The sequence below is a fragment of the Oryza sativa genome, chromosome 3 (genome assembly GCF_034140825.1).
Source record: "Oryza sativa Japonica Group chromosome 3, ASM3414082v1".
NCBI classification, from domain to species: domain Eukaryota; kingdom Viridiplantae; phylum Streptophyta; class Magnoliopsida; order Poales; family Poaceae; genus Oryza; species Oryza sativa.
The window spans coordinates 7,022,595-7,082,603 of NC_089037.1; the positions used below are offsets into that span (position 1 = coordinate 7,022,595).

General features: G+C 44.2%; 6 protein-coding genes across 14 annotated transcripts; 2 read left to right on the forward strand and 4 right to left on the reverse strand.

Annotated features, from left to right (window-relative positions):
• Positions 1-614: 614 nt before the first annotated feature.
• LOC4332154 (protein SHORT HYPOCOTYL IN WHITE LIGHT 1) lies at positions 615-3,954 on the reverse strand. Its single transcript, XM_015775851.3, has 3 exons — positions 3,537-3,954; positions 3,352-3,417; positions 615-1,216 (listed from the first exon to the last, which is right to left on the reverse strand). Exons 1-3 carry the CDS (start codon positions 3,924-3,926, stop codon positions 1,061-1,063), a joined length of 612 nt encoding a protein of 203 aa, XP_015631337.1. The 5' UTR covers positions 3,927-3,954; the 3' UTR covers positions 615-1,060.
• Positions 3,955-6,484: 2,530 nt separating this feature from the next.
• Positions 6,485-15,485, reverse strand: LOC9267087 (transcription factor bHLH74). Of its 7 annotated transcripts, XM_066309049.1 has the most exons (13): positions 14,240-15,485; positions 12,423-12,540; positions 11,937-12,030; positions 10,543-10,674; positions 8,201-8,372; positions 7,964-8,058; positions 7,736-7,882; positions 7,588-7,653; positions 7,434-7,502; positions 7,265-7,327; positions 6,986-7,174; positions 6,812-6,905; positions 6,485-6,725 (listed from the first exon to the last, which is right to left on the reverse strand). In XM_066309049.1, the coding sequence occupies exons 1-13, from the start codon at positions 15,411-15,413 to the stop codon at positions 6,706-6,708; spliced, it is 2,433 nt and encodes an 810-aa protein (XP_066165146.1). In that variant the 5' UTR covers positions 15,414-15,485; the 3' UTR covers positions 6,485-6,705. The 7 variants fall into 7 exon arrangements, with proteins under 7 accessions (XP_066165146.1, XP_015631334.1, XP_066165144.1 ...); XM_015775848.3 differs by lacking the exons at positions 10,543-10,674; positions 11,937-12,030; positions 12,423-12,540; positions 14,240-15,485 and adding an exon at positions 11,186-11,554; XM_066309047.1 differs by lacking the exons at positions 10,543-10,674; positions 11,937-12,030; positions 12,423-12,540; positions 14,240-15,485 and adding an exon at positions 10,728-10,841.
• A 3,252-nt stretch (positions 15,486-18,737) lies between these two features.
• LOC4332156 (AP2-like ethylene-responsive transcription factor CRL5) lies at positions 18,738-23,031 on the reverse strand. Of its 2 annotated transcripts, none has more exons than XM_015773924.3 (9): positions 22,500-23,031; positions 21,878-22,418; positions 21,136-21,218; positions 20,993-21,001; positions 20,819-20,907; positions 20,650-20,723; positions 20,478-20,528; positions 20,291-20,367; positions 18,738-19,782 (listed from the first exon to the last, which is right to left on the reverse strand). In XM_015773924.3, exons 1-9 carry the CDS (start codon positions 22,846-22,848, stop codon positions 19,127-19,129), a joined length of 1,929 nt encoding a protein of 642 aa, XP_015629410.1. In that variant the 5' UTR covers positions 22,849-23,031; the 3' UTR covers positions 18,738-19,126. The 2 variants fall into 2 exon arrangements, with proteins under 2 accessions (XP_015629410.1, XP_015629409.1); XM_015773923.3 differs by having other exon boundaries at positions 21,136-21,221.
• A 21,131-nt stretch (positions 23,032-44,162) lies between these two features.
• LOC4332157 (phytosulfokines 4-like) lies at positions 44,163-45,149 on the forward strand. The gene is made up of 2 exons (XM_015773848.2): positions 44,163-44,377; positions 44,501-45,149. Exons 1-2 carry the CDS (start codon positions 44,261-44,263, stop codon positions 44,687-44,689), a joined length of 306 nt encoding a protein of 101 aa, XP_015629334.1. The 5' UTR covers positions 44,163-44,260; the 3' UTR covers positions 44,690-45,149.
• A 3,498-nt stretch (positions 45,150-48,647) lies between these two features.
• On the forward strand, positions 48,648-52,141 carry LOC4332158 (GTP-binding protein At2g22870). 2 transcript variants are annotated; one of them, XR_001544711.3, is made up of 5 exons: positions 48,648-49,246; positions 50,048-50,117; positions 50,991-51,153; positions 51,266-51,700; positions 51,788-52,141. XR_001544711.3 is itself a non-coding variant. In XM_015776592.3 (4 exons), exons 1-4 carry the CDS (start codon positions 48,751-48,753, stop codon positions 51,491-51,493), a joined length of 957 nt encoding a protein of 318 aa, XP_015632078.1. In that variant the 5' UTR covers positions 48,648-48,750; the 3' UTR covers positions 51,494-51,748. The 2 variants fall into 2 exon arrangements, 1 of the variants encoding a protein (XP_015632078.1); XM_015776592.3 differs by lacking the exon at positions 51,788-52,141 and having other exon boundaries at positions 51,266-51,748.
• Positions 52,142-54,997: 2,856 nt separating this feature from the next.
• On the reverse strand, positions 54,998-57,495 carry LOC4332159 (U-box domain-containing protein 75-like). The gene has a single exon (NM_001417439.1). The coding sequence runs from the start codon at positions 56,966-56,968 to the stop codon at positions 55,589-55,591; it is 1,380 nt and encodes a 459-aa protein (NP_001404368.1). The 5' UTR covers positions 56,969-57,495; the 3' UTR covers positions 54,998-55,588.
• Between the last annotated feature and the right edge of the window lie 2,514 nt (positions 57,496-60,009).

Here is a 60,009-nt window from a genome sequence, read left to right on the forward strand (position 1 = left end):
GTCGCCGGGCCAGGTTCAAAAGGCAAAAGGACATGAGACAAATGAACTGCATTTTCCCTTTTCTTTTCTATTTTTTTGGTCTGCGTGGAGTGATCCTTGTCTAACTCCAACCTGGAGCCCTGGACTTTTGCACGAGTGCATGCCACGCAGATCTGATGTGACATATCTGCAATTCGGCAAGCACTACGGCGATTACAAATTAAGGGGGAGGACGTTGAAACTTTTTGTTGGAAGAGAAGGCCCATAAATTATATACTACTGTACCATTTCCCCCACTAAGCATTTGAGACGTCATTGTTATCAAGTAATGCTGAACAAACCGTTGCAATTGCAGCCATAAAAATGAAGCACGAAAATCAAACGGGCACGCCGACGAAGAAAAATGCCCGAATGAGCAACGAAAAGCCAGGACGAAACCGAAGATCCGACAACCTGTTGCCGATCAAAAGACAGTTGTCCGGCCCCATCGCCCCGGCATGATCTGAAGCTAATCCGGATGTGGGGCTTCTATTTCAGGTTCGTTGCACATTTGCATCCCAGAACAATCACTTCAGAATTCAGGTATCAAACCAAAAGACGTACTACTTGATTCATATTTCTCTGAGAGATTCAAATGAAATCGAAATGATATTCACTTTTTAACCAAAAAGGTATCGTGCACCACCTTTCAATACAACAAACATGAGTTTTTCTACACCGGCTAGTTGTAACAGCATGGAACAATACATACACTAATAAGGACCGATACATCTCTTCAAGAAAAGAGTAGCAGAAAATGCATCACAGCAGCAGCTCTCATTCATCAGTGTGCTGGATTGTTTTACACGCGTATTAATCTTGTTCAGCTCAACCATCCCTCCTGCATTTGTGCAGAGGAAGAAAATTCCACTTATTCGACGAATACATGGGATTCCTTTTGTTCTTGTTCAACTCTGCTGTATAGCAACAGCTGTTGGCAGTTGGTGCTGAACTGGTAGCATGCTGTCTTAACAGTGAGGAAAGGTTTACTGATGATCCCTTTGGTGCAAAGTGTATGTATGTAGTCAAGGAAATCAAATGATTAGCCAGCAGTCTGTACTCTGCTCCATCGGTTGTCATCATTATCAATCTGGCGAATATAGCTATATCGGTTTTCTCTTATGTAAGTCACTCCAGACCATATTCCACGAACAAGAAGGATGGTCACGAACACCATACTTCCAAATGTGCACACCACCTGAGCACAAACAATATAAACAGTTACTGAAGGAAAGGCATGGCACTAGAAGACAGTGTGTAGGGGTGTCAGTTGAAGAGAGTAACAGTCAGTACTCAGTAGCCCTGCTTGAGAACCAGGGTGTAGTTTAAGCTTGTATGCAATTATAAGGGTTAGGACCGTACGATTTACACCCCACACCCACCCGCCCTGCGCGAACTACACTACAATACCGGACATTTGACACCTCCAAGCTATTGAATCTGGACAAATTACCCCCCTGGCAAAAAACGGAGTGGTTTTGATACTACATGGTGTTAATTTGGTCACATGGCAATCCACTCAGCAAGATTATGAAATAATTTTACAAAATCCGACTGTCCCCATTTGCCAGCATATATTCCTTCTTACCCCTTCTCTCTCTCTTGGATCCAGGCGACATCGCCATCTACTCCTTGCAGCCACCACCTTGGCCTCTCTGCTCACTGCCTTCAGATCGACGGAAGGAAGGGGAAGGCAAGCGACAGGAGTGGAGGGAGGGGAAGCGACGGAGGACAATGGCACGACCTTGTGGAGGATAGCGGTGGACCGAGCTCATCCAGAAGGGGAAGCCCGCCAGACGCTGGGGGTTGGGGTGGGTATGGGATCAAACTTGACAGCAGTAGCAGTAGGCTCTTTCTCTACTAAACAGAATTCATAATTTCACTAAAGAGAATCATCTTAATAAGACGAACCATTTCCATCTATTATCAATAGGAAATGTTACAACGAATAAAAAACTCGTATTCCAAAAGCACCAGAGGTAAATCACATGACCAAACTACCAGAATGCTAAGAAATGAAATTTGCTGAAAGTGTCAGTGCAAAAGAATACAAGATTCATTCTCATTTGGTCTGAATTCATCCATCGAAAACGCCATTATAAGCATTAAGTAATCTCATGATTCTAAACTACTTGTATGTCTCCCAGAAACAAACTTGTACTTGTAATGCATGTGGAGTATTTGTTATTTCATCACAATTTTTTTTTATAATTTTCTGAATTGAAAGCATAACTGTTTATTGATCATAAGCATGACTCCAATCAAAGAGTAGACAATCAATAAGGAATGATTGAACCATGTGCTGATGTGCACCATTCCCTACTCTGAGTATATATGCACATTATTATATACTCTGTACTAGAACATGTTTTTGTTTTATGCTCAAAACTGGGAGCAAGCATCTAGTACAAGGGAAAAGAGGGCATCACTTCAACAAAGTGAGGATTCTCATCTACACGTGACAGTTAGAGAAAAGGACAATCTTTTTTGTGGTATCATATACACTTGTCTGGTTCTCATCCATGTTCATCAAACTTGGTTGACCAAAATTTGAAAACCAAATTTACGAGACATCAGAATGAAGGGAAAAAACTCAAATCAAACATTTAAAAGTGTCATATCAGCATGTAATCAGACACTGATTGTCTTCTTCACTCTCTAAGCGAATGACAACGAAGGTAGAACACCCATTTGTTCTCTGGACATACATGAAATTCAGAAGCATGCACAATGTTTGTTCTCTGGACATATAATGTTATTCCATTATATGTCACTGTTAGTATCAGCGGAGGAGCCAAGCCCCAGCAACTGTGGCTGGTCTCCAGGCTCTGCGATCAGCACATGAGCAAGACAGCACTCCATCAATTACTACTTGATCTGCTGGTTCGAATGGGAGCCAAACCAACCAAGCAAACTACTTGATATGCCGGTTTGAATGTTTGCTGCACGAGGGTCAAACCGACACAACTCTAAGCTAGCACTCATCACCACATTTGTCAGGATGATAATAGCCCCATAGTCTAGCCCATTGGCAATAGACAGCCATCATCTCAACGATATAATCTCTCGTACGTACTGGTTTTGCTCTTCCTAAATCACAACTTGGCAGCTGTCGGTTTTGCTTGCGTTCATAGTATATGGTCTATGGAAGTATGGAGCTATACTGATTTTTTATGTACTTGTTATACATCACTAGGTTTGACCAGGCTCAAGAAAATTCCTGAATCCTCCACTGGATAGTATCACAGTGTAACACTTAGTAGTTCATATCAAGGGCATGATCACAATCAGCTCACAATTTTGAAACAAGCCTCAGACAAATGAATTGCTCACCTCAAGTAGCCCCTTTAGGACCCATAGAAACGTGAGAACAAGCACGCCGTTGACCGAGAACTTCACCTGCACAAGCATAAACTAAACATATCAAGGCCAGATCACACAATACAGAGAAGGATCCGCTCAATTTGAACAAGAAGAAGATTGAAACCAAAGGGGAGAAACGGAAGGGTTGAACGGACCAGCTCAGCGGGGACGGAAGGCGGCAGCACGGACCTGGCGGCGCGGCGCGCGCGGCGGGAGACCTTCCTGAACACCGAGTGCAGGAAGCGGACCAGGAGGTCCAGGCTGCGGTCCTCGTCGTCGTCGTCGTTTTCGTCATCCTCCTCCCCCGCGTCGTCGTCGTCCTCTTCCCTGCCGTCCCGGTAGGACGCGGCGGCGCCCGAGAGGTCGCCGACCCAGGGGCGGGCGTCCGGGACGACGACGACGGCGTCGGGGTGGCGGCGGCGGGCGGCGCGGAGGAGGCGGATCGGTGGCAAGGGGCGGAGGTGGCGAGGGGAGGGGTGGAGGTGGCGGGGGGAGGAGGAAGGGGCCGGGAGGAGAGGAGGGAGGAGGGAGGCGGTGGTCGCCATGGGAGGCAGCTGCGATTGGAAAGCAGGTGTGTTTTTTTCTTCCTTTTTTTTATCTCTATACTTTTTTCAGGTTCTTTACAGTTACTCTCGGTCACAGTCTCAGAGAGTAAGCGTGGTGAAACGGCTGATTATTCGTAGGCAAAAACGAGAGAGATAATTAGGCTACGATTAATTAAGTATCAAAATTTTAAAACTTAAGAATTATATTTATTTTTTATTTTAAAGTATTTGCTATAATAAAGTTTCCGTATGAAACACATCGATTAAAAGTTTAAAATATGTGCTAACGAAAAAGATAAGAAAGCAGCTAAATCGAAAAGCAGTTTAAAACGGACACCACCATTATTTGTTTTTACTAGCCAAGAGCCTGTGTGTTGCAACGAAAAACAAATTGAGCTTGTAGTTTATCAAGTCAGTTATGCACGTATTTAGTACAAGCAGTACCTTTATGATTTTTCTTATTGAATAAGTATGTGATTTCAAAATTTAGGGAGAGCTAGCAGTGAAACAGGATGACTCATTGGAGGATAGTATATCTCTCCTATTATAAAAGTTAAAAATATTTTTGCCGGTATTTTGATACGTCATTCGTATTTGAGTCGGTTTTCAAGTTCTTTCATTTTTGGAAATATATATATCTATGTTTGAGTTGGATTTTAAGCTTGATTCCTTTAATTGAAAATGTTTTATGGTATTTTGGTACGTTATCCGTATTTGAGTCGGTTTTAATTTTCTTTCGTTTTTCGAAATACATATTTGTATTTGAGTTGGATTTTAAGCTTGTTTCCTTTTAGAAGTATAAAATGAGTCATATAAGAAATTTTTTGAAAAAAAAAACTCACATGCTAACTTGAGAAGAAATACAGACTTCTAATTGCAGCTCATGATTTTCTGAAAAAATATCCAAGTGAATTCCCACAATAAATTTTATCCTAGTTATAACAATAATAGAATTAAAATAGCATTTACCCGTTGCAACGCACGGGCATTTTTTCTAGTAATAATATAAATTGTGGGATCCAAATATTAGTGGTAGGGGTGAATGATAGAATGGACACCACCATTACTAGTAGTATAGATAACAACTTTCCAGTATCCTTATCTAAGTTGAAGCCAGATTAAAGGCTCCTTTGATTTGATTTATAGGGGAACATAGAAAAATTAAAGAATTTCAATCTTAAAAAGAAAATCCTAAGAAAACCTTTGAAACAAAATATTATCATTTTCTTTAAAATTTCTATAGAATGGGTAATTCTATGAAGATTGTGGAAGAAGTTAGCAAAAATTTCCAACTCTTGAAGAATTTTCTTTAAGACTTATCTCTCTAATTCTATTCCTATGTTTTTTCTATGGTCTATTCAAACGATCATTTCTATATGTTTATATGTTTTGCACATATATTTCTATCCAAATTCTATGTTTTCTTATTTCCCTTTTTTTTTCAATCCCAAACTTTTATACTTGAGGCTTGAAAACAAACATTTTTTTCCTCCTAAATCCTAAAAAACCTGTACATACAATAATAACTATATGTCAAATAATCAATTCATTAGCAAATGGTACCTACTTGTTTTAATCACGTCCTATTTCAATTTTTGAAACCTAATTTTAGAATTAAATCATTTTCCTCGCTTTCGATTCTTACCATAAGATTTGGACCACTGAAAGTGAAACTACAAACGTCTTACCCTATATTTTATCTTACTCCGGCCATGTTTTTCGGCTTATAGGTATTATTAGATGAATGGGTGAATCTGATCGAGTTTATGACCATTATTCGGTGGCACAAATAAAAAAATTAAATATTAGAAAAGTTGATGATTTGATTTAAAAGAAGTTTACCAATAAATGTTGATAAAAATGTCTTTTTTCAGAAAATGTATTGTTTAGGAGCTTGGAGAACATGTATGCAATAATCCATAATTCGTAAGCAATCAAGATCTATCCTAAGCCCCCATTTGAATCACTCGCTGTTTTATATTACTTTGTTTTTTAGGAGTTTTGTCTTTAAGTGTATCTTTGATGGTATAGTTTAACATCATAACATTTACCTTTTTAGATTCACTATAAAAATACTTTCATAATATACATTTTGTATGTTGTTAAAATATACATATTTCTATAAGTAGAGATCAAAGATAGAAACATTTGACTCAAGACAAACCAGAATGACAAATAATTTGAAATTGAGCAAACAGATGAAATGTAAATAAACATCGATGGACAATCTACTTATTTATTTTTAATGATAAATTGAATATTATATATTATAACCTACCCCGCCTGTCTTAAAAATAGCAACCTACGATCAGATTAAACACAATCTAGGTCCAAATTCGTGATCTTAGGAGTAATGTTTAATCCAGTTGTAGTTCCTATATTTTGAAATAAAGGGAATAATAAATAGGTTAGCACAAGTAGTCTAAACAAATTCGTTGTAAAAAGTTTTTTTTTTTAAGAAATCGTAGCAAAAATTTTATGGCAATAATCCAAGTAGACCCATTTGCCACCAAACCCAGTTACACAACCAATCCAAGCAGAAACAGTACAACACACCAAATCTCAAACTTTCATCTTTTCGATTAGTCAAACTGTACAATGATTAGGCTACAGAGTTTTCCTCGAGAACTTCGACGACCACCAAATTCGCTCACCCCAATGGAAACCTGTGTGCAGCCTTTGCAAACCTGAAAGAGTGCATCCCTCCATTAGCAGTCCAACGCGCGATCATTTCAGGACTTTCAGGCGTGTCAATTGTTCATCACCAGCTGCTGACTAGCTACTCCACTTTCATCGAATCTGCAGCATCACGATCGCCAGAATTTCAGCTGCAGAAGAAATGTATTTAAAAAAAGCAAGTAGGGCAGTGGAGCTCTGAAAAATACCAGAGTTCTCTAAGCTACTGGTGCCAGCGGCGTCTGAAGCGAAACCGGCCGGAGCAATGTTGCGAAGTTCCTCGTTCCAGATGAGGCCTCTCTGCTGCAGCAAAGAAAACATGAATAACTCTCGGCTGTTCTGAAGGATTTGAACTACTGTATTCACTGGAGTTAGATGTAGACCTGAGGAAACGAAGCCAAGTGACCGGCCCTTGCCAAATGAACATCTGCGGGATTTGGGACACACACACTCCCGTACAAGCCAGGAGGTGAGAGGCATTGCTGAGCCGCCCTGTAAAGGTTAGGATGGGCATTGCTCAATTGCGGGCTGCATCCCAGAAATGCGGAGCGAGCATCTTGTGAACAAAGGATCTGTATGGCAGTGAAAAAGAAAGGATCAAGGTGTAGCAATGGTGATAGATGAGTTATTTGTTCTTCAGAGTTGGAGTTTTTTCATCTTACATCTTGCAGGTCGAGGTCAGAGTTCAACTCAGGACTGATTGTCGAGAGCTTCATCGAGAGGAACTGCAAAACCCGGCACGGATAAGCACTTCATGGATAGTTCAGTCAGTGATTGGCATTGAGAAGTGTAAATTCTTGTTGACAAGATGTGTAATTTCGGGACACTTACCTCCACCTGTCGCTGCAGAGACTGGACGTAGTTTATGATCTCGTCGAGCATCATGGCCTTCCCTGTAATCTGCTTTGTCAAGAGCAACATGTTCACACAGGTTAGAGCACACCACACCATCACAGACTCAAAGAGTTATTGATTTCGTTGCTACCTTGTTGCATCCTGGGACGAGGTCCTGCAGAAGCTTCATCCTTTCGTTTATCTTCTCCCTTCGAAACTGCATTCAGATGGTGAAGCTGTGTGAGCAAGAAAATCTATACACAGAAAGATCTTCCATTAATGTTGGAGAGATCAATTACTCTTTCTGCAAGGCTGTGGCTGTTGGTCGCCTGGCCGCGTTTTGCCCGGACATGCACGTACTCCTCCCTGCTAGCGTCAGCATCACCCGCCTTCTCTCCGGCATGCTCCATGCTGAGTTCTCTCTGAGGCATTTCACCGGTTTCCTCCTGCAGTAGTACGATTTTCACGATGAAACGTGCTCCCACCCGATGAAGCTAAGCAAAGAGAGCTTCTAATTAACTTGTTACTTGGGAATGTAGCGATGAACTGCCCTCGCCTGAGCCCTTCCTTTTACTGCCCTTCAAACACTTGTCAATGCTCATGTTTCTACTTAGCTGAGTATCTGGGGAGTTGGAACACGGAAACTGTAATAGTTAGGAACTTCACAAATTAAGAAACTGTGGTTATCTAATTGAAAAAAAAAAAGAGAGGAGGATACTGTGGTTATCCTTGAAAATAGAACATAGGTAACGAGAGAGACATACCGCCGGTAGGATTGTAAAACTGAATCCCCTCTTGCAAACTTGCATTATGCACAGGAAAAAGGATAGGCTCGTCGAAGTCCATGGCAAGGTCAAGCGAAGCAAGCTGGTTAGCTCCGACCGCGAAACAATGCCCTTGGCTGCTTGCAGCAGCACTGCAGGGAGGGGAATACATCTGCAGAAGAAACGATGATCAATCACATGATGACCATTATATCACAACTCTCTGAGATAAGTCATCTAGTGTGTACTAGATTAGATAGATGCTAGTTCCCAACTCCCAAGAACATACATATGAAGAAATTAAACAAGCCACCAACCTTGTGCCTGATACTTGATCTCAGGGTGATATTGCAATCATTTTAAGAAATGCGTGATGGCCTTCTAAATTGTCAGCTTTGACAAGTGAATGGGCTTTACTTAAAGGGTAGGGTAGATCGGGAGCTGTGGCAGTCAATTTCTTGCAAGGCTCAACAAGGAACAACTAACCCTTGCAGCCTTACATAAAGATTGTCCAAAGTGAAAAGTTAAGTAAGCCTAATGCAATAGACAAACGCAAGGGCAAAGGTGGAAACCACAGTCCTGGAATAGAATTGTCGGTACTGCTAACAACCATGCACCAGCTGGATCACATCCATGAATCAGAATAAAATTCTCTGAATTAAGATAAATTGCAGGTGGTACTGTAAAATGAAGACCAAACCAAAGAACAGATGCTATTGTCATCCACTGTATGGGCCAGCCCAGAATAAGGTTAATGATTAATTAATGAACCAGATCCATCTTTGCTTAAAGCCTTAAACCCTCTTAAATTTTGTACTACTGGATTAATACCCTTCTTCACCATTTTTTTCTGATAAACCCAACTTACAAGTTTTTAGTTTCAAAGTCTTATTCTTAACATGTTCAACAATTCTTGCATAAGAGGAGAAAAGGGAACCCACCTTTCAGTGGCAGTGCCTAGATGTAAGGCGTCGTTTCAAGTGTGGTAATTAATGTTACAGACTAAACCTTAGTCCTCTCTTTTTAATTTGTAATTAAACGAAATCTCCAACACAAAGACTCAGATTGCGTATTCACTGGGGTGGATGTGAGGCTAGAGGTAACAAGGACAGAAGGTTAGTTGTTACACAGTTCAAACTGTCGCTCTGAAATCTGAATGGAAATGTCAGAAGTTCGTTCTGTAGAATCAGATCCACAGAACAACAAAGACAGCAACAGCTAAGAATGTGCAAAGCTTCGATGAAATCATCAGAGAAACCAGGGAAGTGATTAGGTTCTATGATCGATAAAAGTTAAAAAGAGAGCTGATTGTTATCAGTAGCAAAGCAGAGGGATTCTTCGGCTCTCAACAGTGAGTATCGTACATACCATCATCCGAATTTGGTGCTGGCACTGTAAATGATCTGTCAAGCACGACAATGACTGCCCGATTTTACACAGGCTGTCGACACTTCGTACTACTCACCAATTCAGAGCTTCTACCATGACAGTTTAAGGGCTATCTCGAAATTCAGAAGGGAGAAATTGATTGATCCCAGATGCAAGGACAAGGGTTAGTACAACGTTGAAACTTCTCCCCTTTCTTTAATGTGTAGATTGAGGAGAGGCAAAAGGACTTGGATGGAGCACAGAAACCGTTCAGTAAAAAGGCTGTTGGCACTTAATGAGCAAACAGCTAATAATGTTCTTGTGCTGTAGTTTCATCAAGGGAAAAAACAATGCACTGTCTACAAAGAAACTATTCTGCCAAAATGCATAAAATTGATGTAGAAAATATTGAACAAGATATATATTTAGGATGGAAGGGGAGAGTTCTTATTACCAGTCGGGGGTGAGGGCTGCTGCCACTTTCTCTGCTCCACCTCTCTTGATCAGAGGTGTTAGTTACTCACCAGCCTATGGTAGAACGAATAGTGTTCACCATGTAGTGGCTGCATGCAGAGACATGTGGCTAGGACAGGAGGGGTGAAATAAAAGATACTAGAAGGCCACCACTGCTGCTTCCACCAGCTTCCCAGTGTCTTTATTTGATTACACCTCGGTGTAAGCATAGCAGAAGTACAACTTCCCTTCATGAAGAAGACTAGTTGCACATTTGCAGATTTCAATTGCCACAAGATTATCCTATCCACCTTGGCTTAAAAATCGGTCCTGGTTAGGCCTTCTCCAACAAGCAATACCTGTTAGTATATTACTTGTGTTGCATAAGGATAAGGTCCAGCATGCTACTAGTAGCAGATGAGAGAGCAAAAGGCAAAGCTCAAAGCAGGGTGCCCAAGTGTCAATCATAGAAGTTCATCACTGTGCTGTTTCACTTCAAGAGGCTTTGGAATCTGGAGTACATTGCCACCATCTTTTGCTGATGCTGAAGCTTGAGTTGTTGAGCAGCAGGCACCAGCAGATGGGGGAAGCTGGTAAGGATTGATTGGCAGTGGAATAATACAGTCAAAGTGAATGCCTGCTGCAGGAGCATCCTGCCAGCGGCAGGCAGACGTGTGTTGGCAGCGAATTGGATTCTTGTACTTACTCCGCTGAGGCTGCCTGTAGCTTGTGCAGTATCAGCCAGCTATCTGTAGGAGTACTATTGTTCCGAGGCTAACAGAACTGGATGCGTGAATTGAGCTGGGTCGCTGGGATGCAGTATCGCTTCAGGTCCTCCACTGCAATGCAATAGCCTTTCAATAATAGCACAGGCTGAGAACGTAAAACATACTGTATGCAGGACAAAGTTGAATGTGAAACAGAAGAATTCGGGTTTACAGGACTATTGGTAAAAGGAACAATGAGGAAAATATATAAGGCTGCGTATGAACGGTAGTTGCCACATAACTGAAACTCAAATGCTGTATTTGGCACGGAACTGAAACTAAATACTTTTCATAGAGCAGCCAAAGTTCATGGAACCACAGAGTAACGTTTAACCATAATTTAGATCACCAATCATAGCATTGAGATATCCTGGCAGTAAAACACTCAAATTCTTACCCATTTGGATTTATAAACTCTTTCTTCCCATACTCCTTCCCCCACAATCTTTTCAGTGCACCAAGCCACAAGCAAAGAGTACTCCCCTTACTGAAAGTTGTAGCTTTTCTTGGACTCCGTGACACTCCGTACAGCTCCCATTTGAGTATCGTAACGGTGGTTCAGTCTCAGTCCAAAGAGAAGTGATCAAAAAGTTAAATCTCATGAAAGATATTTCATGGTTTAATTATGCAACATAAAGACAGATGAGTCCAATAGTCAATAGAACATGTGTAGGCAAAGTAGATAGATGCACGCCTACACCAAAAAAGTGATATTTCTCCCTGCGGTCAATATAAAGCCCACTTTAAGAAAATGGAGCAATCTTTGGCCCCCCAGGTCTAAGACTCCAATGGACTATGGAGAGAGAAGAGCTATATGGTTCACTCAACCATCATAGCCTCAAGAAAAATATGGTATGGGAACATCAATGTCGAGTTGCTTCAGAAGTCCATGAAAAACCATTATTGATTGTTATATATCGTTTTACAAAGAAACTATCCATTTTTGCCTCTAGTCATAACTCAAATATCTCAAAAGGTTCAGGCGTTCAGCTGATTATATATGTATAGTGAGAAATGTTGATAATTCAAGTAGTGACTGCAGTGTAAATGTGAAGCTTCTGTATAAAATCAAGAACTTTATTGTCATATAGATCCTGCAACCCATATTCACTTAGGACAAAAGACTAAAATCTCTTAAAAAATTATACCTGAACCAAATCAACCAAATGATACCACAGCAAACTCAACCCAATAGTGATGTACTGGCAAAGTAGGGAATGGTAGACTAATATAATAAGCCACCTATTGCGAAGGAAAAATAAAAGTAAAAGCAAATACTACAGTCAGATTCATAAAGTGGTGCATCGACAACCAAGAAAATAAACCATATTCGTAAGTCGAAGTGAAAAAAAAAAGGATGACTCCTTTATTCTCCTTTATCATAAAACAAGTACGCGCAACCAAAAATGGATATGTTAGGAGGAAGCATCAGTTGGAGAAATCCAATTGAGATGCAAGCCACGAGAATATTGACGATCTGCGAAACATTGTACAAAATAAAGTAACAGACAAACACAAAAAGGACACAAAGGGAATAAGAAATTAACTTAGGCATGCAGGTAACATAACAACTATTCAGAATATTTCTAGAAAGAAATAAATAGTTCCCCAGAGTGCTTATATATATTACTCACCTACCAGGTTGTGTGACGGGCTTCTGCATATAATTACCACAGGTATACTTATCAGCTAGTACGATATCCTTCCTTTGGTCAGAGTAAATGCATTTACACATCATACAACCGCATGTATCTGATCATCAAGACACAAGTTTCAGAATCATGTTCCTGCTAAATACAATTACAATAATAAGGAAATGACAATCAGTCATATTGTTTTAAACTGATAATGTTTCAGTCATGTTCCTGCTAAAAGTATCCCCAGGGAACAGATTGCTCCAGCCCCAAGTACTGATAATGTATTTGATTTTAAAAAATCCACTAAATGTCACATACGTGTGCACAACCAAAAGTCCTTGCACTGAAAGCTTGATCAAAACAAAAGCAAACAGTGGTCATAGTTTCATAGAAGCTTTTTATCAAACACAGATAACGTATAACATTAACTAATGCATTTAAACAGGGCAGCTCGGTTTCAGCAATATATAGAAGGAAACAATTGATTCGTGTAATCACAAAATAATATATACAATGAAAATCAGGTAGAAACTTACAAACCATAGGTAAAACCTGGTGTAAGAGAAACCTGCCACAGGATTTGCTCGATAGTATGTCTTAACAACATATCATCCTCGCCTTGGATGCTATTTCTTATCTATACATGTTTGTAGTGCAGCTCAACAAATTCTTACTAGATTTTATTGCCAAATACAAAAATTCTAAGGTATTATCTGTTTGCTAATTCGTTTGGCACCAGTGGTTATAGTCTCGTGATAAGTCTATTGATCTGTTCCTGATATATGTTCACCTTTTCCTTCTTTGTTTTCGGACCATATGCTGCCCAAGTTAATCGCACTAGCTTAGACATTGATTAATGAGTACAGCCTATCCAGTTTGTTTGTCCTTCTTTGTAGGATAGCAGTTTTGCACGATTCAGTATGGAGGCTACAACCTGTGAGGCTACAACCCCCCACGAACATAAAAATAACAAAATAATATGCATAAGTTGCCATAGCACAAAAGGCAAGCAAGTATTCCAAATTATCGGAATATGGGATGAATATATCTTTTCATAGCATATAAAACGAAAAGAACAAAGAGATGATAAGGACAATACTTTTCTTTTACCAAAGAAAGACACCACCTGCTTCCAGTTATTTCACGCAAACTTTAGAAACAAGTGACAGTTTCAATCTCATCAGCAGATCATGATGGTATATAACATGACCAGTATCTTGTTTCTCCGTTGATGGATGAAATAATCAGATTGACTAAAGGCATCCAACAAATGAGACTTACAAGTTACAAGTGTTTGAAATGCATATTGTAGCACAGAGAATTAAACAGACGATACTTTACCATGATTAAGGCATGCATAACACTGGTACTACAAGAAAATATAGGATATATCAACAAAGAAAGAAAAGATTACGAGTACAGTAATACAGTTAACAACTGAACATGCATAAAGTGCCAACTATAAAATATGTACAATATGTTATATGTAGCTTTTCAGATGAAATATTCTTAACATACTAGCAAAACCCACGAAATGACTTAACCAAGAAAGTTGCGATGGTGTCCACCAAAACTGCAGCTGGGTGAGATGTTCCTGCGCTGATTTCCAAAGCTGCGCCCAAGGAGATTGGGATGCCCGATAAACGGGAGCATGTCTGAATCCCCACCAATCACCGGAAAGCCATGTGGACTATAAGGATTACCCCAGCCATAGTTAAAAAAAGGACTGGGCCTCTTCTGGCCCTTATTGTTAGAAACCTTCCAGGCTGCTCCAAACCTTTCCTTCCAGTTCCTGCCCACCTGAGAACTCTCACCTTGAGTATTGAACTCCATCTCACACTTCTTCTTCCAAAGATTATCATCTGCAGCAAGATCCCTCAATTCCTTGCACGTGCATTGAACCCTTGCAAGATCCACCCCAGGAACAAACTCCAGGACCTTTGCCTTGACATCACCTGGCAGCGCCATCAAGCACGGTGGCAAGCTCAAATTGTTCAGTTGACACAACGATATCATCAGAGGCAAGCACATCTCATCCTTCAGGACCCTCCACAGCTCATGAATTTCCCTCTCCTCTGCTGTGCTCACCTCATCACTATCCAAGTACAACAAAGGCGCAAGCTCCGGCAGCTCCAAGCACAACCTTCGCACCCCCGATGTTGCCCCAGGCACATGCCCATACACCATCATAAAATTCCCCATCAAGGAGTAGTTCAGCACTGCCACCATCCCCTCCTCAACCACAGGTAACGCTTCTACAAGCTCTGGCAGGGTGTACTTCATCGATACGGGGACAAAAGAACCTGACGCCCAATTCTGTGGCAGCTGAAGGCAAGACCCCACCGGGTTTGCATAGAGGAAGCCGGCATCGAGCAAGGCCGCATGCAGCGCCACGACAAGGCGACAGATGACGGTTCCATCCGCACCACCGACATTCTCCATCTCTCTCTTCGTATCCCCGACGACGAGACTCGACTTGCTCTTGATCACGGCGAAGGCCTCCGCCATCACCACATCCGGTGGAGGATGATGCGGATCGGATGCGACAGGTAAGCCAGGATTCGTGCACAAAGCTTGCGGCATCGACGAGGAGCTACCAGACTCCACAGGAGATTTGGTCGGGTCAGCAGCTCCCGCGATCGAGGGGACATCAGGGTTAGGGTTACGGGGCAGGGGTTGGGCCTGTGGCTGCGGCTGCGGCGGAGGCGAGGGCGACGGGAGGGGGGAGAGCGTGAAGTAGAGGAGATCACCGGACGCGAGCCCGAGGGCCGGGAGGGTAGCGGAGGGGTCGGGGGTGAGGAGCTCCTCGGAGCGGTTGAGGGTGAGGCGCACCGACTCGGCGGGCACGGGCTGCGCCGCGGACAGCTTGGTGGCGAGGAAGGCCTTGACGTCGGAGAGCGTGGCCGTGTCCGGCAGCTGCACGCGGTGGGTCTCGGCGGCGCCGCCGGCGCCGCCGCGCTGGTCCATGGATCGCAACCGAAGCTTCATGGTTCCTACTTTCGTGGAATCGTGGGGAATTTTTGCGAGTTGGATGGGCAGAGGCTGAAGCGGTGTCTACCCGACATATGCCATCAGTATCTCAATGACATATAGGACTCCATAAGTCGTGGGTTAAGATGGCATATTATGGAATGGTTACAATTTTCCCAATAATGGTTCTGAAGAGGAGGCAACCGTAGCTTTGGGCCGTAGGGTTACGTACGGGCTAGCTGATCTGATGGGCCGAATGGCCCATTTATGAAGCTAATGACTTCGGCTATAGGAATAAGTTCACTTTAGGTCTTAGTCTATGTCTGAAATTCGTTCCTTAACAACAAAACTTGATAACGCACCCTCCAATTTACAACACCAGCCAAACGAGGTCGCTCGGCACTACTTTTTTGTCCCCAAATTTGATTGACATGTGGCACTTACGTTGCTTTTTTTACTAGGGGCTGGTTTGGTTTAAGGTCTAAATTAGGCTTATCAATATTTGACAATTTCAATAGTGTTTATTGTCTATTTGGTTTGAAGTCAAATTTTAGCATGACTAAGAAAATAGGCCATTTGAATAGTGAATTTAGGTTATTTTGACTTCAATCCAAACACAACTTTGCCTTACCAAAATTAGTCATGCCAAAACTTGCTAAAATTTAGCACTAACAAAATTTGGTAAGGTCTATTTAGGCCACAAACCAAACCAACCCTAGGTCTTCATCCAACATGATATGTTTTGTATATTTTTTATATTCAATTTTGCTATTTTTTTTCGGATCAAACTACCACGTAAGCGTCACGTAAATGCCAAGTGCGATGAAGACATAGTCAAAGAACCTACGTAGGCACCACGTCAACTAAAATCGAAGACAGTATTATCGAGGGATCTCGTTTGCATTACTTTTGTGAGTTAGAGGACGGGTTGTATATTTTTATATGGTTTTGGTTAAGGACGAAAATCAGACTGTACGCTAAATTGAGGGAACTAAAGGGAACTTGTTCCTCGGCTATACCAGCCAAACAGTGATGGGCTTTCAAGCCGGGTTCTTCTGTTTTCGGTCATGACAAACGGGGGCCCCTCTCGAAACAGAAAAAAAGAAAAAAGTTTTACTGGAAAAAAAAGGAAGAGATGAAACTTTGTGTCAAGTCACTGAATCTGTCCAGCGCGAGAAGGACATTGATAGACGTGTGGTGCGACGTGAAGCAGAAGGATAAACCTTCGTTTCTCACGAGCAACGCCAAAGGCAGAGGTAATCAAAGTGGTTGACCGTCTGGTCGCTGGCGGACCCAGACGCCATCTCGCCCGCGAGCAAACGCTTTTACGCATGGCGACACGGTTGGCGTACACGTACGGCTGGCGTGCATCATGCATCACAGGCTGTGTTTATGTTTCCTCAGCCTCGATAGGACGAGCCAGGTAAATAAGCAAATCTAAGCTCGATTAACCGGGCACCCCCGAGTTTTTGGTACGGTGTCAAAGTTTTCAGATCGTACTACTACTACTATAGTGCGGGCATAGAGATGCCAACTATTGATGACCGAACTGGTGACACGTGATTGTCTCAGTTTTTGGGGCAGATTTCAATTGCCACGGAACGAGCAGGAACTGTGAAGACAGACGAGGCACTCTTGAATCAATCACCGAACAAACAAAACGCTGTTCCCCCCTGTGAAAATCACAACTCCCGTTGCAACCCTCACACAACCGTGTTGTTGCAACTTGCAAAAATCCTGCCGCGACAAAACAGGCGGGGGGCGCAGCAAGACGACACCGCGCTCTGTCTGCTGACGGCGAGCACGCTGCCCTGCCATGCTGCTACCACCCCTCGCGCGGCAAACAAAAAACGCGCGTTCGAACCAAACCAACCCGCCTCGCTTCGCTTGTCACCTCGCGAGCGGCTACAAACGCCAACGACGAAACGGAACACCGCGACCGTGTGCCCGCGCCCGCCCATCACATGACATGCGTGCAACCACACGCCCGCGCGATCGAGACGATGACCCCCCCGACCCCGCCACCACCGCACCCACGCGCCTGCTCGAGCGAGCGGCGCGGGGCCCGTCGCCCCGCCGCCCGCCTGACGCCGGGGCCGAGCAAGCACATGGTTCGCTAGGAGGACGCACGGTACGGGTGACTGTGCGCCGCTGCGAGCCTGCGACTGCGACTCTGCGAGCGAGCAACATGGTTCGCTAGGGAGGAAGCTGTACATCTGCTTTTGGCTAAATTCGACTTGGCGCTTGCTGGATCTCGGGCGGCTGTCGCCTGTCGGCACAGGCTGTCGCGTAAGGAGAGGCAAAGGCAATTGCAAGCAAGCGCCAAAGGCAAAGGGGGGGAGATAGTGCGCGTCACTGTTGCGGGGTATCGCCCGCTCTCGGTTTGCAGCCAATGTACAAGGGTCAAACGCCTCCCTGTGCCGCCACGACACTGACATGGTAAAAGAGACCGCCAAGATTCCGGTACATGCCATCATTGACATCATTGCGGCACAACGTGCTGCAACTCCGACTCCCCTAAGCCCCTTATCCTCATGCAACGACGTACGTACAGCGCGAAAAAAAAATATACGAAGAGAGTGTAAACGATGGGGAACCCCTCAGCTTATAAGCAAATCGCAAAATTTAAATTTTAAAACTCTAAATTTTAAAGTAATTTTACAATCTTTTTCAGCATTTTACTTTTAAATTGCTATAAACATACATAAGTATCGTTTATTATTTACTTTTCAAGTTATTGATAATCTGTTATGGTTTATAATAAACCTAATCAAAACGATAACTATGTCAGTCTCATCTTCAACAATAAGTTGTTGCGGTTTATATTACCTGTGTCCCAGAATATAGCAACCAAAATAGGATGAAAATGTATCTAGACATGAGACGGGCCCTAGATTGTTACATTCTGGGAGGGTGGAAGTAATTAACATAAGCAAAACGAGGACTATGTCAGCCTAGTCTCACCTTCACAGGCCATGCCATCATGAAGCTGTAGGCTGGGACATGGAAACATTGCCGTGGGAATCTGCAGGAGAAACCCTTTGGAATGATTGGGGCTGGAATGTAGGAAGCCTTGTGGCAACGTTCCCCAACCAAAAAGAAGGGAATGTTTATGATTCTCGTCACCATCATGAAGAGATGCCGTGCCATGCAGAGAAAGCAAAAGAATGCAACACGAGAGAGAGAGACAGAGAGCTGGGACGACGACTCCGGTCAAAAGATCATACCTGCAGTGAATTCCCCACGACCCCACTGATTACAAAACCAACTTAACTGATGAATGAATGAATGAACGAACGAAACGAACCAGCAGAGAGACACCATGTCAGCTCTCACTGAACCTTTTCCTTTTAATGCCACAGCCAGATTTCGTGTTAAAAGCCATACATTCCTGATTTCGTGTTAAAAAGCCATACATTCCAACCAAATTTCCCCCAAAAAAAGAGGCTCAAAAGAAGCAAAGAACACTACCGGTCTAACACTAAAGGTCTACTACTACTACTACCAGTGGATGCTCTAGAGATTTGGATTTTGCTTGAATGTCCTACCTATGGGTTTACTGGTTAAACACTTACACCACCAGCCTAGTGCTTACCATCATAACCAAGTATGCTACTCCAGGCTTCCAGCTAATTTAAGTACCATAAGCACCTGATTGCTGCTGATCTTGCTTTAGTTTACAAAAAGAGCCGATCAAAAGCAAGATCGAGCAAGCAGCAACATGGCTCTAATTAAGCATCTGTCCAGGCTGCAAAAACAGGGAGATGAGCAATGGCACTCGGCGGCCTCATCACGTGAGCTGCGGCCGGCGCCGGCATCGGCATCCAGGGGTTCATGGCGGCGAGGCTGACGGCGGTGGGATGATGCTTGGCGTAGAGCATGGCGAGGCCAAGCCTCTCAGGGCTCCCCTCCCTCGAGTTGCTCAGGCTAGTCACCAGCGAAGACGAGTTCGAGAAGTTGATGCCACTGATCTTCCCTCCCGGGACATCGATCTCGTCAGCTGCCGCCGACTCGACGTCGAACCCGACAATGCCGTGGAGAGCCGAGTGCGCGTCACCCATGAAGCCCTTCTGAAGATCTGCCGTTGCTTCGGTGCACGCTGCAGCTTGCTGCTGCTGTGATCCATGGAGCACCATTCTCCAGTCGGTGCCCGTGACAGTAGCAGCGCTCGCTTCCTCGGTCGCACCGAGCTCGCGGCCTATTGGCACATGGTCCGGCGCTGCCTCGATCGCCTTCACCTTACGCGCTGCCTCACCAGGCAGCAGCGAGCTGCTCTCCATGATCTTGTCCACGTCGTACCTTGTGATGTCAAAGTTCGTCACCGCGTTCAGGCCACGGAACTTGATGGCAGCAATGTCGTATGCCTCTGCTGCTTCTTCTTGAGTGCCTGTATTGCATAAAAATAGATTAACCAATGGAAACGCTCCGTTGTAATAAGGCCATCTTGTTTATACATCCAAAAACCAATGTAGATCCTACTGCAAAGTACAATTTACAATCTGGTTATTTTTGCATCATGATAATGATATCTTTTAGTCCAAAGGAGAGTTAAAACAGTCAACTGATTGCTTTGTTCAGAGGTCACAGCCTTATGAAAAGAACAACCATCTGGAAAAGCAAAGAATGATCAGGAAAGAAATGCATCAACGATGTACAGTACTCCAAGACAATACTAGAGATTAGCAGTAAAAGCTGCTGATTGATGTCTACTACTAACTTCTTTGGCAAATCTACTTTGACAAGACAATTTCCATAGATCATCGATAGTCACATCCCAAAGGAACGCTAGTTAGTTAATGTTAGTGCTAAAAGCTGCAATGACTTATGGTTATGGTGCATTACTTTGTGAAAGCGTTTAGATTCTAAGATCAAATAGAGTACACTGTCTTTCTTACTGAAAGTGCCGAGATACAAGTCCTTGTTGCCAGCAACCCTGCCAATCCGAGCTTGCCATCTTCCATGCTGGTGATGCCTGCAATGCAGTTAACATTTAACACAGTGAGATTGTATCTTGATGCGAATGTGTTCTTGAAATAATTATCAAGAAAAATGCATATGCTTGTTCAGCACAAAATGAAACACCTTGTTACTCCCCGGTAGATGGAAGCACCGCGAGAGAACCCGCTGCTTCTCCTGTGAGCAGGAACAGCTTGTTAGTACATATAGTTTTTTAAAAAAACAGCTTGTTACTAGTACATATCAATCTGATAATAATCTAATCATAGAATTCAGGCAAAATGAGCATGCTGCTGACCTTCTCAAGTGCGCAACATATTCTTGCCTTGTCATCCTTTCCATCTCCTCGATCTCATCTCGGTAGTTTTCTAACTGCCAAACACAATAAATTAGTCCACATTACAGAAAATGGATACTCCAATCAAAGTCCCATATCCCACCGTACTACACGGTTTCATCATCCATACCGGGAAATTTATATGCGTAGATAGCCCCCAGTATTTCAGCGCAGCCAGATCATAAGCCCTCGCAGCTTTATCTTCAGTGTCATAACCACCTAACGAACACGAAGAAAAAGGTCAGCAACAGATACAAAATATAAGTACAATGAGAACAAAGAAATTGTAAGGGGCAACAGTTACCTAGATATACTGCAAGCGATCAAATTTCGGTCATGGTAACGCCCAATATGATGAAATATAAAAATCAGAATGACATTGTCAACAAGATTTTTAAGATGAACAAATTTTGATGTTGTAGTAGTACTAGATGTTCAAGGTTCAACCTTGCCTTCCCTTCCTTGTCTGTCCATCCTTTTTGCAACTGTTATCCCAGAGGTGGGCTTCATATCTTCCAGTCCACCTGTGCCTGCTCCAGTGAATCAAACACACACAAACCTTCGTCATTCAATATAAAAAGGGTCAAATGATTTGCTCAAAAACAAAAGAGTAGGTGCCTCATCAATACAAGGAACTGAAGAGGCATCAGATGTAACAGAGCCACCCCAAGCCATAATCTTGTGCAAAGGACCAAAATAAGAGGTACTTCTAGAGAATAAATCCAACCATTGCAGCGTTATGCATTAAACTGATTATTAGTAGTAGTAATCAAGAAACAGTAGACGCCCCACTGACTAACAAGAGCAGCAGAGCCGTAAGAAGGAATGAAGAACTCATCAATGCTGGAAACTAGTACTATTACTACTAGTATAGTAGGAGTGACAACAAGAAATGGCAACCGAGCAATAACTGATTAGCTCAAAAACAGCAATGTACAAGTGTGTACTAACCAAACTATCAAATGCCACATAGAAGAGATCACACATGCCTATCAGTAGATAGAACTAAAAACACATTAAGCCAACTAGTCAGTACAAGAACCATGGCAAGAACAGTTTTTTTTTCTCTTTTTTTCAGATAACAAGGAAGGAACCTTCCGGCCTCTACACCCTATGTGCAAACAGCTCACAGATGATGATCTGATGATACATGATGCACACAAAAGCTGAATCTTTGTAAGCAGATTACCTGGTGACGCCCCTATACTGCGATGTCCTCTGCCCAAACGTGTCAATGGACTTCCGGTGAACAGGCTGCTTTTGGCCCCCTTTCCCGGTGCCCCTCTTCTTCCCGACACGCTGCTCGCCACCGTCATTACTGTTGCTTCCCTGGCCATCACCAGCAGCAGCAGCTGCAGCGACCACCGCCATCTGCTGATGCTGCTGGGGAGCTGCACTGACGCAGCTGCTGGACTGGGACCCTGGGCTCATGGAGAGGCTGAGCGGCTGCGGCATCTCCTGGTTGCCGTAGCAGGCGCCGTAGCTGGTGACGAGGAAGTTCTTGGCCGCCGCCATTGCGTCCTCCATTGGCGCCGCTGCGGCCTCTTGCAGCATCTCTGCTTCCGTCAATGGCTGGTAGTTGTAGGGGACTAGCTGGTGGTGCTGGTAGGCCGCCCTGCTTGCATCCTCTGCTTCTTGGCCCTGGCTATAGTAGGTGGCCGGGTCATGGCCACTGCCATTGCCACACCCCAAGAAGTCCTCGAGCTTTGGCGATGACGACGGCATCATGCCTACTTCACACCAAGAAGATCAATGTCAGAGACAAAGATTATATAAATCGATCGAGAGAGAAGGGAGAGGTGAACAGTGACCTTCCATGATGCAGAGGGAGCCATCGGACTTGATAGGCATGACAGGGAGGTGCGAGTAGTAGACGCCGGCGGTGCTGGTCCCGTCTCCGTAGGCGCCGCCGACGTAGTAGTAGCCAGGTGAAGGAGCGACCATCTGTGCTGCAGGAGGGGAGAAGAGGAAGTTGCAGGTCGTGGCGCTGTCGGGAGGAGACGACATGGCTCCGGCAGCAGCAGCAGCAGCAGGTGGATGATGATGATGATGATGATGAGCAGCAGTCGATGGCTCAGAGGAGGACGGCACCTCCATGGCCGGCATGTGCGGGGAGAGCGAGAAGCCTAACCAGTTGCTGCTGCCGCCGCCGCTGGCCATTTGCTCGCACCAACCATGCACACGCTCGCTCGCTGCCAGCCTCTCGTGCCGTTCTTGCGTTGCTCTCTCGGCTCGCAGTCGCCGCGCGCTAGCTCGCTACTTCTACATCCATGCAAGGTGCACGACGAGGAAGATGAGAGAGGGGACCCGGTGAGCTGAGCAGAAAAAAACTGCAAAAGGAATGAGAGGGCCAAAGCAAAAAAGCGGTGGATAAGTAGCAGCAGCAGCAGTAGTAGCCGTAATGCAACGCGAGGATACGATACAAAATCTAGAGCAGTTTGTTCTTGGCCTCTCCCACGATAGCTATCCACTCCATAGGGATCTGTGAGCTGAGCTCTCTTGCATGACATGAAGCCACGAACACCACTGGTACTCCTAGCTGCTTAACCCCCTCTCCTTTTCTTATCGAGGCAATTAAGCACCATGCTGTTCAAAGCACACAAGCACAAACAAGCACCCCCATAAAGATGCAAGAATTTAATTGTGAAGTTGCCATTGGACAGGATGGCCAGGACTTCCTCTCTCTGTTCCACCATATGCTACTGCTGCCTAGACGATGTAGCTGGATGCTGCCCAGAGTGGCTGAAAGAAGGCTGCTTTTGCCACAGACTTCATGGACATTGGAGAGAGAAAGAGAGAGAGAGAGAGAGAGACAAGGGGAGAGTGTATCTAACAGAGATTGAAACGGCAGGACAACTGTACAAGGAGCCAGTCACTTCGCAACAGTAACAGCTAGCTTAGCTGGGCTGCACTGCTTGTGTCGCAAATGCGAGCAAAGCCCGCGAGCGAACGAACGAATCAAGCCCGCCTATTAATTATCTTAACCGGAGTACTGCTATTCAATTTAGCACACTGCTTCACTGAAACAATGCTCAACTTGGACGTGTTCTAGAAAGCTCAAAAAGAGCAAGATTGGCACGTATTAGCGGCGGTTGATACGTGCATTAGTTAATCGCGCTTCACCTCTGATCAACCGGATGAACAAGGCATGCATGTAATAAACACTTGTGCTTTGTCAAGGTATTACTACTAGTATTATACACTAGTGTGCTGTGTGCGTTTGTTTTTGGCTTGGAGTTTGGTCAAAGAAGCACAGCGCAAGGCAGCCATGCAGACAAAGAATGCCTGTGCTGTGCGTTTGTGTGGGTCTTTGGTAGCCAGCCTTCACATATGTTCCAGGAATGATGAGGAAAGGGCCCCAAAGTCACCCACTGGCATGATAAAAGCCAGCCCGGCTTCACTTTTGCCCAAGCCAAACATTCTGATTCCATACGGATCGCTTAAAATTTAGGAGGGAAATCAGTGCACGCAATTGCCATAAAGAGGAAACAGCATTTGTCTTCTTCTTTCTCCCTGAAAGTGTGCTTCTTGATCTGAATATACTAAAATTCACTGCAATGCAGTAGGAGTAGTAGTAGGAGTATTCAATATTGAAGAAATTGTTGTGAATTTTCAAAAGAGAGAGAGAGAAGAAGAAGAAATTGTTTTGTGATTCGATGTCACCAGACCTCCTGTTGTTGTTCGGGGGTGAAGGGCCGGTTTGGAACGTGGATCTGGCTATGACGGCAGAGAAGCAGTGTGCCAACAGTGTGTCTGTGGCGGATGGGACAGAAATCTACAGAGACAATGTAGCAATGCAATGTAGCAATACTCTGAGTTTATTGTGCATCCATGTATGTATAGCATGCAGCGTCGTTACTGTAGCTATCCTTATGGGCAATCGGATCGGATTTCAATAAAACGGCTAGGACGAGTTCCTGGTATATTTGTGCACTGTTCTTCCTCCTGCAATTTGAACTCTACCACGAATGATTATTGCCTGCAATTTTGAACTCTATTGCTAATGACGACTCACTCTCTCCCGAAAACAATCAAATCCTATGGATGAATCTAAATAGATTTGATTTTTTTTACAGAGGGAGTATTGCCTGACTCCCCAATATCCTTTGGTGCATTGCACTACCTTCATCACCGTTCCCAACAACATACTCCTATTTAATACCATATTAAGGTCACTTCTGTACAATACTATATTAAGGTCATCCCCAACTCAGAAACTATCAAGTAGTTCCATATTACCGTATCATATAAACACCATGTATAGAAACTATATATCCAATGGATGCAGGGCTGGAAACAGGCATGGGGCAGCTAGGGCTTGAGCCCCATGACTAGCTCCATGATTCCCATTGTAATCTTGAAAAATACCATGTAATTCTGAAAATATTTGACTTCCCGTTAATTCAGCCCCACACGTGTAGATTTTCTGGCTCCGCCACTGAATGGATGGTGCCTTCAAATAAAATTCTTATCCAATCACCTCTGTTCTCTCTCCTTTTATCCACCTATCCATTTGTTTTCATTCTTGATTCTTGTGTATAGATGATTTCTTGCATGAGAATGATTTCTTCATCTTTTTACATCTATCGTCATTAACTCTCTTATCTCATCGGATTTTTGCTATGTGACAATGTATTTAACGGTATGGACACTAGATGACATGGATGGTTAGGGATGGCCTAAGAAGTTTTAGAGTTGAACACGATTATTAAGAAATTATGTATAATTAAATGGGGATGAGTTATGATTGGTTGAGAAGTAGAGATATATAAGAAAAGTGAATGGTGAAAGGTTGTTATTGATTGGAAAAAGAATGTTGGTGTAGAAGTTGTTGTATTTTGGAATAAATTATATGTGCTATAAGTTGTTATATTTTAGGATAGAGGAAATACCAGACAGATAAGACGGTACTATAAATAGATAGTGCTCTTAGTAGTACTAGAAGTAAGCAATAAGGGCTTCTTAGGAACACATCATCATTCTAAAAACACATGAATAAAAAAAAGGATTGAAATGTTGTGGCGGTTGGACCCTATGAGAAATAAAATCACATGCTTGTACATAGCATATGTTTGGATGGCTCCTAGAAAAAAATATAGGAATTTTAAGATTGCGTACTACTTTAGTTTTTAGGGAAATTAATGTATTACTTTGATTGAGTAAGATAAAGAGAGTGAAAGAGAGATGTTACTTTGGAATTTTTATAGGAAACGGATAACATGAGGTTGGACCCATGTTTAAAATCCTTTGAAATTAGGGCATAGGAAATGAATTCCAAAGGACTTTGCCAAACCAAATTCTACAAAACAAACAACTTCCCTAGAAAAAAATTCCTAAGATTTTTTCATCTGAAAATCCTTCAATAATCCAAAGGAAACCCTAACAACACAAGTGATACAATTGTGCAATGCATATATGCTCGGTGAAGTTTTGGGTTGCCATCGGTTGGCCAATTACTGATAATAGCGATGAAAAATAATTTATGATTAAAATATTTACATATGTGTTTTTAGTGACTTAAACGTTAATGTTGAAAAGAAACTGTGATGAAAAAAATAAAATTAACTAAAAAAGTAAGTTTTAAGATTTAAATTTTGATAAGGGAAAAATATGGCCCTTGAATTAATGTGCTTGGTACTATTTCGAAGAATTTGAGAAGTCTTCTGTCGCTGCCCTCGAAGCTGGGAAGTGAGGTGTTAGTGTAATAGAGGGCCTATTTGGGAGAGCTTAAGATTATGAGAAGTAGCTGGTTGGTATCTAGCTTTTGAGAATATGGAAAAGCTAATTTTTTTTAGCTTCTGGCTAGCTTCTTAGAATCTAAGTGTGTGTTTAGTTCACGCCAAAATTGAAAATTTGGTTGAAATTGGAACGATGTGACAGAAAAGTTGGAAGTTTGTGTATAGAAAAGTTTAGATGTGATGAAAAAGTTGAAAGTTTGAAGAAAAACTTTGGATCTAAACTCGGCCTAAATCAAAAGCTGAACCGTTTGGGCAGCTTCTAATTAAAGCTGTAAATCCCTAAAAAGAAAAGCTGTAAATCCCTTGGTAGTACAGTATAGTGCTAGACTACTAGAAGAGTACGTGCTGAACCCAGGCCTAAGGCCCTGTTTGGAAGATTAGCCCAGAGCTAATTTTGAGAGCTAATGTTTAGTCATGAATTAGTAGGCTAAACATTAGCCTAGGGTGGCATGTTTGGATCCATGGGCTAATTCAAGGCTAAAAGGTGGAGAGAGAGAGTAGAAAGATAGGAGAGGGAAGGAGAGAGAGAGAGCTGATTTTGATGGTCCCAACACAAAATTAGCCCCATTAGCGTCCCTTGGAGAGGGTAATGTTTTGAGGGAGGCTAATTCATATTAGCTCAAAATTAGCCCACCTGTTTAGATCCTTGAGAGCAAGTTTAATAGTATAGGCCACTACTGGCTCCAATTCATCTATAACCAATCTAATAGCTAATTCATACAATAGTTGCTTACTATACTATTAATATATGGTCTCACCTGTCATACACACACTGTGTCTTGGAGTCCGTGCTGCAGCTGGCTACAAATCTATAGCCCGCTGCTCTTCTCTCTCATCTTTTATCTTATTAGAATATGTTTATAGCTGGCTAATAGTCTGCTCTGAGGGCTAATTTAAAGCTAAAAGGTCAAGGCTAAACATTAGCCCATGAAACCTAGCACGGCCCAAGTTGCCGTCGCCGTAACGAGCTGCATGCCGGCATGCCGCACCATGATGAACTCGTCTGATGCATGGCAGCTTCAGCCTTCAGATCATGCCCTACGTACGATCGTACTGCTGCATACCCAGCCCAGCTGCCCAAGCCTACGCAGTAGTGCACCCAAGAAACCACCGGATCGATCGGTCGATCCGTTGCGCTTTGCCCGCGAAAACAAAAGTTGCCTGCGCAAGCATGCATGCTTGCTTGGCTGATTGCTGCTAGCTGCCGCATCATCCTCTCTCCCTGATGGAAGCACGCAGCAAAGGTTTCAAACGCGAGCGCTAGCGCGCTGGTCCCTCGAGGAGCAGCATGGGCGTGGCAATGGCGGAGGGCCCCTCGTCTCGCCACGGGAAAAAAGGGAGGAGAATGTGCCTAGCTTCTTGTCCCGGGAACCACCGAACCAGCAGTGACCAGTAGTAGCTGGATAAGTTCTCCTATCCTCCTCCCAGCTGTGTTGCGTTTAGTGTATAGTTTTAGTTAGTTCGGGCCGGACACGCAGCAGGAGCCAGGAGGTCGAATAATCTCTCTCGTTGTCCTCCTGCGCAATGATGGTGTTGATTTGCTGCTACCAAATCAATCACTTTGTTCTTCGGCTGGCCAGCTGTTTGTGGTTTCTTCGGATTTGTGATAGGCCCCATGGAGATTGGAGAGAGGAATGTGCCCTACCAGAGATGTTCCTTTTCCTTCTCTTTTTCTAGGCTCCCTCATGCCCGACATTCTTTTGTGGGTCACATTTAAACAGTTCGATTCCATATACTGTAATAAATTTTGGGACTGGCTATGGAAAATTTGCAAGTAAATCACCAATCTCAATCAATATTAAACGGCAGTATAACCTTATCTTTCCTCTGCACTCCTCGTTCTCCTATCAAAGTGACACCTCCTCATCCAGTGTTACAGTCTCACTTGCGTAGCACGCTCTCCCCCCCTCCCCCTAATCAGCACCGACGAGGCTCTGTTGGCCATTCTCCTTCTCTTCCCCTCTCCCCACCTCTCCTCTTCTCTAAGTTGGGTGGCGATGATTTGCCTAGCGCCCTAGCACCACCATCACCCCCACCTACCACCCTCCTTCAACTGCGCAATTTCCGTATCATCCCCACCGTCTGTCCATGCTTGCCAGCTGCCAGAGCTCAAGCTTCAATAACAAGTAGAAGCACAACCCCCTGGATTCGGCAAGGGAGCAGGTGTACGGACATAAGTTCACGATGGGGTGAAATGGATGGAGGCAAGCACTTTATACAAGTTCAAGCCGCACGAAAGCGTAATACCATATTCTCGAGTTATTCTCTCAATCTTTTTTGCCAATCTTACAGGGTGTGCAAAGTTTTCTTTCTCTAGCTAGCCCTGTCGGATACTGATTTGGAATCGGACCCCCCATCCTTGCGGAGTTGCGGGCATAGGTTCTTCCCGAATCTAGATACTACGTTGATCGTCACTTACAAATGGAGCCCACATAGGGGAATCATGTAAGAGGAGTATTTTCATATGCTGTCATATGGGGGTTGTGCTAGACCCCCTAAGAGCTCCCCTAGAGAAGATGGCGATGGCGCTTGCATGCAGTGGGGTCGCACAACTACCTCGTCCTCGTGTCAGTGCATGGCTTGGAGTTGGTAACATGTGTTGACGTTGGGCAGAGGCATGCCCATTTGGGGGAGGGGGGGCTCGACGAGGTGACATAGCAGTCAACCATGTCGCGTGCTAGCCCATACCCTTGGGTTTTTAGGAGTAATGATGGCTTGTTTATGGTCGGTATGCGCCATCTTGTCATTCGTTGCTCTTCACGCATGCCCGTTCGATTTGTATCCTTCGCATTAAATGTGAGATCGCCGTGAGACGTGAGGGAAATGATGGTTCAGGTCGTATCATCGTTATGGACTTATGGTTCACTAGGGGACCCGAGTAACGAGCAGAAAACCAAGCTCAGGGCCATGAGCTTGGGGCACACCTAGTTGGACCAAGAGACAAAGCCTTAGTCTACTGGTGACTAGCGGGATGCAGTACCGCGTGACCTGTTCCGGAGATCTTTGATGTCCCGAGTAATCAGAGGTGGGGACCCGGGTTCCCACTTCTCCGGCAATCGTCCACTATAAGTACCATCCTCGACGGCCATTCCTTCAAACTTTTTCCTACCCCGACCACAATCCTAATCCACAAGTCATCTGTTGATTTTGGAGTGTCGCTAGTGTTGAAGAAAAGGAGTTAGTCGGAGAAGGAGCCGACTACAAATCTTGAGACATGTCCTATAGTCCAAAAGTGTAAATCCAATAAATATTGCATTGGCTATTGTGCGAAACCGCAAGCCAGCTCTTCCAAACTTGTTTAGCGAAGGGCGAAGGCACATACTCTAATCAATACTATGACGAATTGTATAATTTTCAGCAAAAGTATTATTTCAACGCGGGCCATATGTCAAAATTGGATTAACCTCTACGGGTGAAGTAGAGTTTTTTCTCCTTTTTTTGGGCGAAGTAGAGGCGTTGTTGGTAATGGTAGGTGTTTAAAGATGACTGCATTAGAGCAAACGTTTCTAACAGAAGAAAATATGAGGCAAACTGTCCACACCTTACATTTTTCTTTTCTCAAATAAGAAGCGAGATAACTGACCTGGCCAGCGCAGCGTCGAGCCGTCGACGCCGCCACTGTTGCGGTGTACAACGTTCGCCACCAACGCCATCGATCTGATCCCCTCCGTACTCCCATGGGGCGTAGTACGTCGTTACGGCTGTCCTGCCTGTCTGCGGTCTGCCCCTCCCGACGCGAGGGCCTCGACCCCGAGCACCGCCGCCGCCACATGCCGCGCTGGATGTTTGGTTAAAATCAGATGGCGATAGATTTTTGTGGATCCGATTTGGGTTTGCCGTGGAAGATGAATCGGGCTGTTAGAGTACGGACGGCTCTGTTTACGTCAGACGAAAAACGGACTTTACATTTACGTTTCAGAACTATTTAAGTATATGATGAGTTAATCCTATATATTTATATAGATAATTATCTATTTCTCTTCACACCTAGCACGACCAGTAACAAGGGAAGGCATAGGAAGAAGCTCCAACTGTCCTACTGTCTGCTTGCGCCTCCCTGCCAATGCGAAATGTCAATCAAATTCAACTCGCCCACGTACGAAGGTCCTAGTATTTCCGAGCTAAGTATTCTGAGAAATAATGCATGAGAATCTAGCTTTTAGTTAGTTTCTGATTTATTTTCTATATTTTAATATTTTATAGCCACAGTTTACGTGAGAATATGTATTATTTCATATAAATAAGGATTGTTTGTGAAGCTACATCAAGCGAAAACTCTCAAAACAAAAACTTGCTTCCTCCGTTCCAAAACATAAGCATTTTTAACATAGTATCAAGTCAACCATTTTTAACTTTAACTATTAATAGCAATAAAATAAAAAAGACCAATCATGTAAAATAGATGTTACTAGATTTATCGTTAATTAAACTATTGTAATATGCAACTTTTTTATGGCCAGATGAGTAAATTGTATTCTCTCACTTGTTCAAAGACTTAAGAGCACCTAGGTTTTCACTTTTTCAAAGAGAATAATACTTCCTCCGTTTCACAATGTAAGTCATTATAGCATTTTCCACATTCATATTGATGTTAATGAATCTAGACATATATATGAATGTGGAAAATGCTAGAATGACTTACATTGTGAAACGGAAAGAGTACTGTCTAAAGAGAAGGAGCAGAAAACTAAAGGGCATATTAGTTTTACAAGACGATCGAGGATGTTTTGTCATCGTTATACCTCGGTGGTTCGATGTTGGCTCACGAGTTAACCAGGTTAACCGGGCCAGGGAAGACTCCAGGGAGGCGGCAGCAAGAAACGAGGCTATGCACTTGCAGGTTCGTTCAGCAAATCTCTCAGGTTGGCTCTCCTGGATAGGGCAAGCCCGTCATAAATAGCATAAGTACCAAAAATTCTCTGCAGATGGGAGGAAATGCGTATCGATGTGCGTACGCATCTACTAGTACGAGTACTCCTACAGTCCTACTCCGTCTACAGCAGCGTCGGCTCAGTCCTGCTGTCTGGTGAGGCCGCAGGCGACAAGTGAAGACGACAAAATTCTACCTGTAGCTCCCATGTTTCGCTGTAGCCGCATACATAGCCATAGGCGCACAGCCAGTATAGTACTCCTCCGTAGTGGAGTGGAGTACACTAGTACTATGTCAACTGGTGTTTGTTTCTTTGAAGGCGTCACGTGTTCTTTTAGAGAGAGAGAGGAGGGCACCTGGCCATTTTACAGACCTGGAACTCTTTATATACAGAGCATTTTTACAGTTTTTTTTAGAACTGCATTTTTACAGTTGATCGACTAGTTTGGCGTATGGTGGCCGGCCATTTCAGTTCACCCCCAACTACCCCTAACTTCTAACTTTCTATCACATCATATTACATCCAAAACTTTCATACACATATAAGCTTTTAACTTTTTTTATAAACTTCTAACTTTTTCTAAACTTCCAACTTTTTTCACGAACTAAACACAGTGTGTAGAGGGCAGACGTGTAGTGCTACAGTACATGGAGTCCTATGCTTATACACCGCATTGAAGTCGATCTGCATTCATGCATATAGCATAGGTCCTATAAGAGCAAACCGGAATTCAGGCTTTTCTATGCCTACTGGAATGGCATGCAATGTTTACGCTTATTTGAAACACCCCACGGTTTCATTATATATATGACATACGGAGTAATCTCTAATACACAAAACTAAGCTATGGGCTCATTCGGCATGAAGGAAATGTGAAGGAAAAAATGAAAGATTGATACTAGTTCCTTTGAATTAGCTACTAATAGATGCATTCGTTTTAAATGATTGGCTATCTTGATTTTCATAGGAACATTATTCTCTATCTATAATTTTATAGAAAAAAAGTCCACTTTAGCCTCTTTCTTGTAACTCGTAAGCATCTTGTGCATGAAAAACAAGAATCATGTGTTTTCTTATTCATACTTTTTTTAAGCATTTTTTGTTGGCTATATTTTGAAATGGCTAACTTAATGGCTAGTCTTTTGTATATGCTCTAATGTTATGTCAGATATTTCTATTTCACGTGACTAAATATTTTCAGTTTTGAAGATAAATATTTAAGTGTGGTTGTTTTTTAAAAATAATACAATAATATATTCACAAAAGATGAGAAATCCATAGACCATCCTAAAATGTTTGAATGGTTGTGTATATCTGAAATTCAAGGTATTCATCAACTTTGGCGGTTTGGTCAGAAAAACCAAACCAACCTAGAAATACCGGTTCATATGGTTTGGTTTCAATGGGTTTGACGGGTTAAACCGTAGAAAGTTTCTTTCTTCCGGCGTACGTGAAAGAAGGGGATCAAGCATAAGAACAGCAACACAGCCATGGCTGTCCTTCCAAGCTCAACAGCAGCCGATTGCACCATGGCTCGTATAGCCTTTCCATGCGATGGAGGCAGGCAGGCAACAAGCAGGACACCAACACGCCAGCGGCGGCGGCGATCTAGCGATTGTTTCCTCCTCGGATGGGAGCCGCCGTTTGGCTGCCTCGGCGTCGTCGCCAGCATCGGCGCTGCCGGCACCAACGTCTACGGTGTTTTGCACTTACGTGCGAGCTAAATAGCCGATGCTATTGCTTGGTTTCCTCGATCACGCAGATGCCTTCTCGCCATGGCGTCTTGTTGCCGCGGAAGCTCAGCGCAGGTTCGGAGGGGGAAGGACGAGACACGGGTTCAACGGGTTACGCCGGTTCCAAACCAACCCGTGAATAAATGGAAAAACGGTTTGGGTTGGTTTGGTTTCACGGGTTGAACGGTTTGTGCCCAAACCGTGAACAGGCAGATCTGAAATACAAGTAAATGAAAACATATTAGTTAGCCACTGCTCAACTATATTAAGAGGCCATCACTACGTACCTCACTGTAATTCTTGTAAATATTCACGTACGAGTACATAAATTAAATCGGTGTACCTTTAGCATATAAGATACATGTTCTATTTGTCGCTGACAACACGCTAAATCCCAAATTGAGAGATGTCGATCCCAACAGTAAGACTGTAATAAGAGGGAGGTGGATCACTCGTGTACGGGGTGGGGCATTACGCAAAGACGCAGCGTGTTGTGCGCCGCGTACAGTCTATATATGCACGGCCCGTATTTTGCACGTCGTTAGTAGTCGCCTTGAATTTCATGGCTACTACAGAAGTAGTAGGAGCCTACAACACGCACGCAGCCTCTTTCTCTCTCACGGTTCTCGGTTGTGCAGAACATCGCACGCAAACGGCGAGGAGCAAATGTAGGCTCCTCACTATGGACAGGCCGGTTTGTCACATTCACTATGGACAGCAGGCCGGCCGACTGCCTGCATGTGGTTCTCGATGGTCCAGTCCCCATGGCCCGCGAGGTACTCATGTGGTTCTCGAGGATGAGCAAGTCTTCATGACGCCCTCATCGATCTCACATGGTTCAGACCTTGGAACTGTAACCGAAGAAAAAGAGACAGGCATAGGATGGCATGGCAGGGCCTAGCTTAGCGTCATTGCATTAAGCTCCTCCGGTAGCTGCAGGCTCTACAGCCACATAAGACCGGTAGCTCCATGCTCCTCCGGTAGCTCCCGAGTAGGGATGAAAACGGTACGAAAATAGACGGAAACCATCTTTATCGTTTTCGTTTTTATATTTTTTTTCGGAATCTGAATCGGAATTGGAAACCCCGGATATTATCGAAACCGAAAACGACGCAAAAACGAACCGGTGCAAATACAGTAACAAAAATTTATCGGAATAAAAGGCCCCTTAAACTGATAAATCCAATTCTCAAGTCTCAACGGTCAACAATTTATCATAAAACACAATCATATAAGTCCAATTGTTAAGTCTCAACGGTACAACACAAGTGGAAAGTTTTCGTATCATTTTCACCCCTACTCCCAAGTGGAATTAGGGATGGTAATTTTACCCATCGGTCCGGGTATCCGCGAATACCCGGCCCGATAGGCATGGGCATGGGTGTAATATTTTGCCCGTGGCCATGCCAGCCCGAGACCCAAGAACATAGCAGACAGCAGCCGGGCATTATTTTTTGCCCACGGATAACCCATACCCGACCCGATACATATGTATTTGCTAATTTTGGCCCATCTCTTATTCCTCATACCCTTTTCTCTTGGCCCACTAACCAGGGACATATATATACTCAACTAATAGAAACCCTAACCTAATTCCCCACTCTCTTCTCCTACCTCAATCCCCACGGCAGCTGGTGGCGCACGGCGCAGGCGGCGTCGCACGACGGCAGTGGTGGCGCACGGTGCAGGCGGGCCCGATATGCCCGTGCCCGTGCTCAATGGGCATGGGCACATGCATAGGATTTTGCCTGATAGACCTTGTGGGCATGGGTTGGGCGCGGGCACATGGGTCTCCGGTCAGGCATGGAATCGCTCTACCCGTGTCCTACCCGACCTGTTGCTATTCCTAGGTGGAATACTCCGTCCGTCCCAAATTAAATGTTGTAGTAATTTATAGGCTTCGGTTTTTCTTTTTTCTTTTCCTTTTTGGTTTGTTTTTTCTGGGGTTTTGCTGAGGCTCTACAGCCACATCAAGACCGGCCTGGCCGCAGGCAGTATCAGGCTGTGTTGCCCTGTTTCCAACTTTCCAAGTAGGAGTACTGTGTGATGACAAAATTAAATGGCACAAAAGATGTTTTATACTGCAAATGACTGCAAGTAGGCTGTGTTTGGAAGCTTGGGTTCCCAATTCCTCTCTATCGTATTCCGTGCGCACACTTTTCAAATTGCTAAACGGTGTGTTTTTTTAAAAAAAAGTTTCTATGCGAAAATTACTTAAAAAATCATATTGATCCATTTTTGAAAAAAAAACTAATACTTAGCCCTAATGGACCGCTCCGTTTCCGTGCGCACTGTCCATGCTGGGAACAGATGATTCCGAACATAGCCCTAGTATGCAAGCAGTATTGTTACGCTTATCAACCAAAATTTGTGTTTTCAACATTAAATTTAGAGTTGATTTTAGAGTTTTTTCATCATAGTTTATTTTTAACATTTGTTTTTAGATATTTTTTAAGAACACATATATATAAGAGTTTTATTTAAAAATTATTTTTAATTTACAAATATATCGTTTTGATTTTTTTCTCCTATATGTGAAATGATGGGGCTAGACGTTTTCACGAGTACTCCAGCATTCGTTTTCTCTGCGAGCTGCCGAGCTCTGATGGAGTAGGCTCACATAACCAGGCATGTCTAATGCGCGAAAGCTCGCTAGCGGCGAACCTAGCGAACAGAAAACAAGATCTTTCTATATATAAAGTTTATATATTCAAAGTCCATATATATAAAGTTTACATATATAAAATCTCTCTATATAGAAAGTCTATGTATAGAAATTTTCCAAGGATATTATTCATTTGAAAAATTCCATGTTAGTATTTTGTTATTTCTGCACTAAACTTTCTAGCTATGATGTAATTTCTATATAAAGTTTACATATATAAAATATCACGGTATATAGAAAGTTTCCATGGAAATTATTTATATATAGAAAATTTCTGTTAAGAAGATATAAAAAAATACTGTGTATAACGAAAAAAGAAATCTAAGAAATAAACATAAGTGAAAGAAAAAAAACAGAAATACTTGATACTTGCAACGGATTAAAGAAGAATCACGTAAAAGAAGAGAAAAAAATGAAAATGGGAGAAAATGGCGTGTCCTCCTATTTCGCGTGTCCCTTCCGACTGATTTGCCGGATTATAATCGCGAACGTTGGTGCACTACACTTTTCGCACATAACCAGCCTACCGGGCTACCACAATGCATGCAGGATGCAGCGCGTTTTGCCAGTCCGGCATGTCGTCCTCGCGTATTCGAACCTCGTGGACCGCAGCGTAGCAGTCTACGCCGTATGAGTACCTCGCGGGTCCAGTCCTAAGAAGGATCTCCCTCCTCATCCTAGTTATGGTTTAATTTATTTATTTTTAACTTGGATAAGTTGAATATAAGTATTTTTAACTATGAAATTGGATAATTGTTTGTTCAAATTCATAGCTAAACGTTACTATATTTTTGAACATAGAAAGTATTAATTTATCTTATTAAATATTTTTTTAAAAAAAATCATAATCATTTAAATGATATGTAAACCATGAAAGGATGTCATTTGAGAGTTTATAATCCACTCTCACTACTAGTCTACTACTCCCTCCGTCCATGAATAGAAAAGATTTTCTCCATCCAATTTATCCTAAAATATAAGGGGTTTTAGAATCTCAAATACTATATTCTTCACCGACCAACTTTTATACTAATTTATTCCTCCATGATCTATTTTTATACTAATTTCTTCTCCCACCTACTAACTTTTATACTACTTTATTTTTTTCACCCATCACATGTCCTTTTACTATTTTCTTAGTTCTTAAAAAAATATATAATCCATTATATTCACTGACGGATGAAGGACTAGACAAAACAACAATTCACTTTTTTTTCACGAAGTATATACTTCCACCACATCAGCACAGGCAGGCTGCCAATTCTCAGTCTCCCAAGCTGCGGTCCGGGATAGCCCAACCCAATGCGGTGGGAAGCCGGTACGCGGGCTGCATGTGGGCAAAAGGAGTAGCCAGACAACTAGGCCTTATGGGTTTGTTTGTGCGGGCCTCGTAAATTGCCGCGTGGCCCACCCAGCGTGATAGGCCGTGAACAGCGATGGCTAGTACTCCTGAAGGCTGAAGATCCACCAGATGTATATCCGCCAGGCATCCACAGATCCACTTGATGTATCTTGGTACCTTCTACTCCAGTACTTTGGGACTTTGGGCAAACTTGGTCAATTTCTGAACGGTAGAATTCCTTTTACTATTGTCTTGTCTTTTTTTTCTAACCCCACTAAAGTGAAATATCAAATTCCGATTAATGAAGCTGTACACATAAGACTATACACGACGATATATGAGTTCTACTAAAAGAAAAAGCCATAACATTTTTAATAATTAAACACCAGTCTAAAAGACATGGATAGCATTATCAATAAAAAATCTTATCGGTGAATCTCTATTCATAGGTGACGAAAGTCTACACAATCATTGTCTCTTCAACAACAGCTTGTAAGATGCATGTAGTCGTTAACTCCATATCCTTCTTCAATCGAATTAACCCTGTCCTCCATATCCAGGAATGGAAGTCTTGGTATTGTGGATAAAATCTACTAACCATGAAGACCTCCTTACCTTGAACCTGGATGATCATTTCCCAAATTTTGAAATTAAACTTGAAGTTGAAAACAGACTCTGAAATTATCGCTTGATCGTTCTGCAAATCAATTCACGTGCACATCACCATTAATGACTGACATCGAATCGAAGCGGAAGATCTCATCGGAGAGTAAATGAATTACGGATAGCATCTCTCCTCGCAAGGAGGGAGAACTAACGTCTCGCCCAAAGCATGCACATGTCGCAAAACGATTATTTTTTGGGAATACGCGAGGGGCGCATCTTTGTATTAAGAAGGAATAAAAGTATTTACAGTGCGGGCTGAAAACTCAAAAAAACGAAGGGGACAAGATACAGGAGGGGGAAGAGGAAGAAAACAAAAGCCTAATCTCCTAACGGATTTGGAGACCTTAGCTTTCACCCGACATAGGAATCGCCATGGCCGGTATTGTGGCTCTAGCCAACCGCCAAAGATCCGCTTCGCCCGTAATGGCCCTAGCAATTTCCGCCCATGTCCTGCTCTTCTGGTTGAAGACCCGATTGTTTCTTTCCTTCCAAATCGTCCATGCTACCAAAGTTGCAATGGTGTCAAATCCTCGACGATGCTCCTTTGCCATTCTTTTGCGACTGTCACACAACAGGAATGAAAAGAGTGCTCATTGAGAGGTAGACACTCAGATGACCAATAGCTGAAAGAGCAATCCACCATAGCCAGCGAGACTTCGGGCAAGCGTCCAATAAGTGATCAATCGTCTCATCACATTGATCGCAAAGAAGGCAGTGAGCCGGGTGTGACAGCCCTCAACTCCGAAGGCGATCCGCTGTCCAACAACGATTGAGGGCGACCAGCCACAAGAAGTACCGATAGCGAGGAGGCGCTAGAGACTTCCAAATTGGCTTGTGCTTGAGGTTGGTTCTTCCCAAGAAGAGAAGACGATACGCCGAGCGTGCAGAGTAAATCCCCGAACTCTCCCAACGCCAAGAGATCGTGTCCAGTCCCTCCCCAAGCTGAACCGATCGAAGAAGGTCCCAAAGCTTGAGATATTCCAGTATTGCCTGGATCCCCAGCGCCGCAGAGATGTCTCGAGTCCACCTCTTGTCTTGCAAAGCCTCAACCACCGTTCGCCTGTTCCGGAACCGAGCGGGAACAGCTGCGTAGACAGCCGGCGCGAGTGACCGAATTGAAGAGCCCTGTAGCCAGCAATCCTCCCAGAACAGTACCAACTTCCCATCGCCCACTGAGCAAACCATAGAATCGAGACAAGGTTGTGTTCCTTCTGCAAAATTGGGATATTTAGTCCCTGCCACAGCTTATCTGGTGAGGTTCTTTGTTGCCAGAGCCATCGCGACCTCAAGGCCATACCCAATCTCTCGAGATCGAGGATGAAACGATTATGCATTGAATATGGATAGAGAAACAACATAGGCGATCATACAACAAGGGACTCGGAACGCTATAGTATGGGAGACATGTCCTTTGAAGTGGCACCGGCACCAACAATCTAACAGGAGGAGTCAGCAATGTAAAGTAGGTCGAGGCGGCCACTGCGGCAACAACCCGAAACATCACCATAGTGCTACGGGGTTGTGGTTTCATCGATCGGTGATGTTGGCGAAACTACCCGTTGTCATCGTATCCATCCACACGTTCCTCAACCGGACGACGCTAGGCCATCGATAATTTGTGGCTAGCCGCTACTAATGGCTACCACATAGAAGACACGCGACGGTGAAAGCCCCATAGCCACCTTCCTTGCGCCTGCACCGTGGTGGTATGCTTAGGCGGCAGCTAGGGTTTTCTCCCCTTAGTATTTGGAAAAACTGTAGTGTACAGCGATAATAAAACAAAAATGATTATTGATAACAGTATGATACAATCCCTTAATGACAAGAATCAAACACCAATGATTGTTTAGATTGAAGCTATTTTTTATCCAACCAAAATTTTAACAACTTTAACAGTATTGTATAATATTTGTTTGATGAAAAATTTTGCCTATACTAATAAATATTCTACTCTAACAAATTTAGTAGTTATTCCAAAACTTTTAAAGAAAAACCGGCCTCAAATCAAACTAGCCCGAATCCCTCTAACAGGACAAAATAAAGGAAGAAAACGAAAACAATAAACCTGTCACCATTTACCACAGCCGAAAACCGCTTTCGTGTGCTCCTGTATTGTATCCCCACCGCCTAGTATCAGCGTCACAGTACGTACAACTTGCCCCGACATTCTTTTCGATCATTAAACTTTGCCTGTGCGCCCATGCCACCGGCCTCTTTCGAGTAAATGCAGTTTTATGCGTGCCCATCGATCTCCACCGTACAGCCGGCCGGTCGTTCTTGCTTCCACCGTTCCACGGCGCCGTGGATGGAACACGCAACAGTTCGCATGCAGATTGATGTACCGACTAATCGTAGCAGTGCACGGCTGCCCGCCTGCCCCGTACAGTGCCCAGATAATATTTGGCTCGCTAAGGTCGCTACTACTACACGTAGTACTATACTCTATATACGTGGATATGATATCCCCCCTGCGTCTCACGGAAACGGACTCGCGACACGCCTCCTCCTCCGACCAGGCGTATACCGCGCGCGCCGCCCGATCGCTTGGCGCGCGGCTCGCCCCGTGCCAGCGTTCGCACGGCTCGGCAGAGGCAGCTGCTGCACGACACGGCCCGTCGCATCCAGATATATCTGACCGATCGATCGATCCTCTGGCCAGCCACCGCGGCCGCCCCCTCAAGTTGCCGCCGGCGCCCACGCCCCCCCGCGTGCCTGTCGCCGTCCGCAAGCCTAGCTAGGAGGTACGGGTGCGCGTGGCCGCATGACCTGCGGTTGTGGTCATGCGTGGCCTGGCGGTGCCGTTGCGCGCAGCGGCGGGAGGGGAATTATGGGGGTTAGTTGGTTGATTTGCCCGTCTACCACTGATAGACATACGATTAGCCGGAGATTGCGTGTGATTCCCTGCAATCACGCACGCAAAGTTCAATCGGCATCGATTTTGCTATAAACTATCGACAATTTTTCTTTTAAAAATTTAACAAATACAATATTAATATAAATATAATTACGTTGTAACAACAGAAAAACTTGTATATAGCTTTTATATAATTTTAAACCGTTAAATTTACTTTAAGCTTCATGAAAGTGAGGAAAAAGAAATCAAAGAGCACTTACATGTGAGATGTTTCAGTCCTACAGACTTTATTTTATGATAAACTAGTTGGGTGGCCCGCGCAGTTGCGGGGCTAGTAACATACAAAATTATATTTTTTAATATGATTTTACTTAAAATTTATTAAATAGTTATCATGTTGTCTTAAGACTTTGAAAGATCAAACCATATCATCCTTTATTTGTTTGCTCGATCTACCACTGTTCCTATTTATTTTTCTTGGAACCTTTAAAAATTGAGAGAATCTCTTATATGCCACTAAAAATTGGCCCGATCCCTTATATGTCACTGAAAATCGGCTCTTCCCTTATATGCCAGTTGTTAGGAACTAACCCCTTGTCAGATTTTTGCAAAAATGACAAAAATAGCCTTTGGCCTAAATGGCCCAAGCCCAAAATCCTCTCAAAAAAACCCTAGCAGGGAGGAGGCATTGACCTGAGCAGAGTGAGGATGCGGCGCGACAAAACCCTAGAGGGAGGAGAGCAGGCGGCGCGGCGAGGTCGGCGGTCCGGGGTGGCGCGGCTCCCCTGAGCAGGCGGCGCGGCTCCCCTGAGCAGGCGGCGCAGCGAAGGCGCTTGGTCCAGGGAGGGCGGCGGTCGGTCACGGGAGGGCTAGCGACTGGAGGTGCGACGGCCGGTCGCGGTCGCGGGAGGGGAGGCGTCGGAGCAGGCAGGCGGCAGGCGAGGGTGGCGGCGCCCGGTCGCTGGAGGGGCGGCGGCTAGTTTTTGTTCAATTTTCTGTGCCGCTGTTTATATATGTTCTTGCTCCAGCAAACAAGATATGTTTGTTATACTGTGAAACACAGAAATATTGTTCTTAGCGATCTATTATATGGCTTCAATGTTGTCCCTAAGTATGATTTGGAAACATATGTTTACTGCATGTTGAAGCTTTTGTACATGTATAATGTCTTTGTGGAAAATATACGTGATGGTAGTGGCTAAAAATTATGTGACTGAAAAATATCCGTATATTCAATATATAAATTAATGCTGTATATTCATGTATTCAAAATATGTGTAATGCCTAGCTGAAATGTTGTACATACATATATATATGTCAACCAAATTAAAAAATCTGACATTATAACCTACTACATGCCTAACAGCTTAGAGGGGACAAATACGTCTTTTCACTTTTGAGTTAACGGTCAACGCAAAGTCAACTGACGGTAGTGGTATAATAGGGTGTGCAAATCTGGATTTTTCACATTTTGGTCCTTTTAAAAAACTTATTTCGCAAATAGACCCCTAAAAAAACTTATCCCAGAAATGGTCCTTTTTGGGGCGCCAGAGTGGCTGGCGCCGTCATCCAACGGGACGGCGCCAGCCTCTCTGGCGCTGTCCTCCTGCCACCGTGGCGCACGCGAACCGACGTGGCAGGAGGAGGGCGCCAGCATGGCTGGCGCCGCCGCCTCCATTCCTATTTTTCTGTATGGAGTTGCAACGGTGTCATTTTTATTTTATTTTGTCGGATGTTTTTTCACACTCAGGATCACGATACAACCAACCACAAAAAAAATTTAAACTCGAACTATCACTTAGCTAAATCTGAAAATAGCTAGCATACCACTTAGTTTACTTTGCACCTTCACTAAAATTAGACCATAACTCCTTAAGTAAAACCCTTTGATCAGCATGTTAAACATAATGCACTCTACCACTATATGAAATTACTTAATCTAATTCAAAATATAACCACATGAAATGACATATATAAGTTAAACAGTATATAGAGATGCATTTTTTTTTATTTTTATTTCATTTTTTGATATTTTTTTCACACTTAGGAGAACATAGAAACTAACCGTATAAAAAATAAACTCAAACGGACAAAATATGTGACATGTAGAATTTTCCAAAACTCTATCGAAACGGACAAAATATGTCATCTATTAAAACAGGCGTAACTTTATCTTACGGACTCGGAATCAGGCAAATAATATATGCACGGACATCTACAGAAAAAGTTACATCCGATTCTCCTCGCTTCGCCGGGTTCGGCGATATTAAAACCTCCAAATTCCGCTTGCAAGATTGTGTTTTCGAGGAGAGAAGTTTTTCGGTGGAGCTTTGGAAAATTCCACATGCCACATATTTCGTCCGTTTGAGTTTATTTTTTACATGGTTGGTTTCTGTGAGTTCCTAAGTGTGAAAAAAATATCAAAAAAATAAAATAAAAATAAAAAAGTTGCACATCTCTCCTCTGCACTAGTTCGGAGAGAGAGGAGAGGAGAGGAGAGGAGAGGAAAAATTTTACAGGTCACATATTACGTCCATTTGAGTTCAATTTTTCTATGGTTGGTTCTTGTGTGTCTCTAAGCGTGAAAAAAATATCAAACAAATAAAACAAAAATAAAAAAATTCGGGGGAGGGGGCAGCCACTCTGGCGCACTCCCCCTAGCCACCTCAGCATCGCCCCGCCACGTCGGCAGGGGGACGGCGCCAGAGAGGCTGGCGCCGTCCTGTTGGACGACGGCGCCAGCCACTCTGGCGCCCCAAAAAGGACCATTTTTGGATAAGTTTTTCTAGGGGTCTATTTGCGAAATAAGTTTTTCAAAAGGACCAAAATGTGAAAAATCCAGTGTGCAAATTTGGTCCAATGGCATATAGGGGAAGAGCAAATTTTCAGTGGCATATAAGAGATCGGGCCAATTTTCAGTGGCATATAAGAGATTCTCTCTTAAAAATTGGATCTCATAGTTTTTATAATTTATTGTCCCGTTGGGTTTTGTTTTTATAATTTCTATAAGTTCCGTCAAATGTTATCATTATACTCTTCTACAGCCGTCCACTGTCTCTTCTCTTTATTGTCATTGGTATATGATATTTTAAAAATCGTATATAATTATCGTTTAGGTTTATATTACTGAGGATTTTTGAAAGTTATGTAAAAATTATCAGAATTATACTGTATTAAATCTGTTAAATTATTTAAAAATAATTATCGATTAATGTACATGTAATCCATTGACATTGCGATTCAACCATCCGTTGGATTCCTTGGAAGCGGGGAGGCGTGAAAACCGAAGGAGCATGTGACTGGGAGGACACCGGGCACCGTATAGTCTAGGCACATACTGTACACTACTAGAAAACATGGATCGACACAGTAACACGAGCAACCGTATGCCCCTGAATCTGGCAGCATATGCATCCACGCACAGGGGGTGACACGGTGCATGCAGAGCCATGAGCGTCTGGCACGTCCACACGCGCGTCCGCGTCAGATAAACACTCCACATGTGAACGCGAACAGCGGAGTAGACCTAGCGGCGACGGCACATTGCTGTCCTTCATGTGGTGTCTTGGCATATCAGCCTCGCTCTTCTTCTTCACCCTATATAAAGCACTTGGTTAAGCTTGTAGATCACCCAATAATTAGCCTGTGATCCCTCATCCCTGAACTTCCCAGAGAGGGAGAGCTCAGAGAAAAAGGGCGAGGCATGGCATCCAGCTCCAAACTGTCTGCTCTCTTCTTGACGGCAATTCTGCTCTGCCTCATCTGCACGAGGAGCCAAGCAGCAAGGCCTGAACCGGGATCCAGTGGCCACAAATCACAGGTACAGTCACCATGTAATGCATAACCTGGTCGAACTCTACACAGTATTTGCATTTTGCTTCCAATCTGAGCAGTTTGGCTATCGGTGCTGGCTATCTAACCGCGTTCTTCTTGGTGTTTCTAGGGTGTTGTTGCCTCCAGTATTGCCCATCAGAAGAGTGTTGGTAGTTCTGGAATCGGTGTGGAAATGCATCAGGGAGAACCTGATCAGGCAGTGGAGTGCAAGGGAGGGGAAGCAGAGGAAGAGTGCCTGATGAGGAGGACACTAGTTGCTCACACCGACTACATCTACACCCAAGGGAATCACAACTAGTGTAGCACAGTAGCTGTGCAAATATATGCACCAGTGCTCTTTGGCACAAGTTTCTGCCCAGGGTAGTTTGGAACACGGGAATTTTCCACGATTCTTGGAGGAATGAACTAGCTCTGACGCACAGTTTCTACAAGATCTTCTGTGAATTCCTGCGTTCAAACAAGCAAAGAAGAAAGGCTTGATGAGGCAAACGGATATCGATCTTCTGCAGTTCATTTCTGTGGATTGTACCAACCCCCCCCCCCCCCCCTTTTTTTTTTTGCGGGGAGTGGATTGTACCAACTTTGTAGTGGACTATCTGTACATTTCTCGCTCCTTGTTCTTCAGCCCGTATATCCATTCTCGACTTCCGGCCATCACCTTCAGATAGTACATGGAACTTTGGGATGTAAGCACTGTAGATACTGAACTTATGTATCCATCTTGCCTCAGCTATAATAAAATTACAGTTTCTAATATCTATCGAATCTTTCTTGGGCCAAAGTGGACGAGTTATGTGTATGATTTTTGATTTGGCATGCCGGCCGGTGGAACCAGAAGAATAATTTGACAAACTAACAGTTTTAGATGTAGTGGCATGCATTTAAAGATTTCAGCAAAGTGGATAATTTTCTGCATACCATTGCTTGCCTTTTTAGGGAATACGCAAGGAGCACACTTTTTTCATAAAGAGAAATAAAGATTATTTACAGACCAAGAGCCCCAAATCAAAAAACAGAAGGAGACGGAAACTGGAACCGGCAAATGAACATAAGCCTATTATCACGATATTGACTGTCTACCACGATAAAAAGAACTCCCTGCAAACTAATTATTGATAGTCCATATCACCATATTAGCCGCACACCATGACGCTACCTCCTAGACCATCCCTTTTGCTACCTTGACCCAGCTACCTTTTCTTCGAGATTGAAAACCCTATTATTTCGCTCCCTCCAAATTGTTCAGATTACTAGCGTTACGATGGTGTCGAATCCCCAAAGATGATGCTTGGAAACTTTATTTCAGCTGTTGTAGAACAAAAAATGGAAGGATGTTTCATTCATTGGCAAGCATTCATGCAGTCGTCCTATTGCTCGCAGCGCACACCACCAGACATACTATTGCTTCTCAATACATCTGAACGCACAGTTAGCATTGCGCGCGGACAGTTAGGCCGGTTGACCAACTTGACGTATTGGGCTCCTAGATGGAATCGTCAGCCATGCAGTCAAATTAATTTAGGCACCCGGTCTACCAGCCAATTATTATAAGCAGTTGACTTCACTTATCTTTGTTGTTAGTATCATCATTTTTCTGAAAAAAAAATCGGCGTATTGTATTCTGCCTAATAACTGTACTAGACCAAACAGCAAATAAAACGATCGGAGCTGTTGAATCTGACGGGATAGTTGCCAACGTACATAGTCAACGCTGAAACTAGCTCATGATTATACTCCATTAGTTACATAGTCGCATCCTCACTGGGGTTGTAAGGTTGTTGCTACTTTCTTCAATTCTTCTCCCACTCCTATCTGTCAAGTCGCAACTTGCAGCTAGTAGAGCTGCAGAGGGCTTTGCATAGAGTCAATTTTGTTATAGAGTATGCGTGTGAGAAACGCCCAGGGATCTTCCGGCTAGCTATACAAGTGGTGGGCTAGACGATCTGAATTCCAAGCCTCACCCTTTCTAATTATTTAATATTAGATCCTTCCTAATATTCGTGTTTTTTTTATAGAGTATGCGTTCAACTCCTTTTTATAACTCATTGGTTTAACAAAATGTGACCTAACTGGAGTACTTTAGAACAGTTCAAACACTAGTACATGCTGCTTAAGGTATTCTTAGATTCTCAAGAATCTGCTGTTATACGCAATTAACATTTTAAATTGTATGCCACAACTATAAACCAATAGAAGGTTCGCTGCAAAGAACTAGAATTTGCTGAGTCCATACCAGTTATTAGGTCTTGGGTCAATAAAACCTTTCACACATTTCATTTTCCTCATGTTCGTTTTTTTGGGGGGCAAATATACAACTGGTTCTTCTATTATGTACGCCTGGTCGTCGTAGTATGCTTGCTAATATTTAATTTGCATTGTCAGCGATCTACCTTTTACATCTAGTATACTCCCTCCGCTCCATGACACATCCTAGATGTATCCAAATTCGTTATGCTAGAATATATTATATTATTTATTTATTTTTTTTTTGAACGGAGGGAGTACAAACTATTTACTATAATCGCAGTTCGATCTGTTGGATCGTTTATTTGGTCGGTTATTGTCATTAAGCGCCGGGAAATAAAGCTGCTGCTTGTTTTCTCATCGAGTATCAATAATGACGCGGTAGCACGCCCCATAGAAGTGAACTTCCCAACTTCCAAGTGACTGATTCTAATGGAAATATGGAATCCTTCAGGACATTCGCAGGTACAGTATTGACGATGCGAGATTGTCAATGACCAGCAACAGAAACGACGATGCCACCAACGGAGCCTTGTGCCATCTCCACAAAATATCAACGACATTTAATCTCGTCAAAGAGTAAAACTACTCCGTAACCTTTTCTTTTTAGGTAGAGACTAAAACTAACATAATTCCTCAGTAATAATCTGATTGCAATCAGCAGTTTTTAGTAGAGAAATATTATTGGGTCTTCCGGCTAGCTCCATAAGGTGGTGGGCTAGACGAATTAAGTTCGAAACCTCATACCTTCGGAAAATGCTTCACATCAGCCGTCCGGGCAGAAGGAAGGAAGAAATCGAACATTCACATCAGTTGGTGTAAGTGCATTCGTGCATGCAATCAAATTTAGGAAAACAGCTCATAATGGTTGAGAATTCAAATTTTTTTCTCCAACTATTTATCCAAACTATGAATAAATTATGTAGTTGGATTTGTTATAATTAAATCTTCGGAACAATATCTCACATCATTGTATTCTGATGACTTTTTTCTGACTCTTTTTAGTGTTGTACACGGTGTTATTAGAATGTTTCAATAAATATTGGTTGATGTTTCACATAGTTATTTGTAATGTTGCATGTGGTGTTTTCTATGTTCTAGCAAGATCACTATAATAAGATCTCATATGATTATATTTCTGATGAAAAAATTATATATATGTGTGTGTTTTTTAGCCGGTGCAATTAGATTTTTCATGTATGAGAAATAAACGTTTCAAATGGAATTTTACTTTGTAATAAATTTTAAGTTTACTGTTGCAACAAAATGTTGCTCATAGTATTATTTAGTATTATTTAGATGTTTTAATAGATATTTTCTTATGTTTCACTAATTCTTTGTAACTGTTGCACACAATATACTTGATGAAACATTCAAATAATATGATGTGCAACATTCACAAATAAATAATGAAACATCATAATATATTTATTGATCCCGTGTGCAACAGTAAAACAACATCTAATGGATAAAAAACTTAAAATGTACAACATAATCAAATTCTAGATGAAACATTTTTATTTTTAACACGTGAAACATTAAATCTTAACGATTGAAACATATATAATTTTTCAATTAAAATATAACCTTGTGAGATATTGTTGTAAAGATTTAATTACAATGAATACAACCATATAATCAGAATGACAATAAGATAAATGGTTTGGAAAATAAATCATCTCAAACGCTACTAGTATGTGTTAATCAATGCATGCATGTAGTATCATCATGTAGCAGTTATGTGATCAGCTTGCTGACGTAGGACTCGGGTAGTGTCCGATATTTTGCGTTGCATCGGACGTCCGGGCGGTAGTCTCCTCCCATACCTTCCTGATATTCGCGTTTTTTTTATCAGTTTTCAGTAGTGTACAAAACCCACTTTTGCACAGTTGTTTTGGGCCACTTTTGCAGTCTATTGGGCCTAGTCTGTGATTATAACGGGCTCTGGTTTTACCGAATAAATGCTCTGGGCCTAATAGGCCCATATGTTGGCGGACGGCCTCGCGCAGGTCGCGACACAGGGACGACGAGGACTCGACGGCCGCGTGAGCCACCCGCGCCGCGCCCCATCCGGCCATCCGCCACCTCTCCGCCGCGCGCGCGGCTGCGGTTGCTATGCTACTCCGGCCACGCCTCTCCCTCCTCCGAGCCGTCGCGCCGCGCCCCGTCCCACCACCACCCCGCGCCTCGCTCCCCGTCCGTCGCACGCTCTCCTCGCCGGCCGGAGCGGCGAGGACCGCGTCCGCCGGCGATGCGCCGCCGCCGGCGCAGCGAACCGGGCTCAAGGGCGGGAGGAAGAGCGCGCCACCGCCGCCGCCTCCCAGGGGTTCGTCCGTGAACCCCGCGCTGTTCTTCCCGCCGGGGGTGGATCGGGACGCGGCGGTGGCGGCGGAGATGGTGATACCGGCGTCGAACATCGTGGTAGGGCCCTACGCGGGGGACTCGCGGGTGAAGGAGGCGGAGTTCGTCAAGAGCAGCGCGCGCGCGCGGGACTGCCCCAAGGACGACCGCCCCGAGTTCGCCGTGCTGGGGCGCTCCAACGTCGGCAAGTCCTCGCTCATCAACGCCCTTATCCGCCGCAAGGAAGCCGCGCTCACCTCCAAAAAGCCTGGTGATTTTTAAGCTTTTATCTGTTTCTGCATATCTGTTTGATGATGCAATTTCTAGTTTAGCTCTGAGGTAGACTCCCAACTCCCAAGTGAGTTTAGGACTGTGGTAGCGTCAACCGTCAGTGCGATGTCCTAGACTGCAAACACATTCGTTTGCTCGCAATTCGGGAGCTGAAGTTAGCTCAGTGCTTAAAGCAACAGAAGAAATTAATTTAGCTTACGGTGCTACGCTACTGCTCCGGTTTTGATGGGGAACTTTGATATTGCTGCAAACCTTATAAATCTATTGATTATGCAGTTTTATGGAGGACGAGTTTGGTATTTGTGCACCCTTCAGAACCGAATACATGGTTTTTTCAACTTGTTTATCTTTCTATCCTATTCGTTGCTTAACTCTTAACAAAATGCCAACCTTCAGAACTGAACTGATTCCTTTGTTTTATGATTTGCTCCATCTAACTCTATGTTATTTTCATATCAAACTTCATGAATATATTGGCTCTTGGTTAACAAAAGTTGGTTAAAAAATACCATGTAAATTGCTGGAGAAAAGGTATATGCACACAATTGGTTTTGGATGGTTGAAACTGTAGAATTGTAGACTAGTGAGAGATATTAGGGTTATTTTAGGTGTATAAGAAATGTAATTGTATATAATGATGTATATAATGCATTTAGCTGCGTAATTGCACACGAATTCAGATAATGTAGTTTGGCATTACAAAACCAACATGTTGTTATCTTCTGCATTTTGTTGAAATGTGTACTTCTGTTGTTACATGGAATATCTTATGCTTTCATAGGGAAGACCCAGACGATTAATCATTTCTTGGTTAACAAAAGTTGGTACCTTGTGGATTTGCCTGGTTACGGGTATGTTGACCTTTTCTACCCTCAATTCATATGTAACTTGATTTGCATGTGCTACTTTCTAGGATGTATCACAATGACAAAATCATAGATGGCATTGCAAATGGAGAGAAACAGAGCGAGAAGTACAATTTTGCCCTTGTGTTCATCGGCTTGTAAGACAACTCGGTCTGGTTAGAACCAGACCCAGTCCATTTTCACTCCCTCGATACAGTCCATTCTCACTCTGATGGTGTAGGTCTGATTCAAACTAGACCTGGTCGAGTTAAAAAGAAATATGTCGTATGGGTAAACTTGTTTTTTTTTTGAAAATTTCTCTCTCCATTTGGATCAGATATAATAAAATAATACGGCCAGTGTCACCATATTCCCACGGTGTCCTGCAGCAAATACACGTTCTTTGGGTGTCCAGTAGCAAAGAGCGCAAACTTTGAGTGTCCGGTAGCAAATTTTCACTTGAAAATACTATGTTAGAAGTAGGCAATTGTGTATATGCCACCAGGGTATACCATTGAATCGATGTTGTTCACTTCATTACCACTTAATGAGGAGGAAAAGGCTTATGAAACTAGGCGGAGTGTTAGAAACTTGAACTGTGATCTTTTGATCATATTAGTGAACCTAGTCAGTTCAGTTTTATATATTTCTGAAGTGGTGATCTTTAGATGGCATAGATTCAATTATTCCCTTCTATTCGGCTGTAGTTTCTGTTTCTGCATGCCAGTATCTGACATTGTAACAGTGAGCACATTCTGTACGAAATAAACTTTATAAGTCAACTACTGTTGCTTTTCCATTCCCATTGGGACACAACCCCAGCATACTGTTGGAACTCATTTGGCGCCTGGTGATAATCAAATCTGTTCACAAATGTAGGTTTGCGGCTGCATCTCAATCTGCTCGAACAGATTGGTCTTCATTTACCAAGGGTTACTTCTTGAACAGAGATACCTTGGTTGGCGTACTGCTCCTTGTTGATGCCAGTATTCCGCCTCAGAAAATTGACATAGACTGTGCCAATTGGCTTGGCCGTAACAATGTAAGGCAACATAAGACAGTCTATGCCATGTACTGATATCTAATAACATATCTTTCATGTTCTCCAACTATATTGTTGCAGTCTGACTTCTGTTGTTTGGGTACTATTTCAGATTGGATTGACCTATGTGTTCACAAAGTGTGATAAATCCAAGAAAGGTAAAGGGGGCCGGCCAGAGGAGAACATCAAAGAGTTCCAGGAGACGATCAGTTCCCTGTACCCAGAGCCTCCTCCATGGATCATGACGAGTAGCGTTACTGGATTAGGCCGAGATGGGCTGCTCCTCCACATGTCGCAGTTGAGGAATTACTGGGACAATGAAGCAACCATGAGTCCATGATTTGCTTAGAAGAGGGAAGAGGGAATTACAAACCACGAGTCCTTGACCCTTGCCGATATATCTTGAATTACATGAGCTTTTAGTCCAGTTCCTTCTCATTCTGTTGTATGACCCTTTGGTTTATAGTGGGATACTAAGAGAGGCTTTGCGATGTGGAGCTTCTTGTAATTTCCCCTCCTCAGAGTCTCAGGTGTATACATTTAACAGGTTGCATTCTCACTCTATCTTAAATTGACTCCTACCTAGGTTAATTAAGTCTTTTCATAATTTCTGAATGCAAACATTACGGCGTAGGTTCTGCGGCGGCAGGGGGAGCGATCTGGAACTAGACAACAGTTATGGTGAAGGCAGCCTAGGAAATTCAAAGGACTGTAAGCATTCAATGGCACGAAACTTATTGCCAAAAATTCTACTACTAGTACTGTGCATTTCATACATTTCGTCGCCCGATCCGACAGACTGCCGGCCTGGATGGTTTTACACTTCATGATGGCAGTAACAAGCACTGCTAGTAATTTTGATGATGTAAATCTAGATTCCACTGGCTGTGTGTGACTGTGCACTGTGCATAGTATGTCTCGGCCTTGCTGTCCTTTGCATGGGATGATCGCTTTCGCTTTGATAATGTGTAGTTTGCTTGATTGACCAGCCCTGTCTCCTTAGACTACGAGAGGGCACAGTTTACAGGCCCCACGGTGAAGCCGGGAGCAGAGAAAACAGAAAGGCAGCCATGCATGCACGTACAGAAGGTGTTTCACTTTCACCGGTGCTGCGCGTGCCGCTCCCCTAACCCCGCCGGCCTGCCTCACGCCGGTGGGTCACACGTCCACAAGTGACAAGCTAGTAGTACTGGCATATCTAGCAAGGCCATCTATTTCACAATGCATGCAACACGTTGCTCCCCTAACCCTTAACTAACCAGCACTTTATAAGTTTTAAAGTTAGCCGTTCTGCGTGTCAAACCATGAACAGGGTAAAATTAAACGCGTTGGTGCTGTTTTGGCTGAAACAGCGGGCGTCCGGAGTCCTGGACACGAGAGCTGAAAAAAGCTGAGGGGATATGCTTGCATGCCTACGTCGCGTGATGTGATCAGTTTTGCCGGTCAGGTGAGGCCACTTGGGACGGACGCATACTGGCCGTGATCCGGACGCCAAACTGGCAGCAAAAGCTTCACTCGTCTCGTTCGATCGATTGCCACTCTGGAGGTCAATGAAACCACCCCATGCCCCGCTGCCGCTGCCGCTGCCGCTTGGGGGCAACCAGCCACTCGCCCCCACCTCGTCCCCTCTGTCGTGCAGGGCCCACCGCACAGTGACTGAAAGATGACCCGCTGCTGCTACCAGCCCTACCACCAGGGTAGGAGTGTACACCAACCAATGCCATCGCCGGACGGCCGGAGACCCGGAGTAAATGGCCGCTGCGTACAAACATCACGAAAAGGCTGTAGCAGCAGCAGCAGCAGCACGCGACGCGGATCGATCACCAGATGCGCGCGGCAAGAGCCCAGAATTGCCCATCAGTGAGTGAGTGAGTGAGGGACAGCTCGATCGGCATATGCATGCATCGGCGTGTATAAGCGAAAGAGGAAGCGTTGCAGGGGGAGAGCCGATCCATCAGACCAAAGTCCACGCCCACAGGGGAACGCCAATGATTTCGCATCTGCCGCCCACGCGCTTATCAGGTTTTCCCTCTGATCGATCGGTCGATGGCTTGATCGGTCTCTGGTCGATGGCACGAGGGATCCGTCTCCTCTATACTCCTCTCTTGACGTGACCATGACCATACGCACGTACGCTCTACTTTTAAGAGTATCAGACAAAATCCCTGATGAGGTTCAAGCTGACAATGACGTGCACGGTGCACCCTCCATCCTAGCGGCAGCTTGCGCTTGAAAGTTGAAAGTTCGAAGCCTGTCTGTCTAAAAATAATCGACAAGCTCACAACGAGGTTATCTGGTTCGGGGGTAGGAGCTCATGTGATCTCTACCGGCGAACGGAGATGGCGGGGCAGGGGGAACTGACGACGATGCCGGAAATTTCAAAACCAACATCTTCCCTCTGCGTCCATGTGTTCTTTCCTTCAGCTCCGAGTGAGCGAGCGAGCGAACAAGCCGGGCCAAGCCGGCAGAAAATTTTCCTTCAGATAACACCTCACCAGCATTCATTGCACATGGAGCTACTACTAGCATCGATCGATCAGCCGTTAGTGACGGGGCTGCAGCACCGCAGTGCAGCGTACTGTACAGCCGATCGACCATGGGCCCCCCTCTCGCGTCGTGGCGAATGCATGCCACGTCCTGTGAATAGATTGCAGCGTTCGTTCCCGGCGACCTCTGCCCCCAGGCAAAATGTACGCGCACACATATGCATGCAGCAGCAGCAGCAGCTGACTCGATCACTCACTCCAGTGTCCGTCCGAGTAGAGTACGCGTACACAGGCACCAGCACTACCACAATCCTGGCGCTCCCGTGTACGAGTTGTGCTCGGCACAGTAGCGCCACCCAATCAGTGAGTAGTCGTCGTCCATCCATCAACGGGAGGAGGCAGGCGCGCATGCCCGTGGTCCTGCTCGCTCCCGATCCAGCCTTTGGGCAGGCGATCACCTCACCTCGCGTTCGACTGCGCGGAGGCGAGGAGAGGAGAGGTGGGGGTGCCCACGCCACATGGTTTGGGCTGGCCCGCGAGTCCACCTTTTTCTCGCGAGGCGAGACCGGAGAATGGCGTGTGGAAATGGGGACGGACGACGGGTGGGTTTGTGGCGTTTGTGCGTGCGCGCGCCGGCGCGGTGCATGGAGGGCGGTACGTCACGTCGCGGATCATGGCAAAAGCAGGAGACTGACGAGGCATGGCATGCATGGTGCGCTCACTTCCTCATCCTGCTTCCATTCCACAGGTCAATTGTGCGGCACCAGCACCCATCATCTGCTTTACGATTGGCAACGTATAAAGGGAAAAAGTACTGAGCATAGCCTACTCCTGATCATAGATGAGTGACCCTATGCTAGGCGTTGCCATGGCTTTATCTGTCCTTGCTGATGACCAAGGTTTTTTTTCCCTGAGATTAGATAAGACAGCCCCCTGATGTGAAATATACAAAGACCCGCTTTTCCAGTGAGAGTACTAGTAGATGCAATCCAGGAAAATGAATGTTTGGTGTTGTTGTCAACCTTGACTGGCAATTCTCGACTATTTGCTGAATCATCAGAAAAGAACTTAAACCAAATTATCTGTTTTCTCCCTTTTTAAGGATAGTGTGCGGCTAAATCTACAAGAAGACTACAATTGCTTGACTGATTATGCTCTCTAGATTCAAACTGGGCCATCTGATACTATACTTGTTAATTACAGTAGTACTTGTGGCACCAGCACAAGCTGACACTGGACTTCGTCTTTCTACTGTTTCAATTTCAGCACCAGGAACGCCGCCTGAAGCTTTTCAGTATATGCTACAGGACAAAGGTTATCCTTGAAAAATTTACTGGATGATCAAAGCAATGAAAGATGCAGCAAAGAGTTCCAATTTTTTCCAAGATATGGCCTATGGCAATGTGTATTTCAATTATGAAGCAACAGTACTGTATACAATTCTACCCAGTTTATACCATCAATTACACCGAAGATGAGAAAAAGGAAGAACATCTACAGCCCTGAAAGACCCACATTGCCGAAAATCTAAAACAGCAGGTTTCTTGCTTAATTTTTCTACTACCAATGGCAAAACTGGCTGTACTTACCACCTCCCAGCCTCGAGTGCTTATTGAGCTGACCAAAATCCTCATCAATTTGCATGTACATCCCACCTGCTTGCCACTGAATTAGCTGTGTGTATGCTGCATTTTGAATGCTGCGATACGCATCATCTCGCTGGACAGTGATAACATGGCCACAGGTCTCACAATCTACTCATATCATCCACCCTTATGCCATCAGATGACATGGCAAATTCTGCATAACTGCAAAGTTTATCTATACATAGACGCTGTCGACTGCCAATTGCTAATTGCTGCCATTTCTTCAGATTATGTGAGACCCAACAGGTGAACCATTCACCATCGACCAAATCACAAGCGGAACAGCACAATTCCAAACTCCACTCACTGGATTGTCTTCGTAAGCTTGCACTTGGAGATGAATACCGTCGATGTGCAATTCATGGTGCACAGCTTGAGCAGTTCGGACGCTTGCTGTTTCAGCTCTGGTCCGCACCCACTCTGTATGACCAAGAGAAGCTTGGCCCCAAGCCCGGCATCTAGAGCAGCCGGCGCGCATTCTTCAGGCGCCATCCTACACACCACCCACAGCATTGACAAAGCTCGCCGTGTGCATGCTTCTGAAACCCTCATCAACAATCTCACAGCATTGGTTATCGTCCTGGGGCAATCCTTCAGCGCTATCCGACCCTCCGGGACTGCGGCAAGCGCATCCAAGATATCCAAGGCTGGCTCTACACACTCCGTTGGCAGCTCTGGCAGCAATTCTACTAGTTGCGGAACCGCACCGATGCTAACAATCAAACTTCTTGCAGGCTTGTGCACTGCGCATATCGAATTGAGCAGCTCAAGCCCCGCAGCGACGCCGTCCGGATGCCGCTTGTCTCGAACGAGGCGCATGACTCCAACTAGCAGGCTCAGGCTGGCTACTGTGTCCGGCCGGAAGCCTTTCTCCTCCATGAGTATGCGGATGAGGCGGACGCAGTTGATCTTGGTGTCCACCGCACCCTCATTGAGCATGTCCACCAAGAGCGACACCTTCGCCGGCTGCATCAATGCGGCCTTGGCGTCGGCGTCGAGCGGCACGCCGCTCACAAGAATGGCGACCGCCTCGGACCCCACGGCGTGTGACGTGAAGGGGCCGAGGAGGGAGGTCAACAGCCCGACGCCGCCGGCCTCGGCGATGGCCTTGGTCACGGACTGGTGGGCGGCGGCGAGGGACCGCAGCTCCCGGAGCGCGGCTACCCTGGCCTGACCCTTGAGGGGCTGCCTCTTCGGGACGGCCGTGCCGCGGAGCGCGTGGACGAGCTCGGCGGCCCGGCCGTGGAAGTCGGCGGAGCGCTTCTTGAAGCGGGTGTAGCGGCGGGAGAACCAGGCGGCGATGAGCTGCCGGAGCGTGGTGTTGGGGATGGGCGTGACGTCCCAGAGCTCCTGCATCGTGGTGGGGCACGTCCGGTGGCCGAGGGCGAGCCACCGCGAGATGTTGGCGCTCTCGTACGTCTGCCCGGTGCACAGCGTCACCGGATCCACCATGGGCTCGAGCGAGATCGGGCAGATGAACACCGCCGGCACCGCCTCGTCCCCGCCGCCGTCCCCCGCCGCGTCCAGCTCGTCCATCATCTTCCTCAGCTCCACCGGCTGCTTCCCTCCGTCCCCGGCCGCCGCGTCCCCGAGCTCCGGGCCACCCCCAAGGATGCCGTCCTTGAGCGCGGTGTCGATGTCGAGCACCTGCCCGCCGCAGGGAAGCTCCTGGTACTGCGGCATTGTGGCAAGACGCCCCTCTCACGCACGCACCTCCGCACCCACCACCACCTCCTCCACGCGCGCCGCACGGCCGGCCGGACGGACGGACGGCGAGGCCCTTTTACCAGCGCACTGGCCTCGGGCGAGACGGAATGATGGCGCGAATCATGGGGCGACTTATCGCCATCATCACCATCTTTCTTTCCTTCCTTCCTCCCATCTCCTCTCACCTTAGCTTTCCCTCTTTCTTGACCTGTTGCTTTTCTTGGAATTTTGGGTTTCCTCTGCAGCTTGGCCACGAGTCAAAAGGAGAGATAGTAGAGAGCAAGCGAGCAAGAAGCTTGAGCTGAAGAAAAGCTCCTCAGATTGGGAGGCGGACTGCGGCGAGACAGAGAGATATGGGGGAAGATCTGAGGGAATGGGAGGTGAGGAGGAAGGGGAAGAGGAAGAGGGAGGAGGGAGTGGTGGCGTGGAGAGAAACTGAACAAAAAATGTGAGATCTGGTCCAAGCCAAGCTAGAGTGGGTGGAGAGGAGAGAGAGGAAGGCTGCAAGGGCGATGAGTCTGTGACCTTGTGAGAGGGTGTGTGTATGTGTGAGCAAGAATATCCTGATGGAATTATTTGGGTTTTCTTTTCATTTTGGTGGTTTGGGTTGGGATGACTGATGACCGAGGAGGGAGGACTAGTGAGGGGATTGGATTAGAAGAGTGGGGACCAGACATTGCCACACTCACTGACAAGCTGCCTGTGAGGTGGGCCCATAGCTGGTCCTTTCTCCCCAGTTTTTTATGGAGTAATTTCTGCTCATGCAGACTGGCATTATATTATTTTGATTTTTGATTTTTTTTTCTTTTTCACTGCTGCTACTCCACTACGAGGAAATTGGTTTATGCCAAAGCGCAACAACAACAACAAAAGATGGAGTAGAATCTATAGCAGGGAATGGTGCGTTAGCTAGGCTTGATGTGATTTTCATTCCCATTACAAATGGTGCCGCCTCCATATTTTACTTTTATTAAACTCACACTACACTGCTTTTATTTTTAAATCTATATTACCTCTGGGAAAATGGGAGCAGTGCAGGGAGCGCAGACGGAAGCGAGCGTGATGCCGTGATGTGTGCACTGTACTATTGGTCTCGGCACGCGGACCGCACGTGCGGTGAGATCACCATCCATCACCGAAGCAAACAGCCTCTCCTCGTGGCACGCGACCCTCACGTTACGCTACCGGAGGTGGTGCCCCCGGCCCCCGTTTGACCGTTCCGCTCTCCCGAGGGCAGCTCTGACCGCGCATTGATCGCCGCAGATCAGTTTTCAAAGTTTCAAACCCTAGCCAATCGCCGCTCCTAATCAAATCCATGGGAATCACTGGAGCAGTCATGCTAAACTTCAGTACGAGTAGCAGACTGGCAGCACAGTTGTTATCAGTTTTCACAGTATACTCCACTCATCATGTTCTCTTTGGTCTACAGCGAGTATGGGAACCTAGAGCACCCGTAATAGTAAAGTAAGGTGCTATCTATAGAACATGTACATCTCAGCAATAGACTAGATTAATAGTAAACCACTTCAATAGTATGTTTACATGGGTATCTATAGCTCTCTAATCCATTGTTTCATTTTTCTCTATAGACTATCTCCGAGTTAGTAGATAGCTTTATTCTCTCTCTATTTAATATTTTCCAAGTAGGAAAATATGCTGACATAGATCTTTTGTAGAGAGCCTATCGATAACCATTGCGGGTGCCCTTAGGAATTGATTTAATTTGTGAGTATCTGGGAGTATTTAATTTGTCTCAAAATCTGTTTATTTTTAATTGATTGTTTTATTGGAGTTTGTAAAATTAATGAGTAAATGCATTCAGATTTGATTAAAGTGGGTATTCTGTTTTTTTATTGAGTGTATGGGATAAGTGAAAATTAAATATATATTTTTAAACAGAGGGAATATCAATCTGCACCTTACTAAAAAAGTTAAAAGAACTTTTTTTCAAAATATATAAAAAAAAGTAAACCACAACGTTTGCTTTAGAGCCCTGAAAACAAAACCACAGGTAACAAAACAATTTAGACGATAAGATCGTGGTTCAGAACGTAACAACGTTGATTCGATGATATAGTAGTTGTATCTATGAAAACAGAAGCTAAATTTTGTACATTAAATAAAATTTTATTTTAAAATACATTGGTCAAAAATACAATATAATAGTATCTATGAAAATAAAACAAGTGTTGTGTATTGAATATAATTCTAGCTTTTTATTGTAGCACCGTTCAATTCACACTTGATAATCTCATACTTATATTATTAATAGAGCTAAAAAATTGCACATGTTTTTTACTCTAGATGTCAGAAATTCCTACACTAATGAGAGAAAAAGAAAAATATTTAGACCATTAGATTATGTTGGGTCCAAATCAAAATGGTGTAAATTGGTGAATATATTTATATACTCCTACAATACAATTTTTTTACTGAAAAAAAGTGCAATTTTATATAGAGAAACAGTAGCTCAAAATTATATATGAAATCCAATTTTATTTTAAAAATATATTTGGTATAAAAGAAAACTGTGTCAATGAAAATATAATTTAATCAAATTTAACTATACTTTTAGTGTCTTCCATTACAATTCCCTAGTTTATCAAACACTCTTCGAGAGTTATCAGGTGTACTAGGGTTATTATAGGAAACGATGTTGATTTGAATTTTAAAGTCTTTGGGGAAGCCGATCTACACACATGCTAGGAAAGAAGGAAAAGATGTTACAATCGGATAGGGGGAGAGAAAAAGGTTGGCAAAACATCACACGTGCATTGATGCCAGGTTGGAGCCCCTCTTTCTTGCGGAAGGACGTCTTAATGACCAAGACCAAAGACCACGAGAGGACAGATTTCTTCTCTCAAGCAAAAGAAAGAGATAACGAAGGGAGGAAAAACAAAAGGAGAAAGAGGAAAACACAAAGGGGAAAAGTCTGTAACAGTACGCGAAACAGTAAAGCCTAACCGGACATGTCCAGAGCGAGCTCCTTGACCGGCCACACGCTGTGCACAGCGGCT

Coding starts and splice junctions, on each gene's coding strand:
- LOC4332154 (XM_015775851.3), bottom strand. CDS start 3,926: ATGGCGACCACCGCCTCCCTCCTCCCTCCTCTCCTCCCGGCCCCTTCC. Junction 3,418..3,536: donor CTTCCGTCCCCGCTGAGCTG/GTCCGTTCAACC, acceptor ATGCTTGTGCAG/GTGAAGTTCTCGGTCAACGG. Junction 1,217..3,351: donor TCCTAAAGGGGCTACTTGAG/GTGAGCAATTCA, acceptor GTTTGTGCTCAG/GTGGTGTGCACATTTGGAAG.
- LOC9267087 (XM_066309049.1), bottom strand. CDS start 15,413: ATGAAGCTTCGGTTGCGATCCATGGACCAGCGCGGCGGCGCCGGCGGC. Junction 8,373..10,542: donor CAGCAAAAGATGGTGGCAAT/GTACTCCAGATT, acceptor TTTCTTCTGCAG/ATGTATTCCCCTCCCTGCAG. Junction 8,059..8,200: donor GTTTTACAATCCTACCGGCG/GTATGTCTCTCT, acceptor CCAACTCCCCAG/ATACTCAGCTAAGTAGAAAC.
- LOC4332156 (XM_015773923.3), bottom strand. CDS start 22,848: ATGGCCAGCGGCGGCGGCAGCAGCAACTGGTTAGGCTTCTCGCTCTCC. Junction 20,368..20,477: donor ATCTACCGGGGAGTAACAAG/GTGTTTCATTTT, acceptor ACTGCATTGCAG/GCATCACCAGCATGGAAGAT. Junction 19,783..20,290: donor CTTGTATCTCGGCACTTTCA/GTAAGAAAGACA, acceptor TATGCAATACAG/GCACTCAAGAAGAAGCAGCA.
- LOC4332157 (XM_015773848.2), top strand. CDS start 44,261: ATGGCATCCAGCTCCAAACTGTCTGCTCTCTTCTTGACGGCAATTCTG. Junction 44,378..44,500: donor CCAGTGGCCACAAATCACAG/GTACAGTCACCA, acceptor TGGTGTTTCTAG/GGTGTTGTTGCCTCCAGTAT.
- LOC4332158 (XM_015776592.3), top strand. CDS start 48,751: ATGCTACTCCGGCCACGCCTCTCCCTCCTCCGAGCCGTCGCGCCGCGC. Junction 49,247..50,047: donor GCTCACCTCCAAAAAGCCTG/GTGATTTTTAAG, acceptor ATGCTTTCATAG/GGAAGACCCAGACGATTAAT. Junction 51,154..51,265: donor ATTGGCTTGGCCGTAACAAT/GTAAGGCAACAT, acceptor GTACTATTTCAG/ATTGGATTGACCTATGTGTT.
- LOC4332159 (NM_001417439.1), bottom strand. CDS start 56,968: ATGCCGCAGTACCAGGAGCTTCCCTGCGGCGGGCAGGTGCTCGACATC.